This window comes from Notolabrus celidotus, chromosome 8, assembly GCF_009762535.1.
Source record: "Notolabrus celidotus isolate fNotCel1 chromosome 8, fNotCel1.pri, whole genome shotgun sequence".
Taxonomy (NCBI): Eukaryota; Metazoa; Chordata; class Actinopteri; order Labriformes; family Labridae; genus Notolabrus; species Notolabrus celidotus.
The window spans coordinates 31,670,665-31,742,753 of record NC_048279.1 but is presented as its reverse complement, the minus strand read 5'-3'; the positions used below and the strand labels follow the sequence as shown (position 1 = coordinate 31,742,753).

The 72,089-nt window shown below is 39.7% G+C and overlaps 1 protein-coding gene across 4 annotated transcripts; it reads left to right on the top strand.

Moving 5' to 3' along the window:
- Positions 1–22,415: 22,415 nt before the first annotated feature.
- tlx2 (T cell leukemia homeobox 2) lies at positions 22,416–69,805 on the top strand. 4 transcript variants are annotated; one of them, XR_004632209.1, is made up of 4 exons: positions 22,416–22,532; positions 22,901–22,982; positions 32,185–32,395; positions 66,648–66,749. XR_004632209.1 is itself a non-coding variant. In XM_034690546.1 (4 exons), the coding sequence occupies exons 1-4, from the start codon at positions 58,117–58,119 to the stop codon at positions 69,788–69,790; spliced, it is 1,167 nt and encodes a 388-aa protein (XP_034546437.1). In that variant the 5' UTR covers positions 58,102–58,116; the 3' UTR covers positions 69,791–69,805. The 4 variants fall into 4 exon arrangements, 1 of the variants encoding a protein (XP_034546437.1); XM_034690546.1 differs by lacking the exons at positions 22,416–22,532; positions 22,901–22,982; positions 32,185–32,395 and adding exons at positions 58,102–58,615; positions 65,775–65,987; positions 69,574–69,805 and having other exon boundaries at positions 66,648–66,885; XR_004632207.1 differs by lacking the exons at positions 32,185–32,395; positions 66,648–66,749 and adding an exon at positions 65,775–65,882.
- The last annotated feature ends 2,284 nt before the right edge of the window (positions 69,806–72,089 follow it).

The following is a 72,089-nucleotide window of genomic DNA, read 5'->3' as shown; positions in this document are numbered from 1 at the left end:
TTTAGCTGGGACTGAACGCCAAGGAGAAAAGATAGGTTTTCAGGAGTGTTCTGTAGGCTGTTCCACAGCTTTGGGGCTGCCACTGAGAAGGCTCTGTCCCCACGAGTAGAGAGTCTGGACCGAGGTACAGCCAGGAGCAGCCGGTTTGACGACCTAAGTGCTCTGGAAGTACTGTGCGGCTGTACAAGGTCTGATAAATAAGACAGTGCCAGACAATTTTAACACTTAAAAACAATGAATAAGACCTTGAAGTGGATCCTAAAGTTCACAAGCAAACAAGGTTAAGATGCAAAGACAGGACTGATGTGATCACGCCTTTTCTTTCCAGTCAGCAGGCGGTGCGGCTGCATTTGGACGACCTGTAGAGGGCGCAATGCTGACTGGTCGAGACCAACAAATTAAGAGTTACAATAATCTAAGCGTGATGTAACATAGGTGTGAATAACTCTCTCGAAATCGTTTCTAGGAAGATAAGGCTTCATTTTCCTAATAGTGTACTTCATGCATGTTCAAGGCAAAGCAGGAAGTAGGAATACAATCTCAGTCTAAATTTCAGTCTAAACAAGCCTTTTAAAGGAAGTATGTTTGCATATAACGCCAATGATAACACGTGAAGACATCTATGGATAATAACAGTTTTAAATCTGCCGAGCTGGAGAAAAGTGAAGGAAATGCACACAGAGGGACAGAGTAGACTCAAACAACGGGACACTACACACTCACACATGGTTTGGAGGACATAATAATACCTGGCAAACAATTACAGCTGATCTGTCGTCAGAAGCGTACACCATCATTTTTATGGTGAACAAATACGGACTGTGAAAATACTCCAGCTGCCCAATTTATGCAAATTTGATGCAAATATTGACTTTGCTTTTTATCTTTACAGACTAAGTACAGGGTACAACACCGAATGTTTGGATGGATAAATTGGTTTACAAAGCACCTGACCTCATCGTGAGAAGAGAGAGGACTTGTTGTTTCCTTTAATGCTGGCTTCATTTCACTCCTAAGGTGATCTTGCTCTAACTGAAACCACTTTCTAAAAGGCACCACAGTTATAAAAATACTCATGTTTTCTCTTTATACTAGGAGGGAATTTAACTAAAGAGTCAAATGAGTGAGGAACTAGATTAAATGGAGCTGTAGCAAAAGTTCAGTCATGAAGATTCATTGTTTAATAATTGTACATGTCTTCCTTCAGTTCATTCATGTCTTTGTTACCTTCCAAGTTCTCATCATCACCCTGTCTTTGTAGTTTCACTAGCTTCATCATCCTTACACGACATTATCAGACATCTCCCAAACCCCGCCCAGTCTTTAGTCATCAGCCTGATCGTGTGTGCCCATGTGGAAGGCGTCCAGTTCCTCTGGAGACATGCCGTGCTACCTTCTGCTTCACTGCTTCATGTGTCTGAAACCGGGAAGTCCTTTAGATAAAGGACGCATAAATCTCAACAGAGAAGATCAAGCGGGAAAACATCCGGTTAATTTTCAGAATAAAACTCAATCGTTTTTCACTTAACTACAACAACAAACTGTCACCTTAACAGCGGTGCCATGCCTGCAGTCAACAGGTCAGAGGTTTTCAGAGGACGATAAAGACAATATGGATAAAGAGAGGAGTCGGATAATCATTGATTCAGTGATTATCGTGGGAAAACCTCGGTCACATGACTCCAGCTGTCCGGCGGTCCTGATGCGTGTTGGCTCTGAAAACGCAACCAGTGGGTGTTGACGCACAAGACTGCAATGATCTGTTGGAAGTACCGGGTTAGACAACATAGTACGCCCTCTCTCCGTCACCACCCAGTCATCATCATCATCATCATCATCATGAATCTGACAAAGTCATGGGCCAACACCTCCACCACCAGTGCCTGGACTCCACAAGAGGACTGATTTACTGCCGCTCATAACGACACCCTTTGATCACCTGAACTCCCTGTAGAGTTCAAACACCAAAGACTCTCTGACAATAATTCAGTGTCTCATCATCTCTGCAAAATCAATATTGATCTTTAATTCATTTAACTGTCTCTCCTGATCGCACTGTATCTGGGGGATTAACTTAATATTTTTCAAAAAAGAGTTTCAGTTTTGTCAGCAGTCGAGTCGCTGACATGCTCCTGTGCTCATGATGTCAAAAACGTATGCATTACGTAAGCGCTGAGCACCAACAACCTCTTTGATGAAATGCTAATAGATATCTGAGTAGTACAATAACTGGTACAAGCTGGCAGTAATGGCAAATGATTATAGTTTGATTTAGCCTGCAGGCTATCATTAAATTTGAAGATGTCAAACTGAACTTAAAAAGCCCCATTAATCATATTTACTGAAGGAACTCTTCAAGCTAATGATGTGTAGTAAAGCCTTGAAGTGGTGACAAAGACATACAGGGTGTGTACTCAGAGTGCTAATAGTGTTATGCTAGCAAACGCCACCATGTGTTTATTCAGTGACGTGAGCTTCCTTCGGAGATGTCCTCAAAGTAAAATACATAAGAACCGAGTTCTGCAAAAACTAAACCTTGTTACGGCTTGAGCAAAGGACTAGGACCCAAATGCAGAGTACAGGGAAAAAGTATTTATTAAGCAAAAACCAAGGTTCAACAAAAAGCACCTTGCGGGTAAAAACAACTGAGAAAAAGTACAAAACTAGGAGTAACACAAAATCACCCAAAAGGGGAAAAAGGTTCTATCAAAAACTCACAAACAAAAACTAGGAATCAATCCTCTGGAAACAACTTGAGATAAGTAAACAGAAAAGCGTGGCTTGAATCTCCTCAGGAGCAAGGCTACAACGGGACATGGAGCATGCGGCTAAAGGAATAATCTGGCACTGGAGGAGTGTTTGGTGGTGGCTTAAGAAACCAGTGCTGATGAGCAGATCAGGGACAGGTGTGCCTGATGAGCCTCACTGCTGAGGAGACCGGCCCCGCCCCTACCCATGCAACCTGCAGGCAGAGAGAGAGAGGGTTAGGGCAAATCACACAACAAATTAGGACCATAAAAAACCTTCCAAATCTTCTGTACGAGCTGTGCACTGCTGCAGTCAAAGTTTGGATCAGTCAAACTCTGTCTGGTGATTTCCAAATATTAAAAATGATATAGTTATTAAGACAACATAGTGTACACATAGGATACAGATTCTTGTATAAAGGATGTGTTTCATTTCCAGGTAGGTTGACAACATTAAACAAATGAGCTTTGATCTTTTGGCACATAGGAGCGGGAGTACTGGAACGACCTGCTTCAGGAGAGGAAGCACGCAGAATCATTGACATCTTTACTTCTTCAAACTTCCTTTAATGTGAGGTCATATTTCTAAATACATTTTCATCTCTCTTTTACTGTATTCTTTTTATTGTGCTTCATCTCTTTAACCATGCTTTATTACTGTTTATATTATTGTTCTTTATCTCTAACACCCTGCATCCCTTTTGTTTATTTACTTATGTATTTATCGTTTATGCATCTGTGTTTTATCCTTGCATTTCCTCTGATGTGCTGTCCTCTTTTATAACCCTTTAATCATCTTTAATTGTCTTGCTTCAAAACTAAACTTTCCTTCAAGATCAGCCTTTTTTTTATCACATTTATTCTTTACTTTGCATTTATTCTTGACGACCTTTGGATTGCTCATTTTGTTCTTACCTTTTTGTGGAATTTTCTGGGCCTCTCTGTTTAGCCCAAAGGCTTTTATCTTGTTCAGTTTCTCCCTTCACTTTGTGTCAAAGCACTTTAAAATATGATGTCAAAGATGCTTAAAAAAATCAAGTTATTTAAAAAGCTGTCGTTACTGAAGTCATTTATTAAAAGACACAGTTTAACTATATCTTCACAGAATGTAAAATACATCTTTTTTAAAGTTATTTATGAATCATGATTCATCCTTAAGGAAATTCAAAGTGCTTTACAAAGTTAAAGAACAAGATTAAGAGTGTTATAAAATAAATATGACAGTAATTATGTAAGAGGAAAGTCAAAAGTTACAGCCGTGTGTTCATGAAAATGTCAGTGGCGATGTAAACTTCAGGTCTGGATGTTAATTTGGGTGAAAAAATGAGCACTCCCTGAGCTGAATATCAAGTGTGGTGCTTACAGAAGGAGGGAGCTCGATTTTTGGATGTGCAAGTCTCTTTCTCTCTTTAATTGAGTGCTTAACTTTTGTTTTAATTTGTCAAAGTGACATATAAAACATGATTTATCTGAATAATTGCTCATTAAATTGCTTGTATTTTATATTATAATGTTTGTTGTCGTTGTTATCTGTCTGTTTTTGTTTACTATGACGTGTGTTGCTTCCTCTCTTGGCCAGGTCACCCTTTTGAAAGAGGTCTCAATCTCAATGGGTCTTTTATCTGGTTAAATAAAGGTTAAATTTTTTTTTTTAAATGAAGCAGAAATAATTGGAACCTGTCCTGTTACACCATCAGGGAGACGTCTGTGGTTTTGCATGTTGTGTTGTAGTTGAAGCATTGAATGAGGAATACTTCTTAACCTGCAGCCTCTTTAAGTCTCTGTCCAACTGTTAGATAATCTTCCTCCTCTGCTGTTTATATTCAGCATCTAAAGTGTTCAGTAGCTTTACTATGACTGTTTTTTGTGCAGCAGGTGTCTGGTCATATGTTCTCGAGGTTGCTGCAGTTGTATTCAAGTGCAACATGACATGAGAGCGAGGAGTCAGTGTGAGGGCAATGCTCCTACATAGAGTGAGTCAGATGCGTTTGTGAATGCAAAGCACTCGGTTTGGTGATGCTGAATAAAGATAAATCTTCCGCCGCACAGAGGAAGGTTCGCTGGAAAACAGCTGAAAGCAAAACGCACATAATTAATATTTAAATTTTATATGAATCCGTTTATCATCTCCAAGCTGCTGAGGAGACATAAAATATTGCGGGCTGCTTAACTAAAGCGGGAAAAAAAAGCCTTATGGAGTATTGTATGTCCAGAAGTGTTATTTGTTTAATCCACAGGTAGACGATTAGCTGGGCGAGCTGAGTTATTGATCTCATCATCTAAATAAATGAGGAATTATTAGGTGAATTAACAAGGCAATGATAACATCATTTAGCAATCCCAATTTTAGACAACGTGGGAAGAAGATGCTAAATTACTCCGCTCAGAAACCGCTCTGGCGTTAATAGTATTTCCAATAAAGGGTAATTAGGTTTGATTAACTGGAACGTGCTTCCTTTGGGGAGAAAAATATTAGGCTGAGAAATGTGCTTATTCCTAAACTGAATAACCAATGATATTTTTCCTTCTTGGGTTCTTCTCACATGAAAGCAGAGTCAGTGCTTATACAGGCATAAATACAATGGAGGTATAATGCCTGAATATAACTTGATGCTTATGAATGCAACCATTTGAATCACAAATGTGCCACAAAGCAGGGACGCAAATAAGCTGCTCACCTGAATCTACTGCAGAACGTCTACATGCATTCCTCTGCTGAAGCCAAAATAGGTTTCATGACTTTTTATTTATTTTATTTTATTTTTTATTTAACCTTTATTTATCCAGGTGAGTTAATTGAGAACCAATTCTCATTTGCAATAACGACCTGGGCGAGAAGGCAACACAGGTGGCATGACAATAAATAAAAGACAAAACAAAAAACAGAGAGACCTAGAGACAGAACAATACAATACAAAAATATGACAGCAGTGAACAACTGAAAAGCAATTTAAAAGCAAGTGCAGTGATGTTGAGTTATGGGGTGTATTAGTTTTTTGAAAGTGGCGAGTGGAATGAGAGAGGTCAGCTTAAGGGATTGTTGCAGGTGATTCCAGAAGGAGGTGCGACCAAAGGAGGTCCGGGTTTTGGGTGTGATGAGTTTGATAAAGCTACTTGAGTGCAGTCTACGGTTAGTGCTGTGAAGTTTGATTAGTGACTGTAGATATAACAGGGTTTTACCAGTGAGGGATTTGTAAATGAATATAAACCAGTGTGTTTGTCTGTGAGAGTGGAGTGAGGGCCAGTTCAGCTGAGAGTACAGGTGACAGTAGTGAGTGGTGAATGGGGCTCCAGTGACAAAACAGATAGCAGCGTGGTAAATGACATCCAGTTTGTGAAGGAGAGAGTTGGAAGCAGACCTGTAGACTATGTCACCGTAATCAAGAATAGGGAGGACAGAGTGTGTGAAGGAGTTACTACGACCACAATGCAAATGTCTGTGAATTAAAGTTACCTCCTGATTACAGGTAGTGCTGCCGGACTGTATAACCACAGTACAGGACAGAAGTGGATACGGATACTGGATGATTCAGCAAAACTCTGGATCAGGGTCCATTTATTTTGACACTTTTTTAAACACATTTTTTAACACTTCAGAAACATCTGTAAAACTAAACTGTTAAGTTGTATTCAAACCAGACGAGGGGAAAACAAGAATCTTGCAAGTGAATTATATATAAAGTCAACATACATGAATTTGGGATGCGTTCAACGTGCAACTCGCTTCATTCACTTTTCCACAAGAGTTGAAAAGTCTGATATTCAGCAAATCACATGCACCACAATGGCGAATCACCATGGAGGTCCTCTGGTGATGTATGTTGTGAAGAACAGACTGACAGAGGTTTCGTTCATCTAGAAAATAGAGGAAACAGTGATAGTGTCTTTGTGCAACTACCTCAAACTCTACAACATCCCCAGTTTTTATTTTTATTTTTAATTTTTTAATCAAAACTGGAATAAAAAATAGCTAATTTGGATGAAAGCAAGTGAGACCATTGAATTATCTGGTAAAACCTTTGTCTGTCACTTAATTCCAGCTATCAGTTGTACTAGCAAGTAAGCACTCCCCAATGACCATAACAGGCCATACATCTTTGGGTACTTGGGTACACACGAATGGAGTGAGTGATTTGTGCAAATTAAGTAAACACCAAATAATGTACGTGTTCAAATAGATGTGAATAAAGCGAGCAATTGATTTAATTTAACGCAACTTAAGGATTTACAAGAACATATCTATATATCTTGAAAGGTATGAGTTTTGTGATTGAGGCCATGGCTTCTTATCCTTTGAATTCACATTTTTTCTTAACAGGCAATGGATTTGACACTCTTTGAAAAATCACAAGCAGCACCAATCCACAAAAAGACGGATAATTTGAGGTTTGGAGGGGACTCTGCTTGTGGAAAAAATACATATCCTTTGGATTAAAGTTGGAAACTGGAGGGGTGCAAACTCCAGACATCCGCTCAAAGAGTTCAGGCATCAAACTATGTTCGCACTTTAGTATCACCTATCTGAACCTTAACTCCACTAGTCATGCTGCAAGATCATCCGCTGAGTGCCCTGGTGACAGAAAACTACGACGGACGTTTTTAAAAACTTACATGATTTAAATTCTGACTGTGTTAAGAACAGAGTTTACTAAATATGTTCAACTGGTGCCCTTTTTTTTCTAGGAAAGTCTGCCTCAGGTTTGATGAACTCTCACAGCTCCCACAGACCAACTCAGCAACCCAGACATGAAAACATGAAGACAAACTGTGGCCCCTGTGAAAGGGGTCGGATCTCAAATCTCATGCAGATGATCTCTAAACTAAACTTCCCATCTGCTCCTCCATGCTGCCGAACAGTCCCAAGAGAGTGCTTAATAGTGTCATGATCAAAAGCTGCGGCTCTGAGAGCCGATGCTTTATAGTGAATCAGAAGAGCCGGCTCGCATCGAGAGAGAGAGCCGGCTCCCAGTGTTTTCCTTTTCGCTGCTTAGCTCTCAGTGCTCAGCCCCAGCTCTGCTCAGAACAGAACTTTGTTTTGATTGTTCAGCATGGCGGCCATACGGCCAATCACATGTGAGGATATAGGATACAGGTGATGGAGGGGAGGCTGTGAATCGTGGCTTCATCTGTTCCTTCTGAGAGAGTCTTCTTGAAGACCGGGCAAATACTCACTGAGAGGAGAAATCGGATCAGCCCATCCAAGCTGAGGCATGTGATTTTTCTCAATGCCAACCTGAGGACATTAATAATGTTTGCTTGAGTTTGGTTTTGGTTGTTTGCTTGAGCTGGTTCTGGTTCTGTTTGCTTGAGTTGGTTCTGGTTCTGTTTGCTTGAGTTTGGTTCTGGTTCTGGTTCTGTTTGCTAAAGTTGGTTGTGGTTTGGCACTAAGGACATTAATGATGTTTGCTCCAGTTTGGTTCTGGTTCTGTTTGCTTGAGTTTGGTTCTGGTTGTTTGCTTGAGCTGGTTTTGGTTCTGTTTGCTTGAGTTGGTTCTGGTTCTGTTTGCTTGAGTTTGGCTCTGGTTGTTTGCTTGAGCTGGTTCTGGTTCTGTTTGCTTGAGTTGGTTCTGGTTCTGTTTGCTTGAGTTTGGTTCTGGTTCTGGTTCTGGTTCTGTTTGCTAAAGTTGGTTGTGGTTCGGCACTAAGGACATTAATGATGTTTGCTCCAGTTTGGTTCTGGTTCTCTTTGCTTGAGTTTGGTTGTGGTTCTGTTTGCTTGAGTTTGGTTTCGGTTCTGTTTGCTTGAGTTTGGTTCTGGTTCTGGTCTGTGGATATGTTTGCAGTTTTTTGTTAAACTGTGCAATAAAAAGTTTGATTAAAATACTAAACAAAGGTAAGAATGGTTTTGTAACAGAATAAATCCACAAAATTAGGCAATTGTAAGGCTTCTCATAAAAACACCGTACGTAAAAGGGTTTTCAACACAAACCATTATTTTTTACAAAGTTAAGGTAAAATATACGGCTACAAAAGATTCTAAATTAAGAGCCGTTCGTGAGTCGAAAGAGCCGGCTCTTCTTTGGGAGCTGAGTCAAAAGAGCCGGCTCTATGAAAAGAGCTGAACTTCCCATCACTAGTGCTTAAACAGACTGTCCTGAAATTAGGAGTTCAATCCAAACTCTCCTGATGGAAAAGAGAAAGTCATCTGATTGTTGGAAAGAAGTTTTTTCAACTGATGCCACGACAGTAAGGTAATGATAGAGTAGAATACTCTTTCTGCATCCCTGTGAAAGCTTTTAGGATGAACAGCACTTCAGCAGTCAAGCAGCTTCAGAGGTAAGATGAGAGCTAAATATGAAAATGATTGCAACACGCCCTGACTTAATGAAAGAGTCTGCAGTGCATCCAATATTTCTCTGGCCCTGCTGAAGACCTCACACAGCAGCTTTGTTGAATTAAATGAAGACTCTGTTAGTGTGAGTTTCCACATAAAGTACTGCATAGAGATGACACAAGTCTAAAGATGGAGAAAATCAGCCCATTAGCACAAAAATGATGACCATATTTGCCCATTGTATAACTCTTTTACTTCAGCAGTGTGAAAGTGGTTTAAGAGTAAAGAGAGGAATAAGGGGCTGTGTCTAATAACACTTTATTTTTGCTGGCAGCTACCACAGCCTTAATTTCAGAGCGCTGCTCACAGGCGCTTACAGTTGCTAGGTTTCAAAAGTTGTACCACAGCACTTCCTCTTCTCTTAGTGATGACTTTTACCTCTGTTTGAAAATGCTCTGTATGTTTCATGTTTCTTTGATTTGATGGGATTTTGAAAAGAAAATGTAAAAACAATTGACAGCAATCATGTTGAAGCATTCGCATAAGAAGCTGCTCCAGACCTGGAAAACAAAAAAAGACAATTGTTTTTAGTTTCTCCTCCATTTGGTGGTGATCAAGACGTGACATTGACGAGCATGCAGGGGTTCCAAAAGTTGAACTATTTTCACTGACTAAAATCAGCTAATGTGGGACGCTGGTTAAGCTCAGTTGGTAGAACAGGCGCCCCATGTACAGAAGCTACAGTCCTTATCAATGGTTGTAAGATCAATTCCTTGTCCTGGCATGATTTGGTGCACGTCATTCCCTTTCTCTCTCCCTACAACTCTGGTCTCTCTTAAGCTGTTCTATCAAACAAAGACAAGACGGCCAAAATATCATATGACTGAAATAATCCTCCTTCAGCTTTTAAATCCAAAAGATGGGGAAGAACTAATGTTATGACTCAGAGGCAATCATTGATCTTTGCTTGTTACATTTTCCTTCATTACATCACTTTTAGCTGTCATGCACAGGCATTGTTGGCAAATGTTATCACTGGCAATGAGGGTAAAATCCCTGCAGTGATTTTAATTCAAAGATTTGCAATCCTATTGAATCACAATATTCTGGTGTGGCTATATTGCTTACAAAACCAGGCCTGTATACGCAGTGTCTGGGTGGCTACATAAAGAGCCACAGAAATGTGATAGATAAGTGCAAACTAGATATTTCTCACACTCTTTCTTGGGCTTTCAGCTCAATTTTTAATATCTAGATACCTTTAGTAAAGAAGCATTTATCCTGACGGCATCATTTTCAAGTAATGTCAAGTTTTGGCAGCTTTTTGACTGAATGCTGCAAAACAATTAATCAGAATCCAACCCTGCAGCTGTGACAGACTCCAGGAATTACTAGTAATACTTTATATTTCCACCTTTTTGCTTATGTAGGTCACAAAGATGCATCAGCATTAATACTAATGTGACCACTTTCAGTCCTGGGTGTACACACTTTACACACTGTAAAAAAAAATTTTAAGTATGTAAAAATCTACAGGTTGGACCTTTGGTATATGTTTAACAGTGTTTCTAGTTTTTAATAACACCAAAGTGACTGATATTTCACCTATCCATCTTACCACTTTATGTGCCCCCTCATACATCTACCCACTTCCCTAGATCCACATTTCCTGTAATCTATACCTCATCCTAAACTCTGCCGCCCCATTTTCAAAGTTGGGATCATTGATTGGTGACTTTGACGCCTGGACTCTGGCCCCCAGCCAAAAATGATAACTGTTCATATGGGACGATGGAGCTAAGTGCTAAATCAATGGGGCCAGCCTCTCTGATGTGGATATAGCGTTACCGGGAAAGCCAGCGGCACGAGGTGGGGAAGATGTTTCCCCGGGGAAGACTTTTGGAGACACAGCACCACCGCCAGCCGAAACTCCAGTCCAGGGGTTCATCGTTCACACGATCAGTTACAGCAGCTCCAAAGCAAAGGGCCCATTTCTGAGGACACAGTTTGTCTGTCAGTATCCCCTCATGTGGGCTAATTGATGTGACAACAATTAGGCTCACTGACAGCTTGGATTGTCTTTGTTATTGTCAGGGAGGCCATCTTTTTGGGACAAACTCAGGATATTCATGGAGGTCATTGGGTATGAGCTGAGGTGTGTTTGAGAGCATTAAGACATTATTATAGTCAGTGTTTGCTTAAAGATTCAGTCACAGATAAGCAGGAGTGTGCTCAGGGTCACTCAAAGTAAGCACATTTAATTTAATTCCCTTCCTTTGTGCAGGTTAAGTTTAAATAAAGCAAGAGACAGAGACTCTCCTCACGCTGATTTCTCAGTATTGGTGGATCTGAACTCAAATCAAAGAAAGCTTAAAAGTTGTGTTCTCCTCCTGACTTTTGGACAGACTTATTGAAGCATGCATTCAGACATACTTTGCCAAACTGCATCATGTCTTAGTTATTTCAGGATCTTTTGACCCCCCCACTGAAAAAAACAGCCAGTCTTTGGTGCTCTGCTAAGGATTCTTGATATCAAGCCTTGTCATTGCTAAGTCTTACCAAGCTAACAGGGTTTCACAATAACACTACATTTGGTTTTTCACTATAACTGAAACGTTAAGTTTTAGAAGTTGCCATTAACCAGCATCATTAATAACAAATAGTTAAGCAGTTTTAACTTGCACCCTGAATGCAAGGCAACAATTTACCTTTTTGGACAGTTTAAATACACATTAACAACTTGTTGAACTAGCTTTGCTAGCATGAGGAAGACACAACTCGAAAGTGAATCCATGTTTGGCACTGGGGTTTCCTCAGCGCTGGAAGTTTATTATAAAGAAACACATGACTTTACCAATGGGGGCTGTAAGGCTGCTATGTTGCTATTATTTTGAGGTCAAACTGCAACCAGTGAAGATAAGTGACACCAGACTGCAGTTCCTGGAGTGTCCACTTGAGGCTGAATCCAAAAGTCCAAAAAATTCTGTAAAGAGCATGAATTGAAAAGTCAATTTTCACAGCAGAATTAAACATATTTACAGCCTGGTGCAAACAAAACTTTTGGTCTCTTTGCATAATTTCTTTATTTGCAAAAACTGTATGTTGTTGCTTTTCTATAACTCATCTGTTTGGATTTTATTAAGGCTAAGAGCGAGGCATAATTGGGCTTGACAGGGGCGCAACCGAACTCCATATCTTTGCCAAGATTTGTCAGCATTTAGTTGGAGTCAGCATTTCCAATACGGCGACCGCCACCTTTAGCATAACCCCAAGATCCTTTAGATGACATCGAGACTTTATCCAGTCCATGGGTCGTACGTTACTTTGGTGTTTTACTAGGGTTGAGAGTCAAAGAACTCAGTTACACACGACACACAACAAAGTCAGGAATTACAAAGCAGCCTCTTATGACCTTGATTGCTTCCATGCAGACAATACTGATTAATACTGTCATAATATTTGGATTAATTGCCTGAATCACTGAATCAATCATACTTAAAGTGACTAACAAGTACAGACAGTAAATAAGGTCAGGATATTAAAGCAGTTACATTTGCTTGATTCGCCCAAACGCTGCGGGTTGTCTCATAAAACTCGGGACACTTTACTGTCTGCTTGGAAAGTTTATTTTAAAAATCTCAGCTTGAGTTTCAGACAAATTCCCAGCTTTGCAGCCACGCCTGCGCTGCGACTGGACCACAGCATGATGGCGATTGGGGGACGATTTTGGCGGCTTGGTGATGATTAGGACCGCACGGTGCCATTCTCGCTGGCGTTAAATTAGCTTACCCGTCCCAAATGGACATTACGCATGCACACAATGCCAAACTGCGCTGTCAGAGAGGAGTCTGGGCGATGTTGGCGCCACATTAAGTTGTTTCCATCATTAGGCTCACTGTTGCTTATTTCCCATGTGAGCCGTGTGTTTTTGTTCTGAGGGATGAGTTTATCAAGGTCGATGTGAGGCTCAAATGTTCTGTTGAACGGTTATGTGTCAATGATTATCTGTCCCACTATATAGTCTTTTTTTCCGATTTCTTTTGTCTGTTTAAATTAAAAAACAAATCCCATGAAACGCATCCATGAAAATGAAGATTTAAATCTCAGACAACATAAGCATTTGCCAAATGAGCAATTTCTCAAATAATAGTATCTGTAATCAGCCTCGCTGCCAGGGCCTCTGTGTCTCACTGTGATAATGGTGGCTAATATGGAGGGTTCAAATTAGAAAAGATCTATTCTTCCCATTGTCTTTAATGTGATTGTGTTTGAAACTGGGTGTCAGAGCAGGACACAATGCCGGGGCTGGTAAAGTATTCAGTTCAATAATGCTTAATGCATCCTCGGCGGTAACAGAAGATGAAATTTCTCTGGATAATCATGAATGAGGGATAATCCATAAATATGGATAATACTCCAATAAATTAACAAGCCGATAATGAAAATAACTTCAGTTGATGCTTTTATGGCCTCCTCTGATTCAACTTTGGTGTCCGTGCTTCTATCTTTACACTTTAAGGATTTATAGTTAGCGTACAAACCCAGAAGCCGAGCAGCTCTGGGAACAGAAGGGGCCTCTAAAGATGGATATAGACCGAGCAGTTGTGCCTGGAAACCTGATAGAGTGCCCCTCACCCAAAACTTAAAATACCAGCAAAGATCAATAGCTGCAGCATGTTATCTATTGTCCAGCAGAGACTCACACTGCTCCCCATGTTTCAGCCAAGCAAGATAGATACCTTCCTCATCTGCAACAGATCTAACTGGGGTCAAATGTACCCCAAAGTGTATGTCAGGTCATTTTAAGGTCTTAACACATCGAAGGGATAAAGGTCAGTTTTTAATTAAATATTTCAAGTGTCTTGGCATTTAAGTTTAATTCATGAAATGCTGATAATCAATGTTTCTCAACCAAAGTCAACCACTGAGATGTCTTCATCTGCCACTATGACAACTGCATGCATAAACTACTACACAGGATTGAGTGGAACATTATGGAGAAGCTTTCTGACAATTGTTCAAAAAAGCAGCCATAAACTATATAATAACTGCAACATGATATACATGATAAGATTGTTTTTTTTTAATCACACTTAATCACTGAATTTCAGAAGTTAATTGTGATTGGTTGCATTCTTCATTGCATTATTGAAATTCCATTATTTTGCATTTTAAAACAGTTTTCAAACCCATTTATGAGAAGCAATCTTTTCAGTGTCTCGATTTGGGAATCAAATGACTGCAGTGAAATACTTTAGTATAGAATAGATCAGATCTTTATTGTCATTGATGTGAAACAATGAAAGGCAGTTTAGCAGCTCTTTAAAATAGCAGCATGATAAAGAAGTTAACATTTAATATAACAAGGGACAATAAAATGATAACATAAGTTAAGAAAATAAAAAAATGCATTGTTTATATTATTAATTGCACTGTTGTGTCTGTACAGATGTATGCACCTGTCATATAAATAGAGTTTATGATCACTTGTAGATGTGTTATTCAAATAAACGCTGCACAAGTGTAGCCTGAAACCATGACACAGATGTAGGAGACCACTTCAAGAGCTTATTCTGTGAAATACAGTGTATACTTATCTTTGTGTGAAGGATAACACTGTTGCACTTTAAGAAATATGCAAGAGTGCATATACAAAATGTGCACATCACTACTTTGACTGTGTTTTATCCACAGCTCTGTGGGGATTCACACTCTCAACAACAATGCTCTGCTGACCTTTGTGATGCAGCTGCCTGCTGACATCTGATTAACTGCACCTGTATGCGTAGCTCGTAGCTGGTAGCTCAAACTCAAATATTTTGATGGTATCAGATTACTTTTGACTCATCAACTAAGATATCTGCAAGATTTTTAAAGTCAAATGTGCCGTTCTAAAGTGCAGAAGTTATTTCACATCATAACGACAGCTTTAAAAAGAAAGTTATGACTACGGTGTGCCAGAAAGGAAAAGTTAGCATGGGATTAAAATAAAGTAATGCATGTATTTCAAACCTTAGCATGTTACTGCTATCAGCCTGATAAATAACAGAAAATTTGTGATTTATATTAATGCTTGAATTCAATATTTTGCCGCCGTGGTAAAAACATTGGGCAGAACACAACCAACCACTCTCCAAATTTAAAGTGAACAGCTTAACTTTGCACATGAAAATGTATTTTAAAGGTCAGAATCTGCAGAAAGAGAAAGACCTGATGTTAATTTACAATTCACACATTTTTTTAGAGCCTTCAGAAATGTCTGAGGTGAGGTGAAAGGCAGGTACAGATGGATCAGGACCCAGATATCCTGTAACTGTAAAATAACAGCAATATTTATCACTCATGCTCATATTGTTAAACTGTTTAAAGTGAGTTCTTCATAAAATAAACATCTTACTGGTCCACAAACTCTAACAAAGACAAACTGAGAAGACTGAAAAATGAAGGTTTTCTTCCCCTGTCTTTACTTCTTCAGAAACTCTGAGGGAAATTAAAACTTTATCCAAGCTTCATCAGGGCAAAGTCTCAGTAAACAATGATTTTTTTGAGCAGAATGCATTTAAACCCTCAGTTTTCATCAACAGAAGTAATAAAAGAATTGTATATTAATGCTTATATAAACACCACCGCCCCTCAGGTCCCCCAGAGGAGACAAAAATGCAAATATTTGTACGTTTAATGAGTATCCTGTTGTCGCTGTCTAGTCTAAAACAATATGAAAGACAATGAATTACTTCCCTGTTTGAAATAAAGCAAAATAAAAGATTTGCCTGTATAATTAAAAGCTGGTCTGCAGCCTCTGGGTGTCTCAGACATCGTCTCAAACTGTGAGAAAAGATGAAAAACAGATCCTGCATAATCAACGACGCCCTCTGCGAGTCAGAGCAAGTGCACCTCACTCAGACGCCTGTGTGGAATGCATTCTGGGTAACATGCTGTCTGGCCCTCGTGTCCGTCATCTTAAATAGCAGCAAAGACAGAACACTTGTGGACCTCTCAGGCAGATTTATGGGCTGTTAATGTCCTCCACCTCCACTGTGTTCCCACCGCTTTTGTTTTGTAGCTGCCGAATGGAGGTTTGATTCCCTGAAACATGATCATTCATTGAATCCTCTCTTCATGTCAAGTTGTCTAAAAAGGTCCAGGTTTCTGTTTTCTGGCCTGTCCAGTGAGCAGGATCCGTCTACGGAGATCAGCTGACCCCTTGGGGGCGATGGGGTCAAGTTTAGGGAGATCCTTTAAGCAGATGGTGTTTAAAGTTCAGTCTGTCACTCAAGAAGTACAGAGAAAGAGGAGAAAAGACACTTTACAGCATTAATTGACTTGTGTGTGCGTCTCATTATTGACCCGGTTTCCCCCCAAAACGCACCCCCCCTCGTCTCCAAAATGAGACACTTAAGGTCACATCGTCAGCAAAACAGTCCTTAAATACCACTTATTCACAGCTCACTTAAATATTGATGATAATCTGAGTGTCTCAGTTCGGTTCTCACTCGATTGGAAATCAATTCTTTGAGCTTCTTTTAAAAACAACAGAAGAGAGGGCCTCTCATTGAACTGGATACGTTGGGGGAAATTCTTCTTTTACAGTCAAGCTGCTGTGATGATCTGAGGGTTTGTGTTGATTATGGCGCCTCCTGTGGACAAATGCCCCCCTGACCTTTTTGCTGATCTTGTCTTTTACATACAAAAGTAGTTTTCTGCTGACAAATCTCACATCGCGGTCAATTAACAAACATATCACTAACAGTTAATCTAAGGTGCACTGCAGACTTCACAAGTCTTAAAATAACTCTGTGGAAATGGTTCGTTTTTATGCAGATGATGTCTTTTGCTCTTGTAGCTCATTCAGAAGCATCAGTGTTTATTTCAGTCTGTTTCATAACCAGATAAAAACTCTCCAAAGAGCTTTGACTGGAAAGAAGTCTCTTATTATGCAGCCCATACATAAAGACGTGGGTTGAGCTCAGCGGTTTAAGCCTGCGCCCCATATAGTGATGGGATCAAAGCCAACCTCAGCCCCTAGCTGCTGCATGTCACCCCCAACTCCCTCCTCTCAAAGTGTCCTGCCTTCAAGTCACCTTTCAAAAATAAAAGGCCCAAACATTATTATAAAAATATAAATAAACACCTCACAAGCCTCCCAACAACTGTTGTTAGAACTGATATAAATCACTCAGCATGGAAGCAATCAAAATGTACAACATAGTTTTAATTATTTTATGTGCTGGTGTTTTTCCAGGACTTGATGCTAGTTCTTTCTGCCTTGAACTTGATTTGTGTGGGTTGAATATTTGTCATGCAGGAGGGACACTTTCACTTTGTACGTGGGACATTGTTGGACTTTTAGGCAGGGAACCAAGAGAGAAAGAAACACTGATGAAAGCCTAAGACTGTAATGTGTTGGTTTCTATAAGCGGTTTTCAATTTCTCACATTAAAAGATTTTTTAACTTTATTGCGAGTGCTGACATTTTTCAATTATATTGTCCACTTTGGGTCAGCGTAGAGTATTTTTGGAGTGAGCACGCCAATTCTCTTTCTTATCACCAAGTTAGTAACAGCTTGTTTTTGGGGGACCGAACTGGAAAGGATTAGAGGTGTTACATTTTGAGGACATGTTGTGCTTGTGACCCAGAAGCAGCAGAAGGAGGCAGTGTTTGCAGTTGACCTACAGCTGCTGAAAGTGCTAAGTTATTGGAGAGATCATGAAGTCCAGGAGGGCTGCACGGCGGTGCAGTGGGTAGCGCTGTTGCCTCACAGCTAGAAGGTTACTGGTTCGAATCCCTGGCCGGGCAGGTGCCTTTCTGTGTGGAGTTTGCATGTTCTCCCCGTGCATGCGTGGGTTCTCTCCGGGTACTCCAGCTTCCTCCCACAGTCCAAAAACATGCTTACCAGGTTAATTGGTCACTCTAAATTGCCCATAGGTGTGAGTGTGTGCGTGAATGGTTGTCTGTCTCTCTGTGTTAGCCCTGTGATAGGTTGGCGACCTGTCCAGGGTGTACCCTGCCTTCTGCCCGAAGCCAGCTGAGATAGGCTCCAGCCCCCCGTGACCCCTAACGGGATAAGCGGTAAAGATAATGGATGGATGGATGAAGTCCAGGAACTCTTACCATCAAGCAGAGAAGAAGATCGGGTACTAAATGGTTAAATATAAAAAGCAAAGAAAATAACAAAAGAAGAATGAAGGGAATGAAGCAAACTTATTTAATACGATCCTTGTTGCTGCACACTGAAGAAATCCAGCCTCTGCCGTGCATCCTCTGTTCGTTTTTTTCAGTCTTAATCAATCACCTGTTTTGTTGTTTGGGGAGCCATCTTTGCATCCTGATGTTAATTCAATAAACAGCACATGTTTTACATGAGTTTGCTATCCCATATTCATCACAGCTTGCTGTATTCTAATGGCGTAATTATTCTAATGTTGATTAAGCCACCTGGGTAATTAGCATTTTTGATTGCGACAGCATCCACAGGTGAATTGAAGGGAGGGAAAGATAAAAGAAGGGAGAAGTCCCAAACTACATTTCTGCATGTTATGGAAGCTCGTCACGGCTTCAAAAAAAGGCTTCTTATAAAGAGAGAAATTTAAGGAAGTTAGTGAACTTAACTCCCAGTTTAAAGGAAACTCTGTCTTAATGTTACATCACATATGAAGGTTTAAATCCACACCAGGAGAGCAGCTTGAATCAGTGCAGCTGAGGGAGGCTGCAGTCTTTTAAGTGCTCCAGATCAGGTTCCTGGAGCGAGATAGCTCCGTGAACTGAGCCGTGACTTTAGGCACCCCTCTTAGTGTACTTTTTTCTTGCTTTGGGAAAACATGTCTGTTGAAACAGTCAACAGAGTGCACAGACGCACTGTGGCCTTACCCTGTGTTTACTCAGGTTACCCCAGATGGACGCCTTCGCCACATGGTCCCCTCGGGCCTCCAGCAGCAACCACAGCTCCCTGCCCTTCACAGGGACAGAGGATATGTTGAGGAGACTCTGGTTTGTGTTTGTGTGCGTTTGTGTGTTACTATGTAGATTTGTTGATGTTGGTTTATCTGTTTGGCTGCCGTCTTCACTACAACTCTCAGGCTACGCTCACAAAGCAGACTGCTATGATACACTTGATGACTTTATCTGTTTCAGCGTGCAGAATAACTTCAATGAAACAAAAGGCATCATATTTCAAAGTAGATATGTATGAAGACATATGTTCAGCATTCACTAGAAGTCATAGAGCCCATGAAAAACATTGTAATATTGACTCTCACAATTGGATGTCATCATAAATGTTTAAGGCATTGCACTGCTCCTACCCCCTTTCTCTCCAATCCATCCCCTCACTTCCCAACATCATTCCCAGGAAGTACTCAACATTAAAGGAGGTCAACACTACTGTATGTCAGATTATTAAAGACTATCCACTTTCTTTTCCTCTCAAAAACGGCATGAAAAGCCCAGGAAATAGAGCATGAAACTGGGAAGACAGAATGGAGTATGACATGTAGCAAAGGGTCACCCTCTTTGAGGACTGATGCCTCTGTACAGGGGTCTCACGATTGAACTGCTGAGCTAAACTGAAACCACTGTTGTATAATATTTTGTTTGACCAATCTTAAATTCTTCATGCTGAGCTGAGGTTTCAGCTGTACTGTGAACAAGTGCAGCATTTGAGCTTGGAACTAAGTTCTCCATGAGGAGAATAAAGTAAAACCAATGGTATGGCATGCTATCAAATCATATCGAATTGACCATACAATAAAATACTGTCTTGCGTCATATCATATAGTATATTGCAACAGCATTCTCTACGGCCTCCCCTCCACCGACCTCAAAAAACTTCAATATGTCCAAAATTCCGCTCCCCGATTACTCACCCACTCCCGCTCCAGAGCCCACATCACACCCATCGTTCAGCACCTCCACTGGCTCCCCATTCAGCATCGAATCCACTTCAAGATCCTGCTCATCACCTGCAAAGCCCACAATAACCTCGCCCCCTCATACCTGTCCGACCTCCTCAAACGCCACTCCCCATCTTGCCGCCTCAGATCATCAGATGCCAACCTCCTGTCCCCTATCACCAAGTCCAAGCACCGCACCTTGGGGGACAGAGCCTTTGCCATCGCTGCCCCCACTCTCTGGAACTCTCTCCCTCCAAAACATCCGCAACTTTGACTCTCTCCTCTCATTTAAAAACCACCTCAAGACCTACCTGTTCCAAAAAGCATACCACACATGACCTCTCCCCCCCCGCCCAACCTCTGTCCCTGTTTTGTTTTATTTATGTTTTATTTTTAGTTTTCACCCTATGTAAAGCGACTTTGAGTATTAAGAAAAGCGCTATATAAATTCTATGAATTATTATTATTATTATTATTATTTATTATTGTGTCATATATCGTGTCGTATAGTGGAAGTTGTGGCGTCTTATCGTATTGTGTTTTATAGTGTCGTGTCATATCGTATCTCATCGGGTTGTGTCGTAGCGTGGGAGTCCTGGCATGTCTTATCTTATCGTATCGTGTTGTAGTGTGTCGTATCGTCTTGTATCATGGGAATCGTGGTGTGTCTTACTGTATCGTGTCATATCATCTTGTCTTGTGCATTGGGCCCCGTAAAATCCTCTCTATGTTTTTATTTAGCCTTTGAAAGGGCTACAGCTGAATATCTTGGCTGCCTGCAGTCGAGCAGTGAATTCAAAAGAAAGCTTCAAAACCCCCTATAAGCCTTGAAAGCCAGTTTCACAGGTGCAGAGGAAACAGAGTGCAAAGACGTAGGTATTTATCTGTGTCCACCTGATTAGTGTCAGCCCTTAATTCAGTCTCATTTTAACTCTATTTTGAACTTAAATTTTTAAAATGTTCAGTAAATGATTATTGTTTCCCCGGTCTCTCAGCTCACAACAGGTAAGTTTTTTATTTCTCAATAAATATGTCAAAATAAAAAAATATGATGAAAAACAACAGAAATGTAGACTTAGCAAAAAACATGGGGCAATCACCAGTTTTGGGTTTTGTCCCTTGATGTTTGTCCTGAAGAATCATGTCTCAAATAAAGAAATAGATACATTTTTTTAAAATTTGAGGTCATAAATTAAACATGATGAAAAAGAGCAAGGGATCATTTTAGGGCATTTTGCATCTACATGCTAACACTGGGCCTGTAGACACAGGGCTGATGGGTGCTGAATACGGCAGGGTTGGTGCTGATGGCGGGGGTATGATGAGCTGTAGTGCTCATCCATCAAGACCACTTACACGCCATAGGATCTGCTCTATAGCTGAGGGGGCAAATTAAGTTATAGACCCACATCTGCTGATACCCGCTGGTTCATTAGAGGATCCGCCTGCTTAGGCAGCAACTGTGCTGCATCAAACCCACTGCAAAAAATGTCTCCAAAAATATGTTTAGTTTTCTTGATAAAGACGTCATAGTTGTTTATTTGATGCTGCTAATAGAAATAATAAATACGAGTCAGTTAGCCGGCCTTAATTCTAAAGTCTAAAATAAAGACATAGTTATCTTTGACGTGATGTGAATAATACTAGCATCTCATTTCAAGATATCATCATAGTTTTAAGTAAAGGACATGTTTTGTTGCTCTTATTTGAAAATAATCTCATGAGACGTCAGTCAAATACTAGTTGAGACCCTCATCTTTGGCAGTGGACGTCCTCAGTCACTCTGTAGTTTAGGAGGGAGGAGATCAGAGCAGAAAAGGAGGCGAGGCAAGGATTCAGAGTTCATTTTAAACTAGAGGCCACTCTCAGCGTGAGGCCGCCACAACAGCCCGATGCAAATTAATCTGATTGGATGGAAGTGGTTTGGCATGCATGTTGCTGACATTGACAGAAAAGTTAGCTGGTTGTTGTTTCAATTAGTGGAGGCGGGGTGCTGAGCGGTGGGAGTAGTGAGGAACCGGAGGGAGAAGACGGCTGCTTTTACTTATCTTGTTATGAGAATTTGGTTGTATTGAAAGTAATCATGAATCACACAGGTTTGATAAAGGCTGTCTCTTTTCTAACAGTTTCCCCTTGTGATAACAGTTATGAATTGCATTCTCCATGTTTGTTCCAAACTGAAGGAAAATATATGTGAAAGGAAAGTGGAAAAAACGGGTTGTCTTACTTTCATTGGTGTCACCCAAACAATCCAGCAACATGTGCCTCAGCTGACAAACCCCAAACAATAAGAGGAGTTCAAACACCAGGTCCGGTTCACTCAAATAAAAAGGGAGGCCGGGAATTTCCTCACAAAATAAAAAGGGATTAAAATAAACACCCAAAACAATAATTACAAAGCAGAAAAGAAGATAGAGTATTTTTTTTAATTAAGTATTCTAATAAAAAAAAATTCGGTTCTAGCCTTTTAAAGAGTTTTGGGATTTAGCCAGGACAGGAAGTTAGCTTTGTTCACTTCCTGTTCATTTCCTGATTCAGCTTAAAAGGCCCCCTCAGTGAGCAGGTGAACTTTTGCTCGTGTGACTCAGCAGAAGCCTGTGGAAAAACAATACTAACACCAGGTAAAGTTCAAAAGTGTGAACCACAATCTTAAACCTGTGATAGAAAATGTTTAACAAGACTCATGCTTTCACATTTTGAATGTAGTGTCAAAACATCAGCTTTTTCAGACATTTAGTTTGTTGATTCGTTTGTTTCAGTGGGGCCTTCATGTTCACTCTCACTGTTTGCTGTCACTGTCACTGTATTAGAGTTTAAATCATAGGTTTAAACTGAGCTGCTGCAGAAACAACACACAACTGGTGAAGCACATGTTTGCTTTTATTGTGAAGAGGTTACAGCCAACAATGTTTTAGCTTGTTGGGTTCGCAGAAGTGCATTCACAAAACAAGACAACGCTCCTCTTTCTTCCTTTTGGCCGTCATTTTAGGGAGTAACGGAGCAGCCGGAGAGAACTGTTGAGATGAAGAGCTGCAGAAAACAAGTTAACACACCTCCATCTTCTTAGCAAGGTAAGCTACTTCACAATTCTCTGCAACTAGTCTGTAATGCCGAGTGGTGTGACGCATGAAATCAAACTGCGGTGGCCGACTGACTTCTTCACTGAGGTAAAGTGGGTTTGTTTGGCCGCAGAGTAAACAGCAACACATGTTTTTTTGTACACTTTTGTTTGTTTTCTGGCAAAGTAGAAGCTCAAGAAGGGTTTGAAAAAGATCTGCACTGTCCCTTACCTTCAGTTTGCTTAGATGCTAATAAAGGAAGTGATCCTGATCCACTAAAATCTCAAAGATTACAACTGTAGGCATCATGTCAGGGTGATGGAGATCCACACATGTTCAAATCATGTACAGAGGAAGTGATTATCTGATAACTGTGCGATACGAGAAGTTTTATTGGTTCCTTTCTATGAAAATGATGTCTTGGGATATCTCCATCCCCCTGTAGTTGGTTTCTGCTCTTCTTTCTAGTTGACAGCAGTCTGCAGCTCTGTATGGATTTAAACCTTTGAAACACTGTATTGTCGTTCGTCACTTTAATGCACTTTGCTCTGCCCTTTGTGCCGAAGAATGAAAAATTATTCATTTATTCCTTTAGCTTAAAACAAATGGCAAAGTTAGTAATTGAAGATTTATGGTTTTACAGCAACAGCTAAGAAAGAGAAAATGAAATACGAAGAATATGAATGAACAAAATCCTGTTTGCTTTCTGACGTTCGGCTCTTATTTATTCAGAGACGCTTTGCTGAGTTTGCATTCTCACTTTTACAAACACACCGCCTCACATTCAAACTGTCAGGGGTACTCAGCGTTATCACGGTGAAGCATGAAGCTCTGTAGAGACATTGATTCACATTTCAGAGGTTGGACTCATTTATCCCAAGGATCTAAGAATTAATATAAAGTGAAGGAAAAGTTTCATTTAATTCAATGTACATCTTAGATATTAAAAGTGTCACACATTTAATAGTACTAAATTTGAGGTATTATGGCAAAAGTAAGATAGCATGTGGGTAAAACTTCAACCTCTTACATCAGGAAGTACTAAAGGAAACTTTGCTCAAGTATCGTGTCTCCTCAATTCTTGTTCTGATGGATCTGATCTGACATCCAGAAATCCAGACTGAGCAGTTCATAATAGGGATGGGCATTTCAAGCCAAAATACTATTCGATAATCATTGGCATCTATTCATCGATTATTCGAATAATCACTCCCCTAAACACACACCTGTCCCATTAACGGCCTGTTTGTGTTGCAATCACGTTAACCAGCAGCAGGACAAGGTGCTGCTAGTAGTGGGCACTGACAGCGTCTGTCTCGATCTGTGTTTCTGTGACGCAGCTTGGGGTTAATGTTTACATTTTACAGCCATGCTCAGTCTCTAGAAATACATGTGTAGTGGTCTCAGATTCAGAAAATGTAGAAAATCGCCACGACTGTCGCAAGTGTTTTCTTTTGCTTTTGGGGGCGGCAGTAGCTCAGTCCATAGGGACTTGGCTTGGGAACAGAAGGGTCGCCGATTCGAGTCCCAGTATGGACGGAGCTTGGCAAGTGGACTGGTGGCTGGAGAGGTGCTGGTTCACTTGCCTGGGCACTGCCGAGGTGACCTTGAGCAAGGCACCGAACCCCCAACTGCTCTGGGTGCGCTGGTTGACGGCAGTATCCTCACTCTGACATCTCTCCCTAAGCATGTTCACTGCATGTGTGTGCATTTGTATGTATATACCAAAAAAAACGTATGTGTAGCATGTCTAAAATAGCATGAGTGAAAAAATTGAATTTCCCCCCCTGCGGATTAATAAAGTACCTTTCTTCTTTCTATAATGCAGTTAGCATACTTCTTCTTCTGTTTGCTAATGCGGTTTACAAACAGCTTTGAGACGCTCTATTCACTTTCTTTTTGAATGCAGAAGTAAAGCTATGACGTACTTCAGAGTTTTGTGCCGGACGTCTGGTTTAAAATATTCGGCGTTGTGTGGATTGGCCTTTTTTTTAACGTTTGTACCAGCTGTTGTGACATCCTCTGACGGCACACATAATTCCTGTTTTCCTCGAAGACATCACTTTCAAGAGATTTGATGCTCTATCGGCTTTGAATTAGTCAACCGTCTGGCGTTTACCATTAACCAGAAGTGCTTCACAAAATAACAGTTAACTGCCTGCATCCGTTCAACCGCCGAAAATAAGGTGCATAGCCACCGTCTGGTGGGAATACCGTATTACAACCAGGCACCTGTGAAAACGATGAAAATTGTACTTTTAAAATGAGAAAATATTGTGCAAAAGGTCATTCTGAATTGCATCTGCAACCCTTTATTTTGAAGGAACAAAAGGATGTTCCAAATTGTATCTGCAAAGGACTTTTATTTTGAAGGGACAAAACAGGATGCACAGAGGCACACCTGCACACCCCTCAGTCAGTGACGCAGCCGATCCCTTTTCACAGTTTTTAGTGTGTCCATAAGATTGTGAGTAGCTTTAATCATAGTTTAGTCATAAGTTTGCATTAGTAGTTCCTTATCATCATTTATGTTCATAAATTTTGTTGTCTAGAGAAAGTTTATAGTTAATTGATTGGTGCCACTAAGTCTGACATGCAGCATGAGTATGCAGGGTCCACTTAGGGACTGACAGCATTGTCTTGTGTTCTGTGTGTTTGTGTGTGTATGTGAGATAGAGGTAGTGGCTGTCATTATGGTAATCTGTTGATTGTCCCTAGAAAGTTGGAGTGTATTTTAGCTTTGTTCATTGTATTTCATAGATTATAATCATATAGAGTATCTAGTTAAGTTATCGTTTGTACAGACTTCATGTTTATGTATATATTTTATTATTTCCTTCAGAAACCACCACACACACACACCAATGTTCACACACCTTCACTGTCATATTCACCATCAAGAGTAAAGATCAATGTCAAAGAAATAAAAGGAGTGGAAATCAAAAGAGAGTGTGTCACCATCGAATATCTTTTCATCCACAACATCCATGTTCTGACCGGACAAACTGTGACGATTGCAACCCTACAGATAAAATCACCAGCAAGTAGTTCATCTCCCTGAGGTCTCAAGTGTGGCATCTAGTACACCACCGCCTCTTTTACAAATATTCAAAGTAACTCTTCGATTTTTACAAAGTGAACGAATATTTGAATATTTGATCCTCAGTGCCCACCCCATAGCATTCCTGTAAATCAGACAAAGTACACAATACATGTGTTAGTCTTATCATATGCTTCTGTCTTTTCTTGAAAGGAGTGAGCCTTTGTCTCTGAGACTGGAGTTTGTGTTATCCATTCAGTTTTGTGTAGTGTAGAGTTATCTCTAATAAGAGAGATGCATGCCTTTTTACAGATTTCTTTGACTGCAAGTAAAACATAATTACAACAGAGAAATTCCCTCACCATTATACTCCTTATTGACATCATCATGGGGGATTAATACTGGGGACAATGGGATTCCTATGATCTAAAATACCTAATGTATTTCATCTTTTCATTACTCATATCTACATTAATGTCCTTCAATGTCTAAGACCAGCAACCTCCACATAACAAACGTTCCTCTACCATCCTGCACAGGAATGCACCCTGCTGTGGCTCTCCTCCATCCATCCTTCAGATCACTGAGCCTTTTATAATTAAGCATTTCATTTCTGACAGTTCAAGCAAAGCTACCGAAGCCTGAAACGTAAGAATGATGGCACTTAGTGAGAAACTACCGTCCACAGCCCATTAAGCACCATCCTTCACAGAGCAGATTGCACGATTAGGGAAAGTCATAAGTCAAATGTGTAATTCAACATGTCTTCCTCTGGCCCCTATCTGCTCTCCGTCTCAGAGATGTGAGAGTGTGAGGATGCTGGCTGCTCGCCTCATGAGGGCACTTCCTTCATAAGTATTCCTTTTCCTCTTATCTAGATTCTTCAGATTAGACACTCTGGACTAAAAAACAAGTGTGAGGAGGGGAGAGAGTCACGGGAAACAATCTTAGAAGACTAAATATCATTATTTAAATTTACTTTAACTACCAGAGAGTTTACAGGTCAGTGCTGAATAAATAGTATTTATTAACCCTTCAAGGCCAAAGGAAACATAACACAGTCTCAGAATAAAGACATATTCATTCTTTCACTCATGTCATCCCTTTATGAAAATGAGATTAATTTAATATAAAGAGACAAAAAAAGAAAAGGCAGGTTTAGTGGCATTCTCATGGAGATAAAGCTGAGATGATATGTAGTTAAGATGATAATTGTTTTCTGTACCTGGTATGCAGTTCAGCAGTGATCTGTGCCTCTGTAGAGATGTGTTTTTATTTAATGAAGTCATATCTCAGACTTTGTAAGGTGTTCCAGATATTTGGTATTTCATGTCTCATATTGAGAAATCTTTATCTGAGTTATTTTAGTACATCAGACAGCCTCACCAGTGATGAAGTGGCATAAAAAGGAATTATTCCCATGCATTATCCAAAAAATGTGACACAGCTGAGCAGTTAAGGCACATGCCACATGCATAAAGAGGTGATAGTCCTCATCGAAGTGGTCGCTGGTTTGACTCCCTGCCACGATCATTTGCTGCATATCATCCTCCATTCTCTGCTCTCAGAGTTTCCTGTCTCTCTTCAGCTGTCAGGAAAAAAAACTGACATTGTTTTTTAATTGCAAAAGCTTTTTTCGCCTTTTTTTTTGAATGTTGTAAATTTTTATTGACATTAATGAACATGCAAGAGATTTTCTGGCAAAGATATGAAGCAATCCAATTCAAAGTTTCAGTTAGAAAATAACTATTTTAATTGAGAGGGGGAAAAATTGTCTTTACTGTACAAAAATAAATATAGGCCTACATTCAAATTCAAAATACAGCCTGTTGGAGCTATTTACATTGTTTCATGTATTTGATTATTTTTACTTTAATCAATTAATTTATTGTTATTTCATTTAAGGTAATTCGAGGATTACATTTCATGCCTTAGGTGTTATTAGTATATTTCTTTACTCACTTTTATAGGTTGATAGTTTTGCACCGGGTGATGTGTTTATCAGTGGGCAGGTAAGATATGAGAGGCAGACACCGGGGAAGGTGAATGGTTTTTTACCGGGAGATTTCCAGGCACGTTCCTTTTTGTTTGAGAGAAGCTTTTTTTTTTGTTGTACAATAAACCACCAAAATACTACATTCTTGGCTGGACATTGGCAATCTTTGGACAAATAGCCACTACACATGCAACCAGATTTATTGACAAATGAGACATTTCTTAAATCTAATTTGGAATCAAAAACTTCCTTTTGTGTAACATTTTTCATCATATGAATAAAAACACAATTTTAAGATCAAGAATTAAGATTTTTTTCAATGCTAAAAAGGAAAAAAAGCTAGTTAAAATGGCATTGGACATCATATTTTGTTAATCTAAAAGTACTGTTAGCAGTAAGAACTTTACACTTTTTGCCTTTTTTGTGACAGCTCTGGTTTAATAAGAAACAGGAAGTCTGACTACTAGTGAGTCGGTCTTAATGTATGACAGCAGCTCAAGTCTGTGTCAAAAGATAACAAAAAAAAAACACAAACTGAAGCTTTAATCTAAACCTAAGCTTTTACAACAATTAGCTAATCTTTCAGACTCTGAGCGTGTTAAAAAGACATCCCTCACTGTTTGTGTCATATCCCTTTATACTTTGTGAAGCTGTGAAAACACATTTTTACAAAACACAGCTGTCACAGGAAAAAGCTGCAGCACCAGAAATCCTCTGCCTTATCACAGAAGATAAAAACCTTTCATCAGTTTGATCATCTTCACTCTTAATGGCCATTAACCTGATCTCCCCTCAGCATCCGTCATTCTGAGGGTGCTGCAGCTCGAGAAGGAGATCAGAGATAAACCGCTGAATGAACCAATCTGTGCCGCCTTTATTGAAAGTAAAGACATGGTGGTAGTATTTGTGTTTCTCCAAACACTCTGGGCTTTGTCTGCGGATTATTATGGGCCGACATCAATGCTTTGAACCCCACATGATCACCTCCAGGGCGATGGTGGCTGTGGGCGTTCTCACACGCTGTGAAGGAGACATCCTGTGAAACTACAGATCTGTATCGAGGCTCTGGAAAAGTAACAAAACTGCAACGGGTCAAATTTATTTCCCTGTTGATCTCGTCCTATTATTATCCACTGCCACCTGTCCTCCTCACGACGTGTTAAACTCACTCTTATGAGATTCTTGGATTTATGTTTGACCCCTGCAGATTTTACGCTGTACGATCGGCTCGAGTGAGCTGAAACAGATGCTTTAAGCAGTTGTTTTCTGTCTAATTGTTCTTCTATGATATGTTGTGATTTCACCGAGGAACCATGGCAAAGACAATTTACTGTCACCTGCAGAGAGACAGACATTAATTTTTTGCTTATTCTATTTCTAATTATTCCTACATGGAACATTTGGAATAAGACTGCCATGTACTGCACTTTCTTCATTACTAAAGTTTTGCACCAAGGTAAATTTTCGCTGCAGTAGTGCTTTAACTAGGCAATATTTTTCTGTACAATTACACCCAGGTGGGTGTCCTGCTTGGTTGGCCTTATCATGCGATCACATGACATGTCAGCCTGGATCACAAAGTGGGCCTGCAACAGTGAAACAGGCCCCATCCTTCCTAATTGAAATACTGTAGACCCCCATTGCCCAAATGTAATTATAGCCCCATGTATGGGCACAGGAGGAAACAGCAAGATACAAATTGAAATTTAAGAGTGAAATTCAAACTGTCTCCTGCAGTGCGTGAGTGCTCATAGTGCCCCTCATAGACCTGGCCTGCAAAACAACAAAAAAAAGTCCCGTTGTTTGAGTGTCGATGATGATTGAATTTTTCAAACAGAGAAGTCTTGTTACGTTTCAATATATCTTTTGTGATGCTTAAAACAAAAATAAAGTATGTAAGAAAAGTAAAAACTTTAGGCTGCTGATTAGGGGAGAAGAAAGAGGCAGAAGAGTTGCTGCTATTTACATCATGCGTGTAAAATACAGTCAACAAAAAGACGAGGGTTTCTGGCATTTTTTAAAGCAGTCCATTGAGATTTGATGGAGTTGAGGGTTAACTTTGCGTGCAATTATTAAATACAGCAACCACTGAACCTGACATGCATAAGTACAACAGTGCAGCTACAATAAATTACATAAATGCTTTAAAAAACAAACAAACTCTAACAGCTGATTAAGGTTACAAGAAAAAGACAACAAAAGAGCTGCTGCAGAATTCCTGACTTGAATGTTCCTGGTGCTAAAGGCTGAAATTTCTTGAGTTTTTACTGACCTGAAGGCCTCTTGCTAGAACACGTCAAAAAGCCTGAAATCAGGGGTGCATCCAGAGAGATGGAAATCCAATTGGCCGCCCCTGTTCCATCAATCAATCAATCAAACTTTATTTATAAAGCGCTTTTCATACAATGACATTGTAACACAAAGTGCTGTACAAGAAAAACAACTTAAAATAGAATAAATTAAGAAATCCTAAGGTTAACAATACAATATGCAACAAAAGTAATAAAAACAATAAAAAAAATAAAATAAAAAAATCTAAATAATTTGCTGAACGAACTGAGGAAACGCTCTCATGTTATCTTAATGAGGAAACACTGGAGGTAAAATAAGATGTTAAAACTCAAAACAGGAAGTTAAAATCACCAAAGTAAAATATTAAGATAATAAAAGACTAAAATATTAAACCATTAAAAGAAAATAAGATGTGAGACTTAAAATAAATAAATAAGTAAATAAATAAATAAAGTAGAATAAAAGTGACTAAATTTGAAATAAATAAATAAATAAATAGATAAAACTGTTAAGAATAAAAATAAAACTTAGTTAAAAGCAAGACTAAAAAGGTAGGTCTTGAGTTTGCTTTTAAAAATGTTTATGCTCTGGGCAGCCCTCAGATCCTCAGGCAGGGTGTTCCACAGGCGTGGGCCGTGATAATAAAAAGCTGCCTCACCGTGGGTCTTAGTTTTTACGTTTGGTACAATTAAAAGTCCGCTACCTGTTACCATCCTGAAATCCTAGCATATGATAAGATAAGATACTCCATTATTTGTCCCACAACGGGGAAATTCATGGAGTTACAGCAGCAAACAAGAAGGTGTACAGTACAAGAATTTATATAGAAAAAAAAATGTTCATCAAAGACGACAGCTTGGCCATAATTCTCCTGTCAGCCACCACCTCCACAGGGTCCAGGACTGAGCTGATGAACTTGGACTGTGTTGAAACAGCTGCTGGTGGCTTTTTGATTTTAATAGTTGGTGCTTTAAATTCTGACTTTAGACAAACTTCTTTTTCAGTCCTTAAAGAATTACGCTAAGAAGATTCTTGTGTCGCCACCTTGTCGTGTTTCTTTTTAAAGTTAAAAATGTATAAACAGGAGTATAACAACAATATGAAACTGTGATGATAGTGGTGAAAATAGTTGGTGAAGACAGAGAGGGTAGATGCTTTTATTTGTGTTCCACTCCTGCCTGCGTCAGTGCCTCAGTTGAGCCACCCTTGTCAAAAAATCTGCACGTGTCCCCGTCTGGAATCAACTATGTTTCATAGTTTGAAATTTAGATTGCAGAGGTTTTGCCAAATTTTCAAAACCAGAGGATCAAGACATTTTATTGAAAGCAACATTTGGTTTTATTTGGTCACCAGATTGTGATAAACTGAGGAAACACCAGAGGATTTTTCAGAGCTGGGAAAGAAGCTCCCTTTTTTAGCTAATTTGACATAAATTGAATAGAATTTGTTGGACATTCAGACACGCACACTAAGAATGACCTAAAGGTGTGCATAGGTTTACAAATAGACTAAATTTCTGGACATACAGAAACACAAACACAATTATTAATGTTTGTTGTGGAACAATAAAGACAGATCCCCTGATATCCAGCTACATCACAACTTCATCTGCATCTAGTTCAATGGAGAGACCCTTCATGACAGTAATTACCTTCTGTGCCTTCTTATCTGAACACTCATTAATATTCTACTTGGTATTTCTTTCCTGTTCTGTAATGTACAATAAGTCCCCACAAAGGTTAGTTTTAATTGTACAAGAGTAATGAGTGCTCAATCAGCAGAGGAACATAATGACAGCTAAACACGGCACATAGTCTACATCAATACACTTTTCCCCCGGCGCTTCTGCCCTTGAATCTGTTGTTGTGACTCCCCTCACGTTTCAGGAGCTGTCAGCAGGTCGAGCGCAGGCCGCTCAGAGTGCAGATGACAGGTGGAAGAGCAGAGCGGCTGCACTGGAATGAAAATGGCACGGCCCCGGACAGCACGGCGACGACACGTTTCAAGAGGCTCGCTGGTTCAGAGGCAGGAGATGCTGTCCAGATGCCTCTTTGCAGCGTTCATTCCATGAGTCAGAGTGTCGATCACTGGTAGTGAGTGAGTGAGGGGGGAAGGGACAGTGTGTTTTTTTTTCTTCCAAGCTGTGATCTTCAGGCTTCTGCTTTGGCAAGACAATGGCAGATGGGAATGCATCGATATTAGCAGAGGCCCTCTGCGTGCACAGACACGCCATGCAGAGTTCAAGGGTGTCATGCTCCTTCTCTGACTCTGCTGCTGTGTAACGTTTGTGTTCAGTTTCCATCATCGAGCCTCTTCTGTAAGCCTTTAAGGCATCAAAAACATGTCTCTACATATTCTTTAATTTTTCCCTAGTGATCCTCGGGGGTTCTTCTGATACAACATCTTCAATTTTTACAGAATTCAGCCGCAAATCTTTGTGTGCTTTCTATTCAGACACAACTCAAAGACAGGGCCAGTTGTTGTTCTGAGGCGAAAACCCCCAAAACACCTGCTTCATCATTAACATAAGAAGCAGCAACAGGCTCATTTTAAGCTCTGACATAAATTAACTTGTGTCCTTCTTAATAAAAGCGCCATATCTGGTTTCTGGAGGACAGCGATCCGTTGGGACTAATGCATTTTCCTCCTGCTGAAGGCCGTGCTGCCGACGACAGAGACGTTTCACACAGGCTCTTGAAAATGGCAGCCCCTTCACTTGCTCTTAATCCAGATATTTCAATCTTGACACTTTTATGGGTGGACAGTCAAAGTTGCACTGCAGTGGAACAAAACAACCCCCCTCCGTTACAGTAGCCGGGGAATTTGGCTGCAGTGGAGAGACGCAGATGTGGAAGATCACATTTCAGATGAGCACTGATATATCAAAAGAAAAAACAAGCCTCTGCAACAGCTCTGTGGGAAGGTATGTTGCACGCTCTCCATAGGTTAACACATTTTTGATGACATGTTAAGAAATCTACTCGGTTAAAAAGACGGATCTTTAGATGGGTCGACATGGCGAGACAGCTGAAATCTTGAAATAGCTGACATGCCTGTTGTGGCGGTGTGTTTTCATCCACCTATGGCGCCCTCACCGCTAAAATCTTAGTCACCACAAGTGGATTGACCTCGCTTTGTAACCCGAGACGTAGTTGTACTTTGGAATTCACAAACTTTCATCTCTGCAGTCAAAACCTTTCATCGCAAATGGCTCGGCGTCTTGATCTGCCGTCAGTTATCTGCCACGAAAAGTAAACAGTGCACACACTTAGAGAAATATGGAGTAACAGAGACACTGAGAAACATTTTAATTATGGGAAAGTCACTAACGCTTAATGTGTTTAAAGGATTCACAGCTCCAGACCGTGACTAGACGGAGGTTTTAAGATCGTTTGAAAAGAAGAAACAACTCCAGTGAAAATATTTGATTCGAAGTTGAACTAAAGGAAGTTCTTCTAGAAAATCAATTCAAGTCTCAAATGCAAAAGTATTCAGGCTGTAAGAGAAGAAAGTAGATGTCTCAAATGTATGCAAAATCACACAAAAGCATTAAACTCTGTCCTTCCTCTATGCATCGCATTTTAATCATTACATTTCAGATTAAACACTTTGTTTTTGCATTACATACCTGCTTTAATTCTAATGTACAATGGAGGAATTGATGCAACTAAATTTTAATTAAATTCAACCTCTAATCAATGTTTAATTTACAATGTTTTTAGGGTTTTATAACCAAATCAATCTTTATTTATATAGTGCCAAATCACAACAAATGTTATCTGCAGACCCTTTCCAAACAGAGCAGATCTAGACCGTACTCTGTGTTCTATTATTAACAAAGACCCAACATCAAGACAGGATCAGATCCAGTCCCATCTTACAGACAGGACTCAGTCTGATCTCATCTTAATCCACCATGAGCAGAGCACTTTGCAGCATTTAACAAGTTACAGTGGCAAGGACAAACTTCCTTTAACAGGCAGAAACCTCCAGACTCATGTTAGACAGTTGGGAACATGCTGGAAAAGGGAGAAGAGAAGATGCAGAGAGAGATGGATAGAGACAGACAACAAGAAGAAGAATGAGTTCTACAAATCAAACGTAATGACTGAGCTTCTTAAATTAATAATATAAGTTTAAGTAATAAGCAACGTGGTCACTACCTACACAGCCATATTTTGTATGTCTGAAACATTTAGACCATCTTTCCTGTGTGGTTTAGTTGTCTAAACTGTAGGGGTTTCAATGGATTATGTTCTACTGTATTTGGGAATATGAGTGACATTTATTTCAAAACAATGATCAAAAATAATTTTCAGAGGCTTTTATATCCTGTGGTTTGATATCCTGTCCATAGTATGGTACAGGTACCTGAAACACTCATTCCCGAACTTCCCACAGTTCTTCCATGTTGTCCGACCCTATCTGCTTTGTAAGGGTTGTTTCACATTAGGGACCTGGTCCTGGATCAGAGTAACCTTGGCCTCAAAGTCTGCTTCATTTGATCAGTGTGAACACATTCGTACCATGCCCGAGTCAGCTTGAGGAGGTGGTCTCCAGCATGATTCAAGTGCACTCTGGGAGATGTAAAGGCAACTGTGCTCAAATTAAGAAACAGGCTGCTAAATGACTTCTTAACTTTTCAACTCTGTCACTTCTGAAAACTTTGTTTCTGCGCAGCATGACAGGTTTCATCATCTGAGCTGCACAATAGATGTTGAAATATTGGAAGGCCAGTGAGAGGGTCGTTGTTGGCGTCTCCAAAACAATATAAACTTCCCCAGCAGCAGGATGGACTCCATTGTCTGCACAGAACATGAACAAATGTCGCCAAGTTGTTGACAGGAGTGTTTTCCCTGGTTCCTTCCTCTTCTTCCTTCTTCTTCAACTTCTTTCTTCTCCTTTCTCTTCGGATTTACAAACCAACGACATGCACACCGCCACCTACTATATCAAACTGTGTACATATGTAAGTACACAGGCATGAAAGGATGTCACTATAGTATGAAAGCAGACTAGCAGGGCAGAGAGGAGGGAAGCCATCGTGCATGGTATTTAACAATTGTGCCTTATGTGGAAATGCTCAAAGTCACAGACTTGACACTTCCACTTTGCAAGAGAAGGATTTTTATAGGAGTTAGTCACCTGAAAGTCAAATTGCAATAACCCTGGTACACTTTTCTTATTTTTGAAGATGTATTTCTCCAAATATAAAGTCAGACGAAACCAGCCTTCAAAGCTCCTTCAAACTTTCTGTCTGTACTCATTTAGGTGACTCTGTGGACAAAGCTGTGTGTTTTGTGCTGATCTTGTCCTTTACATGTGTACGTTGGGTTTCCTGTCAAAGTGTGTCATCCTGCTTTCTCTCAAAAGCCAGACATGTCCTTCACTATGAATGCAGGTGTGTGATCGCTGCATCACACACCGGGTGTCAGAGGTTGCAGGCATAAAAATCACCTCATAGAAATGATCAGTCCCTTATCATCCTGTTTGCTTTTCAAAGTCACAAAGAGACATCAGGACTAGTTTCAGTCTGTGTCATGGTCAGCAAAAATCCACTCACAGGAGCTGTAATCAGCGATCAGTGCTGATTTTAGGAACAGTTGAAGCTGACAAACAACTGATACCTTCTACTCATCTTTCCGTTTCTAAAGACACACACACACATTTGGGTTTAATGGGCTCCTAAATACGGTTCAATCACATGCACCCGTTCGCACATGAACCCTTCCTCATTTGATTTTAACCGTGAGCAGAGCGAGTTTGGAGCGCTGCGTCCACGAAGCTCTCTGCCCTCAGACTCCTTCTCTTCCCTCTTCCTGTAAAAGAGCAATCATTTCTTCATTAGCCTTTTATTTGTTTCTAACTGTTCCACTTCAGGGCTAACACACACAGTTTATTTGGGTACTCTTAATTACAAAAGGGAGATTGTGTGCCCTCCTCGCCAAAATGAATGTCTCTCTCAGCCTCCCAGAGGGCAGCGGCGGCTTTGAGTCCGACTGTATCTGATTGCATTTTCCAGGATTGATGAAGTTATCGAAACACTGACCAGACTGACTTGGACCTTATCTCGCTTGTATACGGCTGTGAAGTCTTTAACCTGTGTCTCTCACCCTTAAGGTGAGCAGGATTAAGAGGAGAGGAGCCTTTATTTCCTATTTGTTAGTTTCTGAGATTTTTTTTCCAGTGGAAGGAGAAGCCTGAGGGCTGGGAGCTCAGTCACGATAAATTACATTGCAGTGCTGTTTCTCTCTCCAGATAGCCGTTCAGGAGGTATAGCTACCTTCAGGATCTTTTCATTTTTCTCACTGTTATTAAACACAGTGATAGAATCGGCTCCTCTCAGTTGACTCAGAAATGCTGGGGTTGACAACAGAAGAGGAAATATGGCTGACTGTTTGAGTTTACTGTCGCCTTCAACCAAAGACTTGAGACTAAAATACTCCTACAGACACTCAGTAAACTTACCCAGAAAAATCCTACAAATAGAGTTCAAATGAGACCTCAATGAAGCTGTGACTAATGCTTCCTGGCACCATAAAATGCAGGAAAAGGAAACCATCAGATGTCTAATATTGTCACCATGCAACTGAACCTGTCCAATGACACATCTTTGTTGGTTTCAAGTCTGAAGTATTTACTAGAACATAGAATATGCATGAATGAAAGCTCCTATCAGAACTTTTTAGTCATGAAACAGACGAAATTAGCAGTAATGCCTCTTTATGAGCTGCAATTTATCCCAACAGATTTTACCATTTTTTATATAAATATTTTGTGTTGTTTATTGTAGTTTTCTTACTAAACTTTTACCTTGTAAAGCACTTTGGTCAACTTTGGTTGTTTTCAAATGTGCTTTATAAATAAAGTTAACTTGACTTGACTTTATTGTAATTGTGCCTTAATGTATAATGCCTAAAACTGCTTTCAATCAATCTTTATCAGTCAATCAATCTTTATTTGTATAGCGCCAAATCACAACAAACGTTATCTCAAGACGCTTTTACAAACATAGGAGGTCTAAACCACTCTATGTCAAATTATGAACAGAGACCCAACTTCAAGACAGGGTAAGACTCAGTCTGACCCCACCTTAATCCACCATGAGCATTGCACATCGCAGTATTTAGCTAGTTACAGTGGCGAGGAAAAACTTCCTATTAACAGGCAGAAACCTCGAGCAGAACCAGACTCATGTTAGACAGCTATCATGCCTCGACCGAGTTGGGTCTGGAAAGACAGATAGAGGGGAGTAAGAGAGAGAGGTGATAGTGATGAGATGAGTAGCAGAAGCTGTTGCCGCTGGAGTCCAGCACGTCCGCAGCAGGAGGACGTCTACGGCAGCTCAGAGGAATCTACGAAACAAGGGAGCTCAGGGACTCCAGAAAGGTCTATGGTTAGTAACTTTAATGGGACAGGCAGAGTTAAAGTAAGTGATGAAGGGGTTGGGGGGAAGGGGGTGAGCTAGGATCCCAGTGTGTCAGTGCGCCAGTTCCCCCAGCAGTCTAGGCCTATAGCAGCATAACAAAAGCTGGTCCAAGCCTGAGCCAGCACTAACTATAAGCTTTATCAAAAAGGAAAGTTTTAAGCCTACTCTTAAAAGTGGAGAGGGTGTCTGTATTTGTATAGCGCCAAATCACAACAAAGGTTATTTCAAGACGCTTTTACAAACATAGCAGGTCTAGACCGTACTTAGCAGAACCAGACTCATGTTAGACAGACATCTGCCTTGTCTGAGTTGAGGTTGAGAAAAGGGAGCTCAGAGAGTCCAGAAAGGTCTTTGGTTAGTAACTTTCAATGGGACAGGGTGAGTTGAAGTAAGTGATGGGGGGTTGGGGGGAAGGGGGTTAGATAGGATCCCAGTGTGTCAGTCTAAGCCTATAGCAGCATAACTAAGTGCTGGTCAAAGCCTGATCCAGCTCTAACTGCTTTGAGGAGGTAAACATCAGAGCAGATGACTGACAGCACCTTGAAGAAAGATACTTCTTATTCTTTTTCCACAGCAAATACTAGCAATGAGTGAAATATTTCACTTTGGAAGGATAGCAGGATGAGATCTTGTGCCTGAAAACATGACTTGCACATGTCCAGGACAAGATCAGAAAAGAGACAAGATATTGATTTGTCCACAGGGGGCGCCAAAATCAACATAACAGAAAGTTCCCAACAGGAGCTTTAATAAGAAACAGAAAAGTTGAACATTTGAAGAATACTATTTAAATCTTTTGACCTGTGTAGTAACCTTAGTTCAGAGTCTGATTAGATATTCCCATTGGTTTTATGCTAAGCTCACCTACATACTTACTGTACAGATAAAGAGTGGTTTCTGTCCTGTCATAAACTTTAGCAAGAAATCAAACAATGGCCTAATACTCCTTCAAAGATGGGACATGAAATGCTCAAGTACATATCTATTAAAGTTCAGTCTATGTGGATATGTTGATTGGATTTGATTGACCTTTCCCAACAAACAAGGCTAAAAGCTTCATCAAGTTATAATAGGGATGCTGTTCAACAGAAGGAGCTCATCTGGTATTATAGGTGTTATTGTTTTATATGATTTCAGGTCAGATTTAGTCTCCACCATTCCCTGAGAAATAAAAAATCTATTTCCTCAACTGTCATTTACTTTTTCTGTGTGGCATACAAAGGATTCATCCAAGTTTTTTTTAAGCAGAAAGCAGCGGCCATCTTTACTTTTAAAAAAGGCTTTATTAAAGTCTTAAAGGTGACAAATTACGCTCTTTTTCATTAATATATATTGGTCTAAGAGGTCCCCAAAACATGTCTTTAAAGTTTATGCTAAAAATAACACTCTGAAATCAGATTTTGGCATGCCTGAAAAACCCTCTTCTTCAGCCCTCCTCAGAACAGTCTGTCTTCTCTCTGACCACGCCCCCTCAGGAAGTGGATGAGGCCTCGGCTGTCCAGCACGTTGATCGAATGTTTACATGTTGGCTGAATATACACGGCTGCTCACAGACCCGCGTTACTTCAACCCTCTGAATCTGATCCAGAATCTGATCCTGACGGAGAGGCGCCTGCAGCAGGACCTTTCTGAAGGATTGGTCACAGATTTAGTGTTTCTTGTTGTTTTATTTGTCAGCATGTCGACGTGTGTCTTGATACACAGCTACGAACATGTAGCTATGTGGCTATGCTAACTAGCACTAGCACTTGTCCATGATAAATAAAAATCATCCACTAGATCTTCAAATCTGCAGATGTGGGGAGTAAAACCGACCTTTGTGTTTATTAAGACAGCCTACAACTAGCATGCCTCCCTCCTAAGCTCCTTGTTAGCACACATGTGTGCAGGGAATGAAAAACAGAGGAGGGGTTGAGTTGTATTTTATACAGTCTATGGGCTGAACAAGCTCCGAGCTCTGACTTCGTGACAGACCGGATATTGTTGTGACGTAACAAAAACACGGAAGTCTGAAACGGCTCGTTTCAGCACACATTTACAGAAAGGTGGAGAAATCAGAACAGGTGCAGAATGGATTCTTTTCATTTTCAGGGGGGTTTGTAGACAGGGACACATATTTCAGGTAGAGAACCATTAAAAAGTTGATTTTGCATGATATGTCACCTTTAAGACTGAACTGCTTAACATGTTCAACAAAAACAAAACAAGAGCTATAAGAGGCTAAAAGGTAAGGAGCTCTATCACTGTACGATAACACTGGAGCTTTTCAGAGATAGAAACTCTTTTTCACATCATGAACACATAATTTGAATGTACTAAAGATATAAACCAGATGCAAACAAATACTATGCACTGTTTGGCATTGAGAGATATTTAAAAAATGCAAATGTGTTTAATATGGTTATTTAGTTCTTAAAAAAGGTATCAGAGTAGTGCATCCCCAAAAAACATCCAGGTAGTGCAACATACATGTATATGAACATACTGAGAAGCAGCTTTCTGTGGACACACTGATGCATGCACAACGTATGAACACCTATGGGGAATCTTTGTCCAGTACCATTCTTGATGCCGGTCCAAACTCTTGGAGGGTGAGGCTAAAAGGCCTTAAATCTCATCCACAATTGATTACGGGCATCGAACTCAGCGTACATTAATTCAGTTTACGGCCATTAAAAGAAGAAGAATGCTTGGGCTTGCAAATGGCAAACTACGACTGTCAACAGCATGATGTATGGTAGCTTATTATATTCCCCTCATTATGATTAATAACATAGGAAGGTATCCTCCATTCTTGTCGAGATGGAAAATGTAATTAGCTGCCTTGGCTGGCGTTGCAGCCAGGTCTCCTCTTGGCTGCTCGCTTCCCTGAGATAAAACACCCAGTTTACAGCAGGATACTCAGTATGTAGTGCACGGAAACCTGCAGCTGCATGGTTACACATCACACACAAAGCTTCCTTTCTACACTCCCCACATATGTTTATCTTATCTACATCATACATTCTGTGATTGGATCATGGTTGTAGTTTTTTAAGAGGTAGTGACAGTTGCAAACAACATAATATGATGTGGAAATCCTTTGTTGTGTGTCTAATATTAATCTCTGAAAGTAATATAAATACATCACTCATGTAAGCTCTCCCACTGAGGAGGATGTTTTCATGAGTGGAGGTTTTAGAGGAGGTGATTGTAGTGGTGGAAGTGAGTAATGGCTGAGAGCGATGGGAGGGCATTCTCATCACTTCTGCCACTGCACCTGCACTCAGCACCTATGAGACTGATCGAGCTAAACATCAATTAATGCCGTGATATCCTCACAGAGACCCTGCTCGCTCTCACCTGGACACAGAGCAGCAGATTACAGTAATGACTGCGATCAAGCAAGAGACACTCATAAGGACGATGCTGCTGCAGACATGTGCTCAGCTCTCCGTGCATGTAGCCTTCTCATGTCTTCAGTGTTTTACAGATGATAGCAGATTTCATCTCTCTCTCCAGTAAAGACAAGAAAACATATTAGATTTTTTTACAAGGAGCTCTGTACAGTAGATCAGAACCATGTTAAATCCACTTGAACACATAGGCTATAAAACAACACTAAAGAGTAGGGGTTCTTTTAATGGCCAGCAGGGGGCAGCATCACTGATTTGACTAAATAAATATGATTGTGTAGAAGTCTCTAATGACACCAATTTCTCTGATGTTGTATTGGGACTGAGAATGTTCCTAATGAGTATTTCATACCAGTTAGGGCTGTTGTGTTTTTATACTTTCACCACACAATTTATGGGACCCTAAGACATTTTCCAGATAACGATATCTTTAGGATATATATGCAAAGAACGACACTGTCAGTCAAATTAAGTAAAGGCAAGACAATGGTGGAGAATCATGTTACTTCATGAACTTCACTTATAAACAAAATTGATGTGATTCTGCGTTACTAGTTGAACGGAAACACCCTGTCTTTTTTTTACAAAATCCCAAAAGTCCCAAACTTGCAATAAATCTTTTTTATTTTGGGTGTGAGTAGAATACCTTGCTTTCATTCGTCATCTCCTCAGGCATGATTTGCACTGCAATGGACACCACACACTGTAGTATAGGCTAGTTAGCTAGCTGGTTATTGAATCTTCTTCTTCTGCACAGCTTTTTCATCTTCCATCCATTTTATGGCGGTTGGCAACCAGCATAAAGAACCACTACTGCTTACTGCTTTGAACTAGTTAGTTATCTAAGGGGGAATGTATAGTGAGCAGGTGGTTATGCAAATTAGAAGTGTAGGGGGATGGGGGTGTCTTGTCTCCCTATATATCTATTTAGTATTCATTAATTTTATTACATGTATTTAATTAGGACAATTCATATTAACCAACATTTCAGCATCAGAGATGGTTTGAGGCTGTTAGCTCCTCAGGCTGCTCTCACATCTGTGCCCGATAACTTTCATTATTTCCCCACTCTCAAGACCAGCCTGAGACGGAAACCAATGATTTTGCCACAGTGTCAACAGGCAGAGGTGAACTGAGCCCCCTTTGATTTGATATGACGTGTGTGATCTGGTTGTCCATGGTGTTGCTCTTGCTATTCAGAATTGATTACTGGTGTTATGCTGGTTTTGAGCAATCAGCATCAACAACTGAAGTGCCTGGTGATTAGTAAGAAAGTCGAGCAATAGGTATTCTTTACATGCCACCAAGGCAACCAGGTTACAGGTGTTGTAATATGTATCCAGCCTCTCTAAATGGAGGCTTAGATGATACCAATGAATGACATAATTTATATTCTGTGCTTCAACAACAAACTTGATGTCAATCCAAGAACAACTTTATCCTTCTTGCCAAATGTATGAAGAAAAAAAAATGATAATAATGATTTGAGAATAAGCTAGAACCAGCATTACAGATTGAAAAAAAAAAACAGATTGATGCACAATAACATTTCAGTTTGCTTCTTTAATATTAAGTTAAACCAAATTGACTGTCTATACAAGTTTGTGAAAATGAAAGTCTCTAACTTCAAGTGCAATCTCCTCTGAAGTAACCTTCATTCAGAGGACGTTTAACATTAAAAAGGTCAGCGTTGTTAAGTGGTTGCTGTTTTTTGTTTGCTCATTTGTGAGTATCGAACCAACCTTTCAGTTTGAGATCATGGCTGCAGCTGATAACAACAACAATGGGCAAATTACTCAATGTACTTACTAAATTATCTCCAAACTAAACCCGTTTAAAGGCAGAACGGTCCAGTGGAAACGGGAATAATCCGATTACAAGGTTGAGCTGCCGAATCCAAATGGTTTAAGTGGATGATTACAGCTTCAAGCAGGTATTCATTACCCGATCACAGATTGAAAGTCACAACACTGATCATTTTCATGATGCAGGACCAGGAGAGGAGAGACTGACCTGTGGCTGTAAGGTCACAGATTGCATCTCTTGTAATAAGATGTATCTTCAGTAGAAGAGTGGCAGAGAAAGTTGGGTTACATACACTTAAAGCTAAGCATATGATGACCACTTGTATCCATGCAATTATTGCTGTTGTTCCCACAGGAGCACGAGTAGAGGAGCGTTGTGTTGTTGTTCTGTCACAAAACCTCACAGGAAGGGGGTCAGACTGGATGTTTGAGCGTCTTACTTTGACACCTTAAACTACTGACTGCATCCCAGATCCTACCAGGGGTCAGGGCTATTTCTTCCATCTATTTCTAACTATGACCGAGTGCTTTTGCTTGAAAGGCATTGACTGCAAGAAAAATGTCAGTAAATAAACCTAGTCTGCAGCAGTAATGCCGATAATGCCTCTTTTGCTTCAGGAGCATCAGAATGTTGTCTATAAAATCACATCCTGATGCACAAAGGTGCTGATATGGTGTTGTTTGATTTACCATAATAGAAAAAGAAAACGGGTGTATTGCTTTTACCTTCCTGCAGGATATCTGTATATGAGAGACACAACTTTGTCAATTTTGTAAAACAGTGCTACATTATGGTCTTGATTTGAGGAACTGCAGTCAGGAGTGTTCAGCCCCTTAAATTAGGCACAAAAGCAAGACATGTTCTGCAATTTCAGAACCTGTTGGCTATAATCTGATGGTGTTTAAGTCCTGTGGCAGCAGCAAGTGACTTGTTGGGGCCTCTAGTATTGTTAGACATCGCTTTCAGCCAGGACTTTCATTTCTTTGTGAGTATTTACAGCCCGACCAGCAACAAGACAGAACAGATTTGATTTTTGTGATGATGTCTGTGCAGATTAGGCTTCATTGCATTCTGATATCACTTAATGTGAATTAGTCAAAGCTAGATCTCCTACAGATGACTTCCAACAGGAGCCAGGCTTGAATCATGCGCTTTGCATCTTCTGCTCTCCAAACTTACTTTTTTTTTGCTGTGGAAAGCCACTTCTTGCTAAATTGCTAATGCTATATATAATTTATTGGAGTTGTATGACTATAGATGGATACAAGAGCATTTCTGACACCAAATATTGCATCACTTGGCTTTAGATTCTGCTTGTATTTGCATGATCTGTGAGGTGAGATTTAATTTTCTTTAACTGGGAATTTTGATAGCTTTGTAGAAACATTCAATCAGTTTTTAACACAACAATTTAAATTCTGAAATCATCACTTATTCACTGCAGATGTTACAATCATGCTTGCACTCCCAGCAGCTTCATAGACACAAATCAACAAGGTAAAGGGAGCCAACTAGCTTGATTTTCTCTGACTGGTATTTAGGTGACTCATTTTGGTCACACCGGCTTTGTACTCCAAGTAAGGATTTGTTGGATCACAGAAATGATAACTTATGTTTTTACCATACCTTATTGTGAGTCATAATAACATAAAATATGATTTGACCAAACAAAATAGAAACCTGACTGAGGCAGTAATGATAAACTGAGTCCTGTAGTGTGAACAAGACTAAAGTTAACACCTTGCAGTCTCTGCAATCACGTCTGCCTTTTCTGGCCCAGATTCAACCCTTCTCAGCCTTCCTGCAAGTCTCTCTCTCTCTCTCTCTCTCTCTCTCTCTCTCTCTCTCTCTCTCTCTCTCTCTCTCTCTCTCTCTCTATTTTTCGCTCTTTTTCTCCCCCTCTCTCTCAGCCTTCCTCCAATTAAAAAAATAAAAGTGTGTGCACACGGACTGACCAAGTCTTCTTTTGGAGGAGAGGGAGAAGAAAAGCACCAACAGTGATTGACTAAGTGCAACTTGAGAAGGCAGGCCCTCATCCATCACTCTGCATGTTTCACAGACGCCATATGAAAACACAAACAAGCAATCAATTGTTTTGCTCACAGCATGAGGCCTCCTAATAGAGCACATTTATCTGACGCCGTGGTGGTAGCCCCAGCAATACTTTAATTTGTGAGACATTATGTTGAGTTAATGCCTACCAGGTTGCCGTACAACCGAGGGGACTTGACGCATTTGGCTGCGTTGTAAAAAAGCCGGCTGCATGCTGTATTGTACTGGGACGTGGCGATGTAAATGATCTCACCCACTGTATCTTTAATGGGTTGTGAAATGAATTTATGTGGGAATATTTGCAGAGGAATATTGCATTGTATCATGGCATAATTAGAGAGCAGGAACCGAGCTGTGCTCGCACGGAAGCTGCTGCTGCTGCTGCTGCTGCTGTACAAGTGCTGTGTTTGTTCTGAACGCCCCTGTGATTGGACAAGAGAGGGAGAGATAGAAGGAGAGAGAAAGAGAGAGAGGGAAGCCAGGCTGTCTAATAATGATGCGCCCTCAGGCCTAATGTGCCATCTCTTTCTCTCTATCTGTGCTCTGGTCTAGTAAACACACACACACATACGAACATGCAGCTAAGTGTGTTTCATTCTTCCTCAGCTGTGTACAATGTCAATAAAGAGTTCATTTAAAAAGCCTGCTTTTCCTCCATGTTGAAAATACATTCACTCATTATTTGATTTCTGCAAGGATCCAGTCTATAAGAGAGTTTCTCATTTTCTCAATCAAAGAATGAAACAGTTTAAAAACAGCATGATTGAGATTTTGAGTTTAATGGTGGGTGGAAGATATTTTCATAATGCTTTGAAGGTCAGAGGATAAATATCTCAAACCAAAGCATGCAGGGAACACACACATGTACAGTTTTCTGTGTGTTTTTAAGCTTCTCTGCACATTTTCTCCCCTTAGACTCACAATGATTACTATCATGTACAGCCTTGCTGCAGACAAGCACATTCACATGAGTCCACCTCTTAGCACAGTACGGAGGCCCTGAAGTTCCAAAAAGCAAAACATCTTCTCATGTGCACACATAAGAATAAACTATGATGTGTGCGCAAGATATTAACTTGTTCCTACAATATAGTAACTTCCTGTGAGCTCAACATAATTATCTTATGGAAACTGGTTATTATTTTGTGTGCACACAGTTATAATTTGTACACATAAGATACTTACTTTGTACCACAGGACAATTATACTGTGTGCACATGTTATTTTCTTGTGTGCACAATTAAGACATTTATTTTTTGGGACTTGAGGAGCTCAGTATAGCCTCCTTCTTGTTCAGCAAAGACTGAGCTCTAAATGCCTTGCTTATTTTGCTCTCCAAGTTGTAGCCTCATATTGACAACTTTTTTCCATCCTAATTTTCTTCTAGAAATATTACATCCCCTCCACATTACAGATAAATGTGATTGTTTTCTTATTTTACTTTGAATGGTCTATCTGTGTTGTTAATGAAAAGGGAAAGAGGCTCAAGTTGGTGATCATCATTAGAATCATAATTGCCTGTGTTTTTGAAAATCTCCTCTTTTTCTTCTTCTTCTTCCTCATCATATCCTTCATAATCATATCATGTGTAATGCAGCTACACAAACATGATCTATGATTTTAGCTTTGGAAGCCTCTTACACCTGAAAGCAGTTTATAATGGCTCATTATCATCACCAAAACTCAAATACAAAACAAAACAAAACATAATGATGATGGTGGAGATTTTTAAAACAGACTTTAACTGAGCTCTTTGAAGAACTGAGATTTCTGTTGCCATGAAAAATAAATGATAATGATTTAATAAAAGCCTTGAGATCACTGTTGACAAATGCTTGAATATTAACAGTATGTGTCCATAAATATAAATGTAAATGTATAAAATTGCAGCAGTTAAACATATATGAATAAAACGAAACTGAAAGTAAAACTGACAAAAAATAAATGAATGGAGATGTCGAGAAATAATCTGAATGTTGCTTCTGAGGTACACTGAACATGAAATAAGAGTAAAATCAGCTCCTATATCTCTCTTCAGATGACGTATTAATACAAACTTGAATTATAGATGTCTGTCAGCTGACCCATATGAGCTATGGGTTTAACATTACACCCCAGCATATCATTCATGTAGGCTTTTATTAGGAGGCAGATGTTTCCCCCTCCTCCTCCTCCTCCTCCTCCCTCTCCAGCAGGATCGCCCCGGGGCCACACTCCTGCTCTGCCCGGGGCAGGAGAGGCTGAGCCCGGCCTGACAGGCGGCTGGTGGCTCTTCACTGCGGCGGAGGAAATTAAATTAGCGCTTCTGTTGGCCGCTTTGTAAACAAGACAAAAGCCAATGATACGGCCAATTACACTTCAATACGACGCATGTATACGACAGGCTCTCACTGCAGCACGGGTTTAGACTGAGGAGGGATAGAGGGTGGAGAAATACAACATAGTCCATTTTATTTATTTATTTATTTATTTATTTATTTATCCAGCAGTTTGCAAAAAAACTAGTAATGTCCCAAACGCACAGAGGGTTTTGCCTTCATAGTAATGTAAATAACATGGGGATAATGTTTGGCCGTGATGGTTACTAAATCTCTGCATTCAAAGTGTTGATTTGAAATCAAAGGTTTAAATGCATACTGTATTATAACATGCATTGTCACATATAAAAGCCTATTATAACTTTAGGTTTTTTTTTTTTTCCTTTGATTTGTTTTTGCAGTTTTTCTTTTTGAGACAGTAAATATTCAACAGCAGTAATGATCTCTACACTATATGGCATGAAGCAGGAAGAGATATGTAATTGCCTCATAAACCTCCATATAAAGAATATCCCCCTGCTGTGGTGCATCCTCTCGACGCTGCAGTTTTAGGGTGGAATTGTTGATTTTTGTAACACCTGCAGAAAAAAAGAGAATTGCATATTAAAATGCATGAAGGGAAAATTGCAGACTGATAGTTACACGAGAATTGACTGAGAATATATAAGTGGCTTGATTGCAGACACAATTAGCATCTGTTAGAAATTAGTTTTAATTCTGATGCATGTCTTTCAATTGTAGTGCTATAATAAAAATCGAATATTGCAGCAGTAAAATACTAGTAGTGTTGATTTCATTAAATACATAATTAAAAATAATAGTCTAACATCATCAGTTTAAATGTAGGCTACAAAACGCGCTAAATCTTGTGATAGACAGACTCCTCTCTCCTGCACAACTCTCACCCTCACAATCATCCCCTCGATGAAAAAGGCGATCAGAGTAAATAAAATAGATGGTCTTTATCAAAGAAAATCAGATTGAGCTTAATAGTTCACCGGAGGAGCAGAGCAGTTCCTGTAATTCACTTTAGGGTTCACCAAGTTACTCAATAAAAGCCGTCCAGGAATCAGACTGATGTCTGATCGATAAGTTTATCTGAGGCGAGCAGATCAAACTGAGCAGCCGCGTGATTCCGTTTGCATTCAACGTGGGAAAAAAAGGAAAAGATGAAGATAAATAAAATATTTTATTTATCCTTTTTACTGATTTTATTCAAAATGTAGTAAAGAAAAAATCAGGGATTAAACAGGTTTTTTTTAAAAATAATTTTCTTTATTATCCCACATTTAATCAAAAAGCTACCTCTAATAATAAAGTTGATAAAATAAATAATAGTCAACATTAAAAATAATAATAAACCGATCACAATCAGAATAGATCAATAAAAACAACAAACAATAATTACCTTCATTCAGGCCTGTAACAATGCAGTGCAGCGATATGACATCCCTCCATCCTCCCGGTCCCCAGCCTGCTTTTCAGATATTCATGCTCTCTTTTTTCTCTGTTTTCACTCCCCCCCCCCCCCCCCCCCCCCCCCCCCATCCTCCTCTCCTTCCCCTCCTCTCCTCCTCTCCTCCACTCCACTCCGTCCAGTTTCGAGTCGTCTGACTCGGGCAGGAGGCGCCAGGTTTTCCCCTGAGGGGAGGCGAAGAGTCAAGGACTGAACCCTCCAAATGCAGAATAATGTAATTCTACACTCTCAGGAAAGAGGGTTCCACGTGCAGGAGGGTTCTGTCGTAGGTTATCTGGTCTAACACAGATCCCAACACTTTGAGAAAGAAGGATCCGAGATGCTTCTTATTCTCTCACAGCAGACTGGCTGTTAACACTCTGAAGAAAATAGGTTTTACAGGATGCAGCAGCAGAAGGAATCCCTGGTGATAGTGTGGATACATTTCCAGTTTAATTTAACTCCTAGATTAGGGGTTGAGGAGTGAAATTAATAATATAACCCATACCTTGATAAATAACTATCTTTCCTTGCCTTATTTTTTTTTTTACCACACATTCAAAAATAACATAAATACAATAATTTCTAAAATACTTTCACACTTCTCTTTTTAAGAATTAAACTGCCAAGTTGTCATCATTGAAATAAGTTACATTTTGGTCACCTCTCTGGTTAACTTCAAATGCTATTTTGAAGTAAGTACCTCTTTTTGTGGTTTTCTGACACACATAACAAATATCCTTTGTGTACAAAGACACCAGAATTTCCCTTTTATTATTTTTTATGGTATTGGTGGAGGTCTTTGTTTATATTAATAATGATAATTATAAAAAAGGGTCTCACCTCATCCATGTCTGTGCAGTAAAGCAAACTTGTTAAAGCAGAAAACTTACTCAAGATTAGCCAAGAAACACACAGAACTGTATTTTGTTTGCTGTGTACACTGCCCTCATCAGGGGTGTGAGAGTGCACAGGTATGTAACAGCTATTTAACCTGCTTTGTTTACAAGTATCCCCCATAGACGGTATGAAACATGAGCGTACTTTCAAAAAACGTAACCCTCTGGTTTCTGAAGCAGAAGTTTTGAAGGCAGTCGCCATGTTGGAAATGCTGTCTCAACATAACCTACGGTCTCCTAGCAGGAAGCAAATAGGTGGAGTTGAAGCAGGCCTTTAGCCTCCTTGCTAGCAGCTTCAACAGGCTCAGTCAGTCAGCCCCCTTATTGCCTAAATACCTTTTGCCTATATGCCTTATTCTGTAAAACACCTAACCTTAATATCTTCAAAATAAACGTGTTATAAAAAAGTTCACCTCGGTACAACGGTAAAGAGCAACGAGCTATTCAGACCTCCATGCTGTCTTCTCATGGGTTTTACCAGCCAGCCTCAAGTGGACACTGAAGGAACTGCAGCTTTTAACGTTGCACATAGGCCTTTTTTTTTTTTTAACATCAGACAAAATATCTGCACAGAATACACCTGCAGAACACAAAACAAGTACCATCAAGAACTTCAGAGACTGTACATTTAAACTTATCAGGGACACTAGACCACAAAGTACAGGTGGTACAAAACTTAGGCTACATATTGTCTGCAAAATAGAAGAACATTTGCATATAAAAAACAGAGAGTAGCAATGATTAAAGGCTTCAGTATTTCTAAAAATCCTGTCTACGGCCCTGATTGAGCTACAGCTGAATCTAGAAGTAGATAAAAAGTGAGTTCTCAAACAGATTTTGAGAACCTGCTTTTATGTAAAAGACAAAAAAAAGAAAGGACCTCCTCCCTGACCACTGAACCTGTTTTTTCCAGGGGGGTAGTCTGTGAACTTGAACCCAACAGCAGCAGCACAGACCCAAACAGACCCTGTGAGGAGGAGGACGACAGCCTTCATCACTCTAATCTCTGACATCCTTGATTGCTGAGGCAGTTTTTTTTCTCCCCTCTCTCTCAGGTCTGGGATCATTTCAGCTGTCAGTTTAAAATGCAGAGGTTATCGGACAACTTGGCGGCTAGACGTCCATTATCAGCCTCTCCTACTGTCTGCTGTGGCTTTTGCAGGAGTTTTTGTTTTTATGCAAAAATTTGGACAAGACTCCATAAACAAGCAGCTGACAGCATGCCAAAGAGTTGAACCATGCAGCTCCTTTTCTGATGATACACACCTTGTTGTGCATTAAACATCAGGTCAGTCTGCTGGTGTTTGGACCAGATTTCAACAAATACCTCTAAACTATCACTGAAAATGTCTTACATATTCACAACAACATCACTACAACAACACTTTTTTTTCTCTGTGAAGAAAGAATCCAAGGAGGCATTTTCCATGATGTGGAAAAACCCAAATGAGCAATAATACAGAGAGGCATAACACAAACTAATGACACACAACAACGTTTAACAATATTAAGAACATCAGCAACAGCAGTAAAGGCTAATCATCTTCATAATGAAGCACGAACACCACGTTGAAAATAATGTTTACACAAGTACTCAACTCAACTGCAGTTTTAAGACAATCATAGTCAGTAATTTTAAGAAGTAGCATAAAATGATAAGATAATACAACCTGTGTTTTGAGATCTGCCGTGTGAATGCGCAAATTCATTACAAGCTGAATGAAGGAGTGCACATATATCACCTCAGGTAGTCATAGTTACTAATTGGCCACAATTAAGTCTCAAAATTAACATAATTTCATCAATAATAAATATGGAGTACTTTTTGAGTATTTTTACGCAACACCTCCATGTGTGCGTAAAAGCTGCTGAATGTAGGCTATTGATGTTGATGCGAATTCTTTATTTCAAGCTATTCAATGATTAAGTTTGTGCTCATTTTGTTTCTAATTCATTAATAATTGTATATTTAGAACAATGACATTCATTTAGCATATTTCAGAAAGCAGAAATATTCTCTCAGCGCATGATAACATACTCGAGTATAATAAAATATCCAGTAATGCAATTTTTTGGTTAAAAAATATGTCTGTTTAGTTCTGATTGGCTGACTGCGTTTAAGGATTCTGCGCACCTGTGAGTCTGCGTAAAAGCTGATTCAGATATGGCATTAAGCGTAAATTGCATGAAGTATCGTCGCCATTAAGGAGGCACGAACTGAGTAACGGTGGTGTTCATAGCTGCGCTGTATTTGTAGGCCCAACAGGAGCTCCACGTCCTCCTTTTTTGTGTTTAAATGGCCTCATCCAGCCTCTGAAGCAAACCTCTGCTGGCTCATTACTTACCTTTCCTCTCCCCTTTTCTACCTCCAGTTTTTTCTGTTTGGTTTAATTTGGTGTGCAGGCCCCTGGCCTCCCAAATGAAAGCTAAACCGACCAGTAGGTCGCTAATATATCGAGGTGGCAACTGTGACAAATTCCTTTTGTCTCCGCTTTGCTGGTACTTTATTACCCAGACGAGCTGCATGGCCTGGAGATAACGATTCATCACGCACAGCCGGCAACCAAAGACAACGCCTCTGGGCACAGGCAGAGAAGGCGCTCATATTGAGGGAGAGGGTGTGTGTGCGCGTGTGTGTGTATGTGTGTGTGTTGAGTGAGGGGGTAGGGGTGGGGGGTGTCTTAATTGGCAATAGGCTTTTATTGCATTAGTAAAATTGCTGATTACAATCCAGCACAGCATCATGTCACGTTTGCATCTAGGACCTATAGGAAGACCTCCATTGACCTATTTTATAACTAGTTTAATAGTGGCAGCCTATAATAAGTCAGGGATCTTTATTTAAAAAATGATAATTTAAACCCCCTCATGCTTTGCAGCTATAGCTTATTAGATAAGAATTTAATGATCCTTGTGGGAAAACTGGGGAGTTGCTGCTGCAGACAGAGACGTCTAAGAAGAGGGTGAACATAGCTGGATGAAAATGCTTCCAGCAGCACTTAGAGCAGGAACACAGGGTGAAAAGCAGTTCATATAAATTAATCATTTATCTCCAAACAGTATTTCCTCTGCAGAGTGAACTATCAGGGACATGTGCATCAAAGAGATGGAGAAAAACTGGGATTGTTTGGATTTGATTATGTTTGATTAAATGATTGCATTCTACATTATCAATATTTATATCACTGGATTCCCTTTTTAGGATGCTATCCTGTAAAAACAAGACTTGTATGCTTGACAACCAAATAAAGACTTATAGTCGTGGCTTAATTAGAAAGAAAAACTGTGACAAACGTAAAACAAACCCATGATCAGAAATCTTGTGTAGTTTCAGGTGACACATCAGTCTAAAGAGCCTCAAAGTGCATATCAGAAATCAGATAACTATTTAAAGTCATTTAAATTCCCTGATGCTTCATTAGAAGAACTAATCCCAGTGAACAGTCTCAATAATGAGAATAATGAAACAGGACACTCGGTGTCATGTTGAGTGAGCTCTGGTTGTCAGGCTCAATAAAGACCATCCTGATGTTGCTCCTGATGAGGAGACGTTTACAGATTTACTGACGTGTCTGACGTGTTGGCAAAGAGGCTCATATGTGCACATTCAAGACCTCTACGTATATCACAGGACATCTGTGGAACGGTTTGAGGTGCAGGATTGGAATTTCAATTAAATTCATAATACAAGAGTTTGAATTAATAAATAAGTTGAAGTTTTCCTTTCTTTTGGATAGAAAATTGCATGTATCCAGTTCACAAATTATCAGTCCTTTTTCCTTGTTCTCAGAACCTTTGAATATGTTAGTGTGGAGAAATTCATGATCTGCGTTTGTGCAACTTATTACCTCCAAAAATGATGAGATAAACACCAGCTCCTCTTTGTATAGATACCTGAAGTCTTCACATTAGGACTGACTTTGAGGAAGAGTGTAGCAGATCACTTTTACTGGTTTTACAGAAACTGGTATCACAAACCAACACAATTGGCCTGTCAGTGTTTACACTAAGAAAGAAACATCTCACTGTGACTTTTGTTAGAGAACAGAATGAAAAGCTCGGCCTGCTCTGATGTGTGTGAACATTTCAGGGTCTGTGATCTGGATGATTGGGAATCCTCTGTATAAAAATAGCAGCAGATGCAGTGGTGTTGCCAGAGAATTTGGGGGCCATGAAAATATATGAAATTGGGCCCCTTCACTTCACCAGTGGTGTATTAAGGTTGTTTGAGGGGCAGGGGGCAAAAAAGGGCACCAGTTCTATACCATGAAGAAAGTTGGGATTAATTCCTTTTGAGCATCTAACACTTGATTCCTTCCAGTCTGTTGAAAATGTAGGGTAGTGGAAATTCATATGGGTGAAAGGTAAACACAGAGTTATTAATAATGAATAATAAAAGGATGATGCCTCCAATATGAAGCTCACAGTCTAACCAGATTAAATCTGTTATTTTTTTTACATCTTTTAAAAACCGAATGGTTTAATCCACCTCATATGCACAACAGCCAAACACAAGGATAAGTCACTAAGAGGGCACTTCATTGGGTTTCATCTACTGAAAGGACACGTTAGGGAATGTTATACAGTTTGGATTAATCTTAGAGGGAATTTGATATTTTTCTGTCCAAGAGGGCACCTCAGCTAAGTTATTTCAAACAAAGGAGCAAACAGGAGGGCGATGGCCCCCTCTTCCCTCCTCTGAATCCATCACTGCACTTTACTGTGGCAAAAGGGCCTCTAGAGTGGTCCTCACATTCCTCCCCATTCAGCGCCCCGAACACACACTGGCCCTGTGGAAGCCAGTCCACGTATGTTACAAATATAAGCAAGAAATAATATGCCATATTTATTTTTAAGCAATATTGTGATTGCAATATGATTGATTAATTAATAGTAATAATTGTTTTTTAATCCTAAAAAAAATCTGACTAATGTGCATTTGTTGAAATCTGTTCTTCCATTGGTTAATATCTGCAACACATACTTTATTCATTTTAGTCACAGATTTTACCTTTATCCAGAATCTGTCCACTGTGTAGTTATGACACTGGACTTGGTGTACTTGGCTAAATTGCTGTTTTAATTAAGTTTCTTTTTAAATAAATATATATAAATGGTGCAGCCCCATTAAAATATAAAATTAAACAGCACGGTGGTCGTTCAGTTTGCTAAGCCTCATTTAACTGCGACTTTCAGATTGTTTAGGCCCATTTATTTTCACACAATAAGTAGCTTGAAAATCCACACGTTAAGTCCACATACAGCTGGAAAGAAAACCACCAAAAGTCTTAAATTAGAACCAGCAGTTAGTTTTAAGACGCTATAATGTAGGCTACTGCAGAGCAGCAGAATGGAGGTGCTATAACCATAGACTGTGAAACGAACCTTTACAGACTCATCCACACATCCTAAAAACTGTTATCATAACGCACTGATCTGGGACTTGCAGTTTTGCTCTCTGCCTATATAGTGTGAGTTCATCTGAGTTCTAGCTGTGGGTCCCTTTCCAGATTCACTTCTGGATCCCGTGTGTTTGTGTAATTTGTTTTGTAGCCCTAAAGGTGACGCACTGTCACATCTCACAAAGTCCTGCTGCTGACATCACCATCACCATCAACAGCAGAAGGCAGCAGGCACGGATCTGATGTGTTACCCCAACGAGCCTCTCAAACATTACTCTCCACCTTCCTGCTCGTAGATCTTCCTGCTTTTGCATAAACGGCCAATTACGGTGTCAGTAAGCAGATCTGAGGCCCGGTGCATCCTCTCGTCTCTATTCATTTGATTGTAACGCGCAAATATAAACAGGCCTAATAGCAGCTCCGCTCGCGCTGCCCTCGTCCCCGCGCCGTTATTGATATGGCTCTGAATCCACACAATTGATTTTTATGCTTCCCTCTAGCCACCTTGTGCAGTGGAGAGATATCTTTATTCGCAGGGAAAGTGAAATAAGTGCGTAATAAAACGGTGATATATTAAATTCGTTTTTCCCCGTGTCGCGCTTTTATTATCAGACATTTTTCATTTTTATTGAATTGAGACCAGGGCGATCTGAGGCGTCGCTCCGGGCGGAGAGAGCTCAGATAATTTGTGCAAATCAGCAACTCAGGGGCTCACATCATGAGCTGACTATTTATTTGTTTAATTATCTATCTATCTATCTATCTATCTATCTATCTATCTATCTATCTATCTATCTATCTATCTATCTATCTATCTATCTATCTATCTATCTATCTATCTATCTATCTATCTATCTATCTATCTATCTATCTATCTATCTATCTATCCAATTCAATTCAAATTTGCTTTATTGGCATGAACAAAGATATGTTATTGCCAAAGCACATACATTCATACAATACATTATATATATTCACAACACACTACACTCACCATATATACATTAATCACACACCATATTCATTACATATTATATTCATCACATACATCTCATGATCATCATACATCATATCTATCTATCTATCTATCTATCTATCTATCTATCTATCTATCTATCTATCTATCTATCTATCTATCTATCTATCTAACATGCATTCTACAGTTGATGCTCCACATATACGTCAGATGAGGCCTCTCACTGGCTCTAAATCAGGCCTAAACTCTGCACGTTTCCCGTCAATGTCAGTGGATTTATGTCTTCACTCTGTGCAACAGATTATTGCTTCAGCAGCTCGTGCACATATAAATCTGCTTCAGTGTTTGTTATATCTAAGGGTGTAAAAAAAAAGGGGGGATATCATTCAGGCCAAATTTCCAGATTGATACGCATCTTTGCGTAATGCTCGTGGACCCAAATGTTGGAGGTGCTTCAAATGGGGTATAAGGGAAATCTGAGGGTCCGTGGCTACATTTAGGGTGGGTGTTAATAGCTATAAAGTGAGCACATACACAAAATAACAGCCATGTTTCATTGCAGCCTTGAAGACAAAGTGCTGCAAGCCTGCTGTCAGGTTCTGGAGCAAATCATGTCCAACAGCGAGGATGTTTTCAGGTGTCTGAGAGATCCCAAAATAAATCTCACAAGACGAATTCTACAGAGACTTAAACTCATCACTTTCGTTTCATGTTTAAAATATTTTCATTGTATGCTTCAGTGGAGAATAGAATATATGAAGAGCTAAAACAAAGATGGACAAAAAATAAAATAAGCACTTTATAGCTAAATAAATAAACCAGCTTCTCATCCTTTTTTTTTAATTGAGTAAAATAAAATAATACAAATAAATTGTCAGATCCTCTCTGCAATTGTTTGTGAGTGTATTTTAAATTACCTCCTATTATGTCATTTCTGTTAATCGTGTATTTTTTATGAATTGTAAATTTCCCAATTACTGAGGTGTTTGGCTTTAATTAAAAATAAACTAGTGTTAGAATATACATTTAAAAACCAGAGGAATTATGAGGGGCATAAAGTCTGACCATAAACTAGTTAAAGAAAAACTATCTTTCATTTTGAGTCTTTATTTGAGTGATGTTTTCCTTTAAGTGCACTTTTTCAATGATTGTCCTTGAATGAATGAACTAAATAATTTACTCCAAAATGTTTAGCATGTGGAAGAGTATTGACGCGAAACTGTTTGAAAACCACTTGACCCGTTTTGTGCCTCCAGCGCCATTAAAAGGCACAAAGACTCCCGATCAGCAGCAGAAAAAGCTGCACGAGATAAAGCAAGCTGCGGCTTCTTTAAGACAACCGAGCAAAACAACTGCCCTACAGAGGGGAGGAGGAGGGAGGAGGAGGAGGGAGGGAGTGGAGGGAGGTTTGGCTGGATGACCGAATGGCAGCTTTTACGCAGAGGGTTGTCTCACCTGCTGAAACGCACTTCACCATTCAGCACAACAGAGCCATCTTTCGCTCTCACCTCCAATTAATCTCCACGCCTGTGAGGTCGGCGCTTCGTTTTCGCCTCTTCGGCTTTGTTTTGTTTCGTCTGTTGCTTTATTTTGATGCGACGAGCTGTGGACACCCCACCATGCCCTCTGCGTGTGGATCGTCGCTGGCAGAGTAAGGGGAACAAAGCGCATCCAAGCTCTCAAGAGAACTGATTTCCCCTCACTCCAAAACACGGATTTTCGTCTGTAAGTACTCAGGATAATCCTTCTGCATCTTTCTCGTGCTGTTAGGCTACCTCGTGTGTAGTAAATCGGGTAAGAGCGCGCTGTTAAAGATGGATACGCTTTTTCTCAGTCCGATGGAAAGGCTTTTAATTTAGGGAACACCCGATCCTGCTGCTGGACAAAAAATGATGGAAAGATTTTGGAAAGAGCTGCTGGACGCGTTGGTGATGGTTTCCTGGGAGTAGAAGAGGCCTGTGTCGATGCTTGACTACAACAAATCTGCAGCACACACACAAACATTTAATCTCCCAAGGCGTCAATTGTTAAACGACAAGAATAATCTGTTAGAATAAACTGACAGAAACACCAGAGACAGAAACTATGGAGCACACCGGGATCGAAGAGGTGAATCAGACGCACCAGCAGCAGCATGAGCCCATCAGCTTCGGCATCGACCAGATCCTCAACAGCTCGGACCAGTCCAGTGGTTGCATGCTGCCGAACCGGACCGGCGACCCGGATTACGCACTGGCCCCAAATGTCTACAGCAACGGCTACAACAGCGTCTACAACCCGGCCTGCTCCATGGCGGCAGCGGCGGGTCTAGCGGGCTCCTACAACGTCAACATGAACATGAACGTTAGTATGAACATGAATGTTAACGTGAACTCTGGGAGCGCAGGTGGGGTGATCCGGGTACCCGCGCACAGACCCATGCCGCCTCCGCCCGCTGCTGCTGCGCCGCATCCGCCCCCTGCGACGCATCCGCCGGGCATTGGGCCCGGCATCGCCTCGGTGCCCGGGATGGGAATGGGGAACGCGAACTTCACGTTCCCTTGGATGGAGAGCAGTAGGCGGTTTGCAAAGGACAGACTAACAGGTAACAAGAGTTTTTTTTATGGTCATTCTGCAACACCTGTATAGTCCTGTTTGTGTTCTTATTAGGCCAGGTGATTCATGGCACCTTTACGCACCTTGAGACTGAGTCCAAACACCCAGAAACACCAATAGTATAACTTCATATTTCCCTCGTGGCCTTTTTCTGAATTCTATGAAATCTCCTCTCAAATTCGGGCCCGAGGTGTGTGTGTGTGTGTGTGCTGAAGTGGGCCTAATAGCTCGTGAAGAGTGCATCTGATTTCATCTTTAGGTTGTGATATGTAACGAATCGTATACGCACAAATACACGCAGAGTGAATTTTATGCTGCTGGAAGGGCAGTCTGATAAACGAGAGGAGAAATTGGCACAGACATGCTGATGAATCAGTATTGGGCCATCACTCTCCATTTACAGCGGATGACGGATAACGACGTTCCCTTTCTTTTCATGAGGATGAATGATTTTTTATTTTTTTTCCGTCTGCGAGCCAATTGAGAAAACAGGAAGATGAGTCATAATAGTAATAACATACGGCAGGTTCAAATGTAATTTAACGGTGCATAATAGCAGCTCACACTAATCTGTTATTGTATTGTTATAATATCTCAGTACTTGCAAATACTGAGGTAGCATTTTCATTCAAACCTGGACACACACATCATCTAAATATAAAGCTGCAATTACGCGTAGCTTTGAATAACTGATCTGAAAAAAATATAGTATTCAATCCCTCAAATAACCAACACTTATTTAATTTAACCACATGTTATGGAGCCTAGATTTAAGTTTTTAATTTTCTGACATCTATTTAAGTCCTGTGTCTTTCTCTGTTAGCTGCACATTTGGGGAGAAAGAACACCTGATGGTTAATTTTATTTTCCCTAGCTGTAATTAGCGACTGTCATAATGATGGAATAATAAAAGGATTCAATTGCTATTTCTTTCACCCTTAACACACACAGAGATTTATTTTTAGACGTCATAACTTTATGGATTAAAATAAAACAGCAGATGACCTTTAACCATTTTCAACTAAGCAAATAATGAGACATTAGCATGCAATATTAAACTTATTTTACCAGCCAATTTAGTTCTGAAGTTACATAATCCAAATTATTATTTGCTCTGAAAGTTAGGTTTAGTTTTTAGCTTCAACAACTTTAAATAGTGTGTAAAACAAAATTATTTTCCATGTGCTTTGGCCTTTTACTTGTAAAAACAAACTGTCATTTTTATTCTCACAGAATCAAAAACAGATCACAAACTAATTAATTTATTTTAATATTACGCACAAGACCCTTTAATATTAAATTATTGTATCCTTATAAGGAAGAATTAGTAATAATAATAATAGTGCGCCATTTTTTTTCCAAATAATTTTTTCCCCTTACCAGATGTTGAATTGATTAATTCCAAAAGCTAACTTCATTACTGGGAGATTATTAAAGCACAAGATTTGACGTAAATTCAGACATAAAATAAAACGTAGTGAGATATTTACGCCTGCTGTAGTTATCACATTCATGTGGCCTAATTGTGTCTTTATTTGTGTTATTTTACTCTTTGGTAACGTGCTCTTTGGAGGGGGGTGTTTCCACTGCTCCTTTCTCATGACCTCATCGTTATGAAGATGAAAATGAAGAACATCATGGATTGGCGCCCCCTCCACCTCTCCACGCATTAAATATTCACTCTTCGCTTCTTTCATGCTGATGAATTATTAAATACTAGGGGACGATATGTCAGCTGCAAACAGATCCAGTGTAAATAGGCTTATCAATTCTCCTCATAGTCACCGAGGGCCTCTCGTTTAATTTCTCTCTGCTTTGTGTCGCTGTAATTATTTCGCAGCTTATATCTTTCCACTGTATTGATCAGGCCAAGATCAGCTACAGGAGTACCCCCACACACACAGTAACACACTTGTACACTGTAAAACACACACACACACACACACACACACACACACACACACACACACACACACACACACACACACACACACACCCACACACACTGAGCCACATTTAGCCTGCTCTGTTTCCTATAAAAGGCCGTAAATCAAATGGACTATCATCTCTCCTGATGGACGGAGGAGCTTTGTAAACGTTCCTCTCTGTCTCGTGTTTTTCTCCTCGCGCTCCATGATGAAACCGGAGCACAAAAACGGCCTCGTGCATGCTTTAAACAGCTCAACATTTTTTTTTTGCCAAAAGGCTCCAAGCTCTGGTGGGAGCAGTGGGAGGTGATTTTAGTTTTGCAGGGATGTAAACGAAACCTGCTCATTTTTTTATTTTTGCACAACAGACTTCATGTCATTTGTCATCCTGGCAAGCGTCCTCATGGCATAAATTTCACGTTATAAATCACCAAGAGTTTTATCTGACTGAGGGAGAGGATTAAACTCGAGGATGTTCAAAATCCACATCCAGAAATATGACCTGTTTATACGCTGGAGGGTTTATGTTGATCACCAGTTTATGACCACTAAGAGATTTATTGTTTTTAATTTACTGTTGTATTTTTTATCCACACTTTTGTTATTATTATTATTATTATTATTATTATTATTATTATTATTATTATTATTATTACTGGTCGTATTACAATACTAGTAGTGGTAGTAGTAGCCTAGTAGTAGGTAAGTAATAGTAATATTGATAGGCCATGATGATTGGTGGTTGTAACGTTTCATCAACATTATCATTATTGGGCTTTTATTTTGAAATATTAGACTTAATCTGACACTTATTCTTATACTCTCGTATTTAAAATCTGCACATTTGTTTTTTGTTTTTTTCTGAAAACACAAGCAGCCCAAACATTTAAAAAAACACCAAACATAAACAAAATAGTTACCCAGTTTTTTATGTTTAATTAATTTATTAAAGAAAATGTGTCTGTAAAAATGTTCCACTCAATATGAATTCAAATAAATATAAATATTTGGGGGGGAGAAGCGTTTAGGAGGCAGGCTGAGGTAATGGATCATAATGTGCACGGTTTGAAATCATTGAGTGAATACACGACCACAGAAACTACGACTAGTAAACATTTAAAAGTAGTTTAAACTTCTGTGATGATAATAATAATAATAATAATAATAATAATAATGATAATAATAATAATAATAATAATAATAATAATATGACAATAAACAGAGCTATAATGCAGCGCGTGAATCTCTCCTTCAGGTCACGTAGCACCAATAAAAGGCATAATTAAACCTCTCTCTCTCTCTCTCTCTCTCTCTCTCTCTCTCTCTCTCTCTCTCTCTCTCCTCTCTCTCTCTCTCTCTCTCTCTCTCTCTCTCTCTCTCTCTCTCTCTCTGCTGTTAATCTGTGTCTGGGTTTTAATGGCAGCACAGCAGAAACATCACGCTTTTATTTCCGTCTCTCGCGCGTGCCTCCACGCCGCTCTGATTCTCGCTCTGACAGAAGCCAGTGTGTCTCTGCGTTTTGTCCCGTATAGTGTAATAAATAGCAATATATGTTCATGTTATATTTCAATATCCCCTTTAGAATCCTTCACGGCTGTATTTATTAGATTGTGCAGAGGTAATATCCGCAGAGGGGAAGGGAGGCGCTGTCACACACAAGTGTTATTAAGTAGAGCTGCTTTTATTATGGGAAACACATCCTCCACGGTAGCATTTTATTTTTTCATGTGCTTATGCTAAATTGTATTACCCAGGCTGCACATTTAGTACACTGGCTCATTTTGTTTTTCATTTGAGGAAGGGGCAGAAGAAGTCACAACATTCTGCTACATGCTCTTTCTTCTTCTTTTCTCTCTCTTTTTATGGGAACCAGATTTTCTCCTTGTTCACACATTTAGCATGTCATCTACTTCAGAGGTATCTTAACAGTTAAACTGTTTCTCAAGCTGTTCAGTATCATTTAATTTTCTTTCCATTTTACCAGAATGAAAAGATTTTAGTCCTAAATTTAGAGGGGGAAATACTGTACTCCGTATTTGTTTCCCCATTCTCCCCGCTGTTTCATGCTTAATAAGTTCAACCTGTATGTGATTTATTCTGTAATTACTCTCAGAAAAATGATAATGAATAAGAAATCTCAGTTATTGTGTTCTAAAATTACACATTTCAATTTTGCCTGAGACCCTTTTTGGATATGATTAGTTTTAACTCAGTATTTAAAAAAAGATTGTGTCAACATCAAGGAATAATCAAAACATTTGAGCACTGAAATGACAATAATTAGTTATTTCCATTCATGTACCTTCATTAGACTGATGCAGTTGTTCAGGGAAAGTCTGTTACTTTAGCACAAAGTCCAGTCTGCAATGTGCTTTTAATATCATGCAAAAAAACATTACTCGCCTCATATTTTCTTTTAGTTACCATAATTAAAATGATGTATTAATCTGGAAGCAAATCTGGTTCCTGAGTTGCTCAGATTCTTTGTCCAAACGTTAAACCAGACCCCTGCAATATCCAGCATCACTGCATCGTGTATTTCTCAGCATTCTGCACACTCGGAGGTAAAGCTCTCCCTGCAGTTGTCAGTGTCCAAACGCTCCTGCTGCATGGTGTGTTCCTCTTGTGTTGCCTCTGAACGTGCTTGTATGCGCCTGGTCCATTAGTTAGCCCGCAGATGGCCTGAAATAGCAGTCTAATGTGGTATTAGTTAGCCAGACCTGCTGCTGGGAGCAACAACAGGCCTGTTTGGCTCCCTGCATGTGACCCAATAAGGCTACATCTATTTTTTGGCCATGAGGGGCCAAAAGGGGCAAATGATAGTGTTTGAATCTGGAGAAAGAATCATAGAAAAATCTAATAAAATGGGATTGAAAACATAATGAAGTGTGATAAAGCCCCTATAATCTCACTTTTAAGGGTTACAGAGGTGCTACTGTCTACTGAGAGCACTTCATAGAAATATCCCAAACATCATGGGGATTTTGTCACCATAAACTCGTGATTAAATACCATAGATGCCTGTCTGAGTCCCAGAAGGAATATTAGTGAGATACAATTACCATTTATGCTACTACGGAGCATCAGAGCTACACATAATGTGAAACCTGATAATAATATTAAAGGCATATTACAGTGGAAGATTAAAAATAATAATGAGAGGAAGCAAAAGAAAACACTGTCACTATGAATCCAGCATAAAACACAATAAAAGAGCGGTGCTTTTTTATTTCAGGGCTCTAAATCTGCTCTGCTAATTCACACTCAGGTGATGTTAACTTTATGTGACCTACAGTGAAAGCACATCACAGCTCTTCATCTTTATTTTACAAATCATCTGCTCGTGTACGCCTCAATTTGCCACTCGTGTTCAGCACCATCAGGGGACGTCTGCGGCTCCCTGGGAACGACTGTCGAGCGCATAATCGCTTCATGTTCCATTTTCCATCCAAATTGTCATCGTCTGTGCTGCAAATGAATTTTCAGAAACTCTGCGAGCAGCAGCATAAGCGCCTGGCCCCTCCAGGGACACCTATGCAGATGTTTTCATATTCATTTTGGCTTCTGGTGAGCTTTTCCTGACAAACAACAACAAATAAACATCCTGTAAGACAGGAGGCAGAACAGCTTGTTGGGGAGGAGTGGAACGTGGATTTAGATCCTTGTTTTTCTTCTTTTTTTTTTCTCCCTGTTGTTGATTTTCATTCTCCCTCAAAATGAGAATGTGGCAGGGGAGTGGATCCATGGCCAAAAACGATCTCATTGCATTTATTGATCTTCTGTTTACCCATGGCTGACAAAATAGACAGGATTCATAGATATTTCATGATGCAGAGGAAAGGTTGTTATAAATACCCAGATACAGTGATATGGGACAGTGAAGCACCAGGCAGTAAGATAAACACATTTGCTCATTCACATTTGGAAGAGGCAGCTGAAAAGAGGCAAAATGTGCAACACATATTTTACCTAATGAAGCATAATTACCAAGTCATCATCATGATCTGTAAAATATTCTTGGTCTCGTCTTTAAAAGTGATCCACATACTCAAAGACTTGTATGATCATTACAAGTCACAAGCTTTAATTTTCAGATGTTTTAATGAGAAATGCCTGATGTATGTGAGGGCAACATTTTGCCTACACAGATTTGTTTGTAGATTTTGTTTTTTGAGCCAAGGGCAGACATCACAAAATAAGGATATCTAATGGGAAATGCTTGATGTATGTATGAGAGGCATTTTCTGCCAAAACTGGATATTTTAATATTTTTAATTTTGATTGACAGGATGGGAAACATTAGATTCTTCCAGTTACAGAAGAATTAATAGATAGTTGTATGGAAGACCTTTTAGGCCAAAATTAGATATTTTTGATTTTGGTTGTTCTGCTGGCAAGCGTTGCCACATATTCAAATATTGTCAGCAAAATAAAAAAAGATGTGAAGTTTAGTGTTGTAAACATTTTGCACCCAAATTGAACATTTTAATGACTTTGCTGTGAGAGCAAACACTGCCTCAACTTCAATACTGTAATGAGAAATACTTGATATTATATGATGTGCTGTGTGTGAAAATTAACAATTTTAAATAATTCTGGTCCAAAGGCAAACATTGCTGAAATGTACTTATTAGTGGGAGTTTTAATAAGAAATGTCTGCGTGTATATGGAAGGCATTTAGTGCCAAAATTACAAATTGACATCGGTTGAAAAAATCTGATTTGACCGGTTATTGAATTTTGAATGGCTCTTATATTATTCTTGATGTTTAGGTCTCTGTAAATAAGATAACAAGGGGTGCAGTCTAGACCAGCTCTTTCTGTAAAGTGTCTCGAGGTACCATGAATTGGCGTAATAAATGAAGATTGATAGACTGTTTGCTAGTTCTATTGTTTAAAGTGAGTTTATAATTTAACCATGGTTATAGGATTATATTCTGACCCTCACATTGACCCTGATTGTCTGATTCTGATTAGTGGCCAGTATGTACTCATTCATCTTTGTAACATCCTCATTATTGTAAATGGCAGAGATCTCATTTTGGACCTAAACCTTTCAAAATGCTAACTTTAGTCTCTGGCAGTAAATAATGTTAAAGCAGACTCTGCTCATCATTCAGGGATCCTTCATGTGATTAGCTGCTATGCGTTGGCGCCTGCACAGCGCTGGCTGCTGCTGTGCTCCAGATGTGGGACCTCAATGTGTCTCCCTTTCCTTTAGGGGAGCAGGCAGAGGAGAGCCGAGCAGGAGAGGTCACAGGGGGGCCGGGGGTCGCCGGGTCCCTCTGCCCTCTCCCCAAGGGAGACATCGGCAGGGTCCCTGTCTGGAGCACTGTGGAGACGTTAGCTAAATGCTATTACCCCGAGCTCGCTCACCTGCGAGACACCAATGGCCTTCTAGCTGACTATCCTTTCCCAAAGGGGGCTTGCCCAGGTGAGTGACCCCCTCAAAATAACCTCCTCCTTGTCAACCCATGTGATTTACAGCTCATTTGAAGTGCCTCCTTCTTAAAATCTAAAGTGTTTTTGTGTCTTTTTAGTAAAAATGTAAAAACTATTGCTTTAAAAGGAGTTTAAATGCCATTTTCTTTTACATGTGTTGCACCTTGTTTTGGTGTAGGATGACAAATTACTGCAAGCTACAAACAAAGTATTTTCTTGAATTGTTTCTGCACATCCCAGTTTTCTCAATCTCTTTGGACTTCCTTTCTGCATGAATCAGACCGCTGTTTGGTTCTCAAAATCTGGCAGGGAAATAACAGTCGTAATTACATTTATCTTCTTCAACTGGCAGCTTCTGGGCCTTTTCTCAGACTCCCCTAACACACTGGCCTTTTCCAGAGTAAAGACAAAATGGACAATAATTTTATCTAACCGAGGACTGGAAAACTGAATTATGTTTGTAACATGAGCAAACAAACAAAACCTCAAGGGAAATAAGTTTAGATTTTAGAAGCACAGATCATAGAAAAAATACTCACACAAAACCTCCATTACTTAGAATAATCTTATTCCTGATGCTAACATGGACTTTTCTGAAGAGTCTCTGCTCCCAAATCATCGGACTCTGTTTCTCTCTCTGTTTGGTTTTCAGCAGCTCTCTCACCCTTCTCCGTGACCCGTCGTATCGGACACCCTTACCAGAACCGCACGCCGCCCAAGAGGAAAAAGCCTCGTACCTCCTTCAGCCGGGTGCAGATCTGTGAGCTGGAGAAGCGTTTTCACCGGCAGAAGTACCTGGCATCAGCAGAGCGCGCCACCTTGGCAAAGGCCCTGAAGATGACAGACGCACAAGTCAAGACCTGGTTTCAGAACAGACGGACAAAATGGCGGTAAGACAGCAGCAGGGCTTTCCTTCACTGAGTGTTGAGAAGTGGAATGTGGTTCTGCCATACTTTGCTCCCATAGAGGCTGTGGTGGTTTAAGAAGCTTTTTAAGAAGCTTTTTCACTCAGAGGACTCCTTCCAAATTTCCTCGTGCCATAAATTTACAGATCTGAGATTTTTATTTCGTTTTTTTAAAAATGCTTACACTTGTTTTACTTCAAAACAAGCCAAAGAGCCGGCAGCAGGAACGATTTGAGACGTGGTACCAACACAACACCTATTTTGCTTAGCTTAGCTGCCAATCGAGGCCAGTTCACTTGACCAAGCACAATTACTCGTGGGCGTCCTGAAAGGCCTTTTAGAAAGCTGCTGTCCAAAGCAATACTGAAACACTCACAGGAGGACTCCACTGCCAAGCCCATAGACAGAAAACACACACACACACACACACACACACACACACACACACACACACACACACACACACACACACACACACACACACACGTTCACTTCATTGTAACTGTTGTTTATAGCCATTTGGAAGTAAATGAGTAGGAAATCAAATTATGAAGCCCTGCCCATACTTAAAGGGACAGGACGCATATTTCAAAAGCATAATACAAACAGCTAATAACCTCTTAGGGTTTTAATGTTTAAAGCTTTCAAGAATGATTTTTCAGTTTAACACACTTACTAATGTTTCTTCCTCAGTGCTGATTACACTTTTTATTATCTTGTTAGCTTTCCTATCTTAAAGGAACAAATATTATTGACATTTCCTTTGACATTGATTTAGAAATTAAAACAAACGTGTATGTGTTTGACTTCAGATTCAGTCAGTTAAAGCAGAGATGCATTTTCTTCTACAACAAGATAGAATAAAAATGTATTAACGTGCAATTAACACCAGCAAACTGAATCCAAGACCGCACGTCTTGTCACAAGTAATGAGGGAATTGGTGTAACTGGTTTTCCTGATTTCCTAGTTTTGCAGAGATTTATACCATCTCCCTGTAGTGTGCACCTGATAGGATGAGCATGAGGGATGTCTTTGCGTGACGACTACGCTAGTAACAAGAGGATGATCAAATCAACAGCCGGCGAATCAGATTATGATAATGCTGTTAACAATAATGTGTGGCTAATGGATGGAGCTTGGTGTGTATGAAAGAGTGTTTCAGAGGTGTGTTTCCGCCTGTGAGTTCCACCTGCCATTTTTATGTTGCTGATTTTGACAGCATTGGTTCATAATGGTTTGTGTTATTAGTAACACCATTATTTTATTTAGAAAAAATAAAAGGGTCTGGAAAATTTCTCATTGTGCCTTTATGTGGCTTATGAGGACTTTCAGAGCAATCCTGGTTAAATGATCTCACACACAGAAACAAGTAAACTGTACAAATATGTTAGATTTTAAACTTAAATGCAAGAGAGGTAATATTTAATTAAAAAGAACAGTTTCTTAGTTTTTATGGGAGTAAAATTTTGAACTTTTTCAACAAAAACATGCATTTTTAATCCTGTCATGCATAGCTCACTTCTTTTTTATATCTATAATCCTGCAGACTTGGAATCCACCCATATTCAAATAGGTTATTGGTGAAATAATGTGATGAAAAAAGATGTTTATGTCACCCAAATTGCTCCAGATATTGAGTTAGAAAATACAAAATTGGCAAGATTTGGAGCAGTTCTGAAAAATACATGCCCACATAAACTGTATGTGACTGTTTTGTGTCCTTCTATCTGTAGATCATCAAACTAAACCATCCTATTAAAAGGCTGTGACATTTTAAACATACTGTAGTCCAAAAAAAACACAATATCAGTGTTTGTCTGTTTGACGCTCTCAAAAAGAAAATGACAGATGTAAAATCTCACCTTGAGGCAGAGAGCTGAGCTGTTATCTCTCTCTGTGTTTGTTTCTAACACCTGTCACTCATCCTAATCAGCTGTCATCCAGCCTGAAGCTGAAGAGCATGCACAGGTGTTTGATAGGCGTGCAGGGAAAGCAGTGAACTGTGCAGGCAGAGGCAAATATACAGGTTTAACTACAAGAAAGTATTTCCCTTTCACCTTTCATCTGATTATCTTTCTCTATTTATTTTTTAAATATGATGTATTATCTTTACTTTTCTTCCTTTTGACTGCTAACTTTAACCCATAGCTGCAGCCTGATCAAGAAAAATACACACATAAAGTTCCATTAAAATCCAAAAATCCCATTCAGGCTGGTATTCCATAAAGTGTTGTTCGTTTCATTAAAAAGCTTTCAGGAGGAGCTACAGTCTCACACCATTTAACAGCTTTTGAGCTTATTGCTTTTCCAACTGAAGCTATTTCTAATCATCACACTTCACACTGGTTGCATGTGGTTACAGGTTGTGACCAGATCAGCTCAAATAATTTTTTAGAGATTAAGTAGGAAAATGACAATTAGAAAATGTTGAAAATATAAAATAAAATTGGGATATTATCATCATTTTGTGCAGCAGAAATATTGTTACCCTTAAAATGACCCTTAAAAAGCCTTCATGTAAACGATATCCGGTCTGAAAGTCAGATTGCACTTCAGTGCCGTGGTTTGCAACATCAGTCAATCTTGTGCTCATAAAATCCCCAATAAAACAAACATCATATAGGTATTTTATCCTCCCCTCTGTACTCCTTTTGTCTCCTCCTTCCACCCAGGAGACAGACCGCAGAGGAGAGAGAGGCTGAGAGGCAGCAGGCCAACCGGCTGATGCTGCAGCTTCAGCAGGAAGCCTTCCAGAAGACGTTGAGCCAGCCACTGCAGCCGGACCCGCTCTGCCTGCACAACTCCTCCCTGTACGCCCTGCAGAACCTGCAGCCCTGGGCGGACGACAATAAGGTGACCTCCGTCACCTCTGTGGCATCTGTAGTTTGAGTGTGTGTGTGTGTATAGATGAGAGAGAGAGAGAGAGAGAGACGTAGGGAGGGGATAAGATGTGTTATCAAAGTGTGGATGGACGAAAGGGAGGAAATGTTCAGTCGTGTCTGACGTTCAAAAACGCAGCACCTTCATGGGATTGTCAATGTCATACATACAGAATAATGGATGGACACTGCTTCCTCAATCATTGATCGTTACCAGCAGCATGGTGGGTTTACTGCCGAGACCTACACAACACTGTATGCGGACTTCACAGCTCAGGAGCCGCACTGACACTTCTGTTTGTCACATTTAAACAAGTCCTCATCTGTTATCTTGAATATCTGAAGTATGTTGAGTCATTTTCCTGCCTTACACCACATTTCCGCTTTCCCTTCAGCTGGCAGTCTAAAAGAGAGGAGGGCACTTTATCCATAAGTGCCAGGAAACAAACGGACACCTCTGTACATGCCCAACTATCAAGACTGTGCCCCCCTCTTTGTGCCTCTGGATCCCCCACGAGGCAGCAGAGACTCTCTGCCAATAACGGCAAAAAAGACCTCCTGTTTTTCGCTTTCGACTTTGTACAATGTAGTAAAATGCATGTTTCAACCCCTTTTCTGTGTGCACTCGGATGTACCATTGAAGTCAGCTGCCATGGAGGTGGACTGCAGTGTTCAAGTGGTAGAGGATTGGTGGATCTCCTGATGATGAATTCCTCATTATGTTCAATTTAAAGGTGTTTTATATTAAATGATATTGTGACTTTTTGAAAAAGATGACGAAGCTCTCTGTTTTTCTTCCCTCTCCTGTCTCGTCGGGCTCTTTTTCGTCTGCTCTGTTTGTTGTTTGTCACCATTATGAAAACAATGCAATAATACTTTATGATTTTAGCGCAGATAGTTAGCCTCTTGGGATTTGGCTATGATTACACATTAAAGTTTCAAACCACCCAAAGGTAAGATACCATCAAAGTGTATCACAAAGACAGGCCAATACCTTTTTTATCCATAAAAACTGATGACTACAGCTCCCAGGTGTGACTGTGAGGGAGGGCGTCGCCGAAAGAACAGCGAGCGTGCTCAGCAGAGGCCTCCCTGGATAAATAAAGGTTTGGAAACTGATGCCAGCTCAAATTACAACGAGAGTACAAGTTGTGCCGCTGCCAAGTGAACATTTGAACTGCGGTCTGGCTTTTATGTTTCTGTTTTTGTGTTATTCCACAGATTTTATTGGAACACCTACAAGTGGGCAATTCTCTGGATTTCAACCTTATATGTGAACACACAGAGAACAGTGTGTAACTCTGAACATCAGGCTCAATGCAGCCAAGTGCTGTCACAATAAAGTTAGAGGGGATGCTGTTTCAGTGTTCCCTTATTTTAGGGGAAAGATCCAAATGAGCGGACAGAAGTTATGTTGATCTTGGCAACCATTTGATCAGGTCACCTGTTAGTCAGTCGTACCTTAATCCACTGTATCCACTTTTTTCCTCACAAGGCGCAGTTTCTGTTTAGGTCCTGACCAAATCTTGGTTCTTGGTCCTGTTGGCAGTGAATCCTACCAAATGGTTTCCTTTTAGTATTTTTTGTTGTTATTTACAGGCAGATAAAAGACAAGAGTGAAATCCTTTTATGCAAAAACAATATCTGCTAATAAACAAACAAGGAAACAAGCAACCAAGCAGAGACTTAGCCTTGATTAAAGAAAACAAAACAAGTATTTTTAGATAAAAGTCAGTATTATGGGATAAAAGTAAAAGTAACAAGATAAAAAGTCATAATTATTAATTAAAAGGAAAGATAAAATTACATAAAAAGTCATAATCATATGATAAGAAGTCATAAGAATGAGATTTAAGTAAATATTATGAGATTAAAAACCAAAATAAGAAGGTCAAGGGCAAAACTATGACAGTCTTAAATTAGAGATAAAAAACGAATTAGTTATAGGATTAAAATTTTAAATTCTGAGAAAGTAAGCCTTTATTATTAAATCAAAAATATAAAATTAAGATTCATGATGAAAAGAAAAGTCATAACATTTTAAGATTTTGACTTTTTGTCTCATAATTTTGACTTCTCATCTCAAGATTAGGATTTGTATTCCATGATTTATTTACAGTTTATCACATAATTGTGACTCATTATCTCAAAATGACGATCTAAAATTAAAAGTTGTATTTTTCCATCAAAGGAAAAGTCTTGATTAATTGTATTGCCCTAACTGGCGTTTAGTAAATGGACTCCCATAACAAAGTTTGTGGAGAGCCATTACATATTTTTCTCTTCCAATGATTGCAGGATTCAATTAT

Coding starts and splice junctions, on each gene's coding strand:
- tlx2 (XM_034690546.1), top strand. CDS start 58,117: ATGGAGCACACCGGGATCGAAGAGGTGAATCAGACGCACCAGCAGCAG. Junction 65,988..66,647: donor CCCAAAGGGGGCTTGCCCAG/GTGAGTGACCCC, acceptor TTTGGTTTTCAG/CAGCTCTCTCACCCTTCTCC. Junction 66,886..69,573: donor AACAGACGGACAAAATGGCG/GTAAGACAGCAG, acceptor CCTTCCACCCAG/GAGACAGACCGCAGAGGAGA.